Below are 72,089 nucleotides of genomic sequence, written 5' to 3'. Positions count from 1 at the left end.
AGAACAATCAGAGGATGGAAGAAAAGAAAAGGGAAAGAATTTACAGGGAAAATTTGAGGAGAAGACAAATGGTGGAAGAAAATAAATTATAAAAGTTGTGGGTGAAAATTAGTGTGATGACACATTTAGTCATCAGAGGAGGGACTGATAAAGAAGATGCTTTAACTAGAAATTATTAATGAGTTTTTATGTAATATGAATAATACATTTTGTAGAAAATGAATAAAGTAAAGAAAAATAATGCACACGTTTGGAAATGTGCCCTCGAAGAATGGCCACTGATGTTCACAAAGTGTACTAATTGATGATTTATACTTATGAAATATAAAAAATGTATTAGATTAATGTAGTAATATGTCATATTAAGGCTTATGAAGTATGCTTTAGCTTACAAATCGTAGGCCTTAACTTAGCGAGTGTCTTGGCCTAGTTTTGCCAGGCCTCATACAGCAGAAGCTGTATTTCTTAGCAGTTCATAAAAATGCTGACAGAATGAACAAAACTTGAAATGTCTATTGGCTTGTTGAAAGTGCTTATCAGAAGCTTTTTGTGAGAACCAACTAACAGGAGAATAATGTTCCTAGCAGTTTAACAAATTGTGTGTAATCTGTGTGAGATGTACTTTCCCAGGAAGCAAACAATGAAGACACTGACTGGAGCTGAAGATACAACAATATTGTTACCTGACGAGCCGGATGATGAGGACTTCGTAATGTGAATCAATCAACTTCATGTGTAGAGCCAAATATTAGAATTCATAGATTTGGTATAGAAATATTATTGGGTAGAGTATAACCGTACGATTAACTGAAATATAGGGCATTAGGGAATAGTTTAGGTGACTTTGAAATAACAATGCAACAGAGGAGAATAATTCAGAATTATGCAGATTTTGAGAGAAGAAGAGCCTTCAGGAGAGATTTGAGATTTCTGTCATTGGGCTCATACTCTCCGATTCAGAGCCTGATGCTTTGCTGATCATTTGATGACCTGAGGACGAAGACTGACTCTGTTTGTTGACCCATACCGTGGATAGGTAGATATGACGAAATGTGACTAGTATGTATTTCATGCCTTTTGTTTCTAGGTACCAACTGCTCTGTTTTGATAGACCCATAGCTAGATGTTTCCCTAAATTTGTGTTCTAAATTGTTTTGCATGAAGCCCAACATGCTGATGCTAATCTGGCGTTAGTGAGGGCACTTGAACTTAACAGACGAATACAGGGACAAATGATTGACGCGTTATCTTGCTGAATTCTATATATCATGTATCTTTATTTCAGCTGACTCTGCTATTGATTTGCACTGTAGCTTTAGAATGTGTTGTGATTCAAGCTTTGATTAGATTGCATTTCTTCCGCCGCTTTGGACAACCAGTATTGTTCTTATATGTGTATCATTTGATTTTGAGACTAATCTACATGTCTTTAGTTTTGTAACTATAAGGGAAATAAAAGTACTAAAATTTTACTAAAAGGTGTGGTTATTCATGACAGAAAGGTCATGGTGCGTGATAATTACTGACTCCCTTGACGATTGATTATTGATTACTAATGATTATTGATTATTGTGTATTGATTATTGATTATATAATGGAGCTATGGTGAGAACTTCTTAAACGAGTCAAATGCTTCCTCGACCTATTCGTGTCACCTTGTAAGTTTCTTATAAAGGTATGACGCGCTAACAATTTTCAAACTGCAAACGGGGAGATTTTGAAAATATAATTGAGGGAATTCATTTCACCCTATAACTTACATGGAAGCGTAGGAAATTTTAGGCATGCAGCAGCAAAAATAAAGCCATTTGTTGCTTTTAAGATCGTGAGGCTCCTGTCTGAATCCAGTTTGTTGCACTGGCATGTATGTTAATCAGTACTCTGTAGCACCCACGGTGCGGGAGGAGAGCAACCTCCAGGGAGCCCCTCAGCACAGTATACTATAAACGGACTGCGGGCTGCTGAGAGCTAATGAGTGGGCGGTGTGTTGGGGCATGGCTCAGTGTAATTTGCAGGAGGGTCCTCTTCAAGTTTCCATTCGTCATTGATGCTAATACATGCAATGTTCCGCATAACTTTCTTAATCCTGATGCAATATAGCTTTGGCAGCATATTCACCAATCCCATCCCCTCTATCGATAAACAGAGCAAGGAACAGTAATTGCGGGGGCATCAGAGCACTATACCAAAAACAGCTTTTCAGGGCACGTAAGGCTACGTTCAATTTTAAAGGTGCTCATATTAAAACAGCGTCATCCGTGGTTGAGATTTCAAATTAGTTTGAGGCCCGGTTCCAGATCACGCAGCACGAAGCACATACAGTCAGCCGAGGCCACTCGACAGGGAATAGATGATGTTGGCAGAATCCCAGGACTTGCTAACATAGCATCAGACGTTTATCTTAATTTCAGGAGCAAGATACGTGTGCCTAGGGCATTGCTATTCCTTTGAAACATCACATATTAGCTCTAAATACAACTTCATTTCCTGCAATACCACCTTCATTGGAATTTCAGTGAGGGTGTGGATAGCGAGGTCATCTTTGTGACATCCCGGCTAGATTCAGGACCATAGCTATCAATAGTATAGCAGGTGTATTCTCACCAAGGCACAAGAGCGCAATACAACGTGAATTAAAATGCCTGTGAAGGGGTGTGTGGGTAGGCTCAGCTTTGTGACATCACTGCACTTTTCAAGAGTGGCAGGGGCAACAGGCCCCAGCAATGTGAGGAGTCCAATGCATCCCAATTAGAGGTTGTAATTTTACAACAAAACGAGTGGATGGAGGTCCAGTTTCTTTGCTTTCAGTAGCACGTACTCCCTTGCTATGCCACTGGCCCTGCTCACCAGTGAAATTATCAGTGAAGATTTGGCAGGCACTATTATATTATAGGACACCAGACAGTAATAGATTCAAATGTGTATTTTGTTTACTGCACGTCTTACTCTCATGTGGATGTGTGGTTTGTATTATCATGCCCTTCCCTAACCTCCTCCTTTAATTTCTCTTAATCATACTCCTTTTATAGTAATTACTCGGAAGTTTCCCATCACTTCCCCTTGTTCCACTCACATTGACTTAGTCCTCCACTAACGTGTGTGTTGGTGGTGATCTTGTTACAGAAACAATAGAAGAGGTAGAGGAGGAGCTTCGCATCCATACATTAGTGAACTACATGTGTAATATATTAAGTCACCTTGAAGGATTGTAACTGGGGAACTACCAAAAACTGGTCCACTTCATACGTTCGTCCCTTTATGAGGGGTCGAGAATTGGTATGTTTCCCAATGGTGGCCGGATGTTCATGGAGTAGATACAGAGATAAACCCTTGGGCCCGTATTTATACTTTTTGACGCTAAACTGCGCTAACGCAGTTTAGCGTCAAAAAGTTTAGCGCCGGCTAACGCCATTCTGAAGCGCCATGCGGGCGCCGTATTTATTGAATGGCGTTAGCCGGCGCTAGCAGACCGGCGCTGCCTGGTGTGCGTGGAAAAAAACCACGTACACCAGGCAGCGCCGGCGTTGGGGAAAATGGCGTTAGGGCGTCTTAAAAATGGTGCAAGTCAGGTTGACGCTAAAAAATCGCCTCCACCCGATTTGCGCCATTTTTAACGACGCCCAGACGCCATTTACATGACTCCTGTCTTAGTAAAGACAGGAGTCATGCCCCCTTGCCCAATGGCCATGCCCAGGGGACTTATGTCCCCTGGGCATGGTCATTGGGCATTGAGGCATGTAGGGGGGCACAAATCAGGCCCCCCTATGCCAAAAAAAAATATAAAAAAATAAAAATGTATACTTACCTGAACTTACCTGAATGTCCCTGGGATGGGTCCCTCCATCCTTGGGTGTCCTCCTGGGGTGGGCAAGGGTGGCAGGGGGGGTCCCTGGGGGCATGGGAGGGCAGCTGGGGGCTCATTTTGAGCCCACAGGTCCCTTAACGCCTGCCCTGACCCAGGCGTTAAAAAGAGGCGCAAATGCGGGGTTTTTTGCCCCGCCTACCCCCGGGCGTGATTTTTGCCCGGGAGTATAAATACGACGCATTTGTGTCGCAGTCATTTTTTTGGACGGGACCGCCTACCTTGCATCTCATTAACGCAAGGAAGGCGTTCACGCAAAAAAATGACGCTCTTTCCTGATACTTTGGCGCAAGACGCGTCTAACGCCAAAGTATAAATATGGCGTTAGTTTTGCGCCGAATTTGCGTCGAAAAAAACGACGCTAATTCGGCGCAAACGGATTATAAATATGCCCCTTAATTTCACAGGGCACCCTCAGACAGAACAGAACAAGCATTTTCAATGCAATGGTTCTCCCATTTGCTCGAGTTAGAGCTATTAAACAGGATTAGAAAAATCTACTGGACCACTTGCTATAGCCAGCTTTATTTTATGAGGTCGAGCTATTTTTAGATTCCATCACCCTTCTGCAGGTGGACAAGGAACAGGTCTTCTGATCAGTCAGAAACTAAATTAGCAATTAAAATGCTTTTAAATCTTATTTTTGTCACATTTACTCTGTGTTCAGAGACAGAGGTCAAAAGTCAGTCTGTCTTCTGCAATGCAAATACTTCTCCTTGTGACTACAGAGTTCCAGGAATTTGTAAGGTTTTTGGTATCAGGTTGTTCCTAACACACAACATTTGTATAACTGAGTCAACTTTACAGACATTTCAAAATATATTTCAGTGGCTGTGAAAGGCCATTTTTGTACTTCTGTGTGATGAAAACATATTTTAATTGGATGAAAAAAGTCAGAACACTTTACTTGGTGATGTGCAAATGATAAATGTTTTTTGGAACCCAGTTTTCACAGATTATTCTTAATACACTATATAGTTTTATCAGTAAAGCTGCAAGTTAGTGGGAAGGTTTTTGGACATTTCTTAGAATTGTACTGTCTGTTAATGACAGTGTGCTATCTCATCATGCTTTAGTAATATATTTATTACAAATGAATGTTTAAACATAAACTGAGAAACACTTCTGCCCTGATGGCAAAAATATTAGTGAACTAAGAGACAAGTCATGCATGGATCATGTGTACACCATATGTGGGCTAGATTTATTATACATGGAGCAAACATGTAGGGGGTCATTACAACCCTGGCGGACGGTGTTAAAGCGGCGGTAAGATCGCAAACAGGCCAGCGATAAAAAAATGGGAATTATGACCGTGGCAGTAACCGCCAACAAAGACAGCCACTTTAACACTCCGACCGCCATGGCGGTACAAACAAACAGTGCGGCGGTAACCACCAACAGACAGGCAGAAGACAATGTACCGCCCACAGTATCACAACCTACCAATCCGCCACCTTTTCCGGGGCGGATTCACAGCGGATAAAAACACGGCGGAAACAGCCATTTCAAAGGGAAAATGCTCACCTCTACCCACTCCACGAGGAAGGAGGACACCATGGAGCCGGAACTCCATATACTTCCTGCACTAGTCTTCCTGCTCCTGTACGACGATCATCAACGCCGGCGGTGAAGACAATGGTGAGTACTGCACCTACGACATAGGGGAGGGGGAGGCAAAAGACAGGGACACACACACGCAACACCCCCACCCACACCCTCACCCACTACAACACACACACCAATGCATAGCCAAACATTACAGTAACAACCCCCAACCCCCCCCGGAAGAATGCAAAGACCCAAGGAAATGAGTTGAACCATTGTAATATATCAAAATACAGTAACCAATATATATATATATATATATACATATATATATATATATATACACATTAAACAAAATATACGCCACAAATAGTAGTGCAGGTAATGCACAAGTCATTGTCCGTGGACCACTGGGCCCAAAATGCATGGGCGAGGCCCACACAAGATACCTGACCAGAAACAGAGAGAACACTGCTGGGGCATCAGATACAAATACAACAGGCACCTCAGGGGGAAGGGAAGGGGGGGCACCTCAACCGGATGAGTGCAGCACGCAAGATCCACGAGGGGGCTCCATGCCTATTGATGTATCCTGGGGAGTGCAAAGCTGAGGGGCTGCTGGGAGGGCAGTGCTGGTAGGGGGGTTGGCGGCTGTACCATTAGAAGTGGGGGGCACAGATTTTGCCGCCACCACAAGGGAGCTCCCATTGGAGGACGAGTCCGTGTCGCTGGTTGCTGATCGTGTCCCCTCCGTGAAGCTCCCCTTGCCCTCCGTCCCACTGGTGTATTCTGAGTCCGTGGTGTGGCCCTCCATGGCCATGTGGGATGCAGCACCCTCGTGCTCCGGTGCCACTGTACCTCCACCTGATGAAGCTGATGCACACAAGAACAGGGAGACCACAAAAAGGGGGGGAACAACAGAAGAAAGACAGGTTGAGTGCATGGCTTACCGGTACCGTTGGCGGACAATACAGACACAGCAGCCCCCTGCACTACGCAGCGCTGTTGGGCTCTACAGATGCAGTTCCTGGGATATGGCCTACATGGCTATGGTCGACATCTGCACACATAGATGACACAGGGGCATGTATACCTGTACTTGGCACTCTACAGAGGTGGGGTGGAGTGCCACATGGCCTGCATTACAGAGGGGCCTAGCCTACGGAACTCGCCCTGGCCTAGGGGAACCCACAGCCCTCCTCCCCCACCCAGACACCTTCACTGCGCGCAAAGTCCGCAGAATGATGTTGTACTCACCCCCTTGTGTCTGCTGTGATGCCCTCAAGCACCCATCCACCTCCGGGTAGGCCACCGCCAGGATCCGGAGCATCAGGGGGGTCATGGTGTGACGGGCACCCCTCCTACGTTGGGAGGCCATCCCCAGCTGAGCCTCCGCCGTCTTCTTGCTCCAGCGGCAAATGTCCTCCCATCTTTTATGGCAGTGGGTGCTCCATCTGTGGTGGACCCCCAGAATCCGGACGTCCTTGGCGATGGCACGCCAAATATCCTTCTTCTGGGGGGCGCTGACCTAAATGAAATGTACAGGGGAAGAAGAAAAGTCATTAGCAACTGCACCGTCGAAGTGAGTGGCCCACATCCCTACCATTGCCATGTGGCACATGCATTCACAGTCCATCATGCACGCAGAACCATGGCCCCTTCATTCTTACAACCAGCCCTCTCCACTCAGGCATAGCCCATACAACGTGCTCCCTGTGTACTTACCTGTTGGTATGGAGGACCGTAGAGGAGCGTGTACTGGGGGAGGACCCCGTCCACGAGCTTCTCCAACTCCTGTGCAGTGAAGGCATGGGCCCTTTCCCCAGACGCACGAGCCATTGTCTCTTCCAGACTGAGTTCACAGCAGCACTTGCAGTGTAGGTCCTCTCCTTTCGAAGATCAGGTATCGAGTGATTGAACAGCTAGAAAATGGTGGTCACGTCCACGGCGGTGACGTCTGCGGCGGTGCGTACCATCACCGCCAGCGCAATTCATCATTTGCTCCTGGACCCATAGGGTCCAATGTTAACCAATGCAGCATTGCGCCGCAGTCTTCGACTGCCTACCGCGACGGTGTACAACGCCAGCGCAGTTACCTCACACCCCATTGTCCCACTTTAGAGGTCAGGCAGCCGCCATTTCAGGGGCCCACATGGCTTCATTTTCAACTGTGTCACACATACCTAGGCCTAGACTTAACACACATACAGGCAACTTTTTGGATTATGTTTCGTGTTCTGTGTAGACTGTGGGTACATACCTCTGAGTTGTTTGACTCTGTGGTTGCTGTTGTCCTTCCTAGGCACCGTCCGCTGGGACATGTGAGGAGATGGCAGAATCCTCTGGTGTACAGACCGCTGGTGGACCTGTTGATAAAGGAGGAGCGACATTTAATCATCACCTACAGGTTTGACCGTGCCACAATCCAGGAACTGTGTACCCAGTTGGAGCCTGACCTGATGTCAGCAATCCGCCATCCCACAGGAATCCCCCCTCAAGTGCAGGTGCTATCAGTGCTCCATTTCCTTGCAAGTGGGTCATTTCAAACAACAGTAGCCATGGCATCAGGGATGTCCCAGCCTATGTTTTCCAACGTGTTGTCCAGAGTGTTGTCTGCCCTTCTGAAACATATGCGGAGCTACATCGTTTTCCCTCAGGTGGAGGATTTGCCGACAGTGAAAGGTGACTTCTATGCCCTTGGACATATCCCTAACATCATAGGTGCCATTGATGGGACCCATGTAGCTCTGGTCCCCCCCCACAGGAGTGAACAGGTGTACAGGAACCGGAAGAGTTATTATTCCATGAATGTACACATGGTATGTTTGGCAGACCAGTACATCTCCCAGGTAAATGTTATGTTCCCTGGCTCAGTGCATGACGCCTACATCCTGCGGAATAGCAGCATCCCTTATGTGATTCGTCAACTCCAGAGGCACCGTGTGTGGCTATTAGGGGACCCTGGTTACCCCAACCTGTCATGGCTACTGACCCCAGTGAGGAATCCCAGGGCAGAGGACGCTACAATGAGGCCCATGGGCGGACTAGGAGGGTGATAGAATGCACCTTCGGCCTCCTGAAGGCCAGGTTCAGGTGCCTTCATATGACAGGGGGTTCCCTATTCTACTCACCAAGGAAGGTGTGCCAGATCATCGTGGCCTGCTGTATGCTTCACAATTTGGCTTTGGGACGCCAGGTGCCTTTTCTGCAAGAGGATGGTCCAGATGACGGTGTTGTGGCAGCTGTGGAGCCTGTGGACAGGGATGAGGAGGAAGCAGAGGAAGAAGACATTGACAACAGGGACTCAGTTATCCAGCAATATTTCCAGTGACACATAGGTGAGAATACATTCCTGCCTACTACAAGTACTTTCACACTTCTACCTCTATCCTGTCTGTCGATTTCAACCAGTATATGGTAACTGAGTTGTACATTTCAATTACGGTTTCACAGGTGTGGTTTCCAACGTTTGTCATCTGCTTAGATTCCTCATGGACTTGAGATGTGTGACACAGGTATGTTGACATTACATTTGAGAACGCATTTTGTCACTGTCATTGCTATAATACATTTTCTAAATCACAGACTGACTCCAGGTTGTTTTGTGCTTCAAGGGTGTTTATTTAAGTGCTAAATATTGGAGGGGGTTGTTAAATGTTGAGGGGTGATGTTGGAGGACTGTCCATGGCAGAGTCCAGTCTATGAGTCTCACAGGTGAATTGTCCATATGGGCATAGGGAGTGGAGCTGGGACAGTTCCAAGATGGACAGGGTTACAAAGTGGGACAGTAGGATGACAATCAGGGTGGTCTTATTTCTTGGCGGGGGTCTTGCCATTGTGTTCTGTCTTGTTCCTGGTTCTCAGGGACCGCTTGCAGGGTGGTTCTCTGTCTGCAGGGGGTGGGGTGCTCGTGTGGTGGTCCTGTGGTGGTGCCTTCTGTCCACTAGAGCCAGCGTAGGTGGTGGGCAGTTCATCGTCCTGACTAGTGTCAGGGGCCCCTTGGAGGGCCACAGTGTCCCTCCTGGTGTTGAGTATCTCCTTCAGCACCCCTACGATGGTGCCCAGGGCGGTGCTGATGGGTCTGAGTTCCTCCCTGAAGCCCATATACTGTTCCTCCTGCAGGCACTGGGTCTCCTGAAACTTGGCCAGGACTGTTGTCATCGTCTCCTGGGAGTGGTGGTATGCTCCCATGATGGAGGAGAGGGCCTCGTGTTGAGTGGGTTCCCTAGGCCTGTCCGCCCCCTGTCGCACGGCAGCCCTCCCAGTTCCCCTGTGTTCCTGTGCCTCTGTCTCCTGGACCGTATGCCCACTAACACTGCCCCAGGTCCCTGTTGTTGTTGGGGTGGTGGGTTATCCTGGGTTCCCTGTTGTCGTGGACACACAGCTGATTGACGTGTCCTGGGGACGGAGGTATGGGCCCGCTGGTTGGGTGCTGTGCTGGTGTTACCAGAGGGTGGAAGGTCTGTGGTGGGCTGTGCCTGTGTGAGGGGACCCGACTGTCCCGAGGCCCACGATGGTCCGGGCTGGTCATCTAGGTCCAGTTGGACAGAGCTGCTGTCATCACTGTGGGCCTCTTCTGTGGGTGGGGTGGAGATGTCTGGACCCTCCTGTCTGGTGACGTTGGGTAATGGTCCTGCAGGGGTGGAAAGGCATGATTATTGCATCTGTGTGTTTCATGGTGTGCAATGGGTGGGTGACCGTGTACCCCAGTGCTGGCATTCCTGTGTGTGGGCTTGTGTGATGATGGTTGAGGGGGGTGTTATGGGTATGTGCAGTGGGCATGCTTTAGTGATGGGTGTCCATGCTTTCTTTTTGCATGCAGGGTTTGGTGTTGGGATGGGTGGTTTGTGATATTGGTACATTTGTGAGGAGTTGGAGTGACAGGGGTGGGGGCGAGGGTGGGGGTCTGTGATAGCATGCAGGTACGGTGGGGGATATGATAGTTAAGATTTTACTTACCAGAGTCCATTCCTCCACCGACTCCTGCGAGGCCCTCAGGATGCATAATTGTCAAGACCTGCTCCTCCCATGTTGTTAGTTGTGGGGGAGCCGGTGGGGGTCCGCCGCCAGTCCGTTGTACCGCGATGTTGTGTCTGGAGACCACGGAAGGCACCTTCCCCCGTAGGTCGTTCCACCTCTTCCTGATGTCGTCCCGATTTCTTGGGTGCTGTCCCACTGCGTTGACCCTGTCGACTATTCTTCTCTATAGCTCTATCTTCCTAGCAATGGAGGTGTGCTGCACCTGTGAGCCAAATAGCTGTGGCTCTACCCGTACGATTTCCTCCACCATGACCCTGAGCTCCTCCTCCGAGAACCTGGGGTGTCTTTGCCGTGCCATGGGGTGGTGTAGGTGATGTGTGGGTTGGTGTATGTGTTGATGACTGTGGTGATTTGTAGTGGTGTGTGGTGTTTTGTGCGTGGAAGTAGTGTGGGTGATGGTGTTGAGTGTCTGTGGCTGCTAGTTTGTGGATGGTGGTGTCTCTCTCTGTGCTTCGTTCTCAATTGTTGTCATAGGGGTTTGTGGGTGATGTGGGTGTGTGTTTTATATAGTATTGAGTGTGTGGGAGGGGTGTGTGTTTGTGTCTCAGGTGTGTAAATTTCGAATTGTCCAATGTGGTGGTGTTCTGGAGATGTATGTGTATTTTGAGCGCAGCGGTGTGTACCGCCAATGGAATACCGTGGTTGAAAGACCGCCGCATGGATTCATGGGTCGTGATAGCATGGGCGTATTTTTGTTGGCGAGACGGTGGAGGTTTTGTTTTCGCCAGTTTATCACTGACCTTTGGTGTGGCGGACTTGTGTGGGTGTCTGAATTTTGTCGGATTCCGGGTTGTGGGTCATAATAGCTGTGGCGGATTTCCGCGGGCGCGGCGGTATGTTGGCGGTCTTCTGCACGGCGATAAGCGCCGTTTACCACCAGTGTTGTAATGACCACCATAGTGTATTCAATCAAACAAACAAGGATTTGTTTTTCACAGCAGGAATGCTGAACGCACATATTGGAAGGTGCACTCTTATGTGAGAATGAAGAAAAAGGTGACTGTAAAATACACTATTTGTCAAGGATCACACAATTTGAGACCCGTTTCCGGGTCAAGTACATTACAGTTAGGTCGAGTAGATTATTCAAGCTACTGTACCTAAAGGTCTAGTAACATTTTTATGATTGTTCGAGGCCTGTATTAGCTCTGTAAACTAGAGGACACATGGCAATGCATAAACACATACTTACTACTAGGAGACATGTATGTTTATGGTGCCACTCATTTATAGCTGAAGCCTTAGGTCAGCGTGTTGCAAATGCTGTAAGGTCTGCCTGATATCTGAACATAGATTTCTCCATTTTAAGATGGGGAGTGAAGAATGTAGAAGCCCTGGATAGCACACACCATGGGGAAGAGGTGTACTGCTGAGCCTCAGAATACACTGAATTGTGAAAAGGCCGTGTAGGCACTCAACACTTTAGTGTACAGGGCAACAGTATACACTACATTTTAGTGGAAAGGCAATGGCCGTACATTTCATTGCAATTAGCAAACCCCATGAATAGTAATTGGTGGGAAGATTGGTGGGTTAGGCCCAGTACAAACCCGTTTAGTTTGCAAACTGTGGCAAAAAGACAATGGCAGAGCACAACATATACTGCAGATTCTGACGATACAGCAAGTCGTGATAACAAAACCTGCCAGTGCTTAACAATGTTCTGTGTACACTCTGAAGATACACAGAATTTTGGAGAACTGCATGTAGCAGTAACCAGCATTGTGTTGTGCAGACCTTAGGAATGCACACATTATTTGTTGAAAGAGAAATCTCAGCACATGCCCTGAGATTAAAGTGAATGGTCTTGAAAAAAACAGTGCCTAGAATAGGACTATACAAACCCAAAGTATACACTCAATTGTGGCATTGAGCAATGCTGTTTTTCACCATTGTAGTGCTTTATACTTTGATGGGAAGATCATGCCCTTCTTGAAGATATCTTAAAAGGTTCACATCCGACCTTGCAAATACACTTCAGTTACTCAGCGAACATACGGCAGTTACCCTCTTAAACTGGTGAGAACTTTAAAGAAACCTCTCCCAAACAAGCACCTGACAGGCAGTCATCAGATGTACCTGCAATCTAAAAGTAAATATTCTCGTAGAGGCCCATTACGTATCATTTTTGAGTAATTGAAAAAAAATTATATTTATTCATTTATTCGTGGGCGCCCGATGCGTAGAGAATGATTGGAATGGTTGTCCAGAATTGACTATATAGTGTAAATTGACACCCAGAGCAAAAACATTGTTTACCAGTGTGCAAACACACACATACACTGTGTTGCTGGGCCCCGCAGGGGCGAGGCACATGCCCAAAACAGCCACTCAGCAGGTCCTCACCAATAATTCACGCACACACGCTGTGTTGGCTAGTGGCATGGACTGGCTTACCAAGTCCTGCCTCTTTATTCATGTAAGCACGCTCTGCCATGACCTCAGAAAAGCTCCTGCACAACCTAGTCATGATAGACTGCAATGAATGCTAGACCGGTGTTCATTTCCTACATCCCACCCCAACTGGATCACAACTTACAGTCACTCCATCAGCATACAACTTCCCTCAGCTTCAGGCTGGACTGCGGATTCGGTCTCAGGTGATATGGCCGAGACCTGGGTGGCGCCGCTTCCTGTTGTTCACAGCTTGGCAAGGGCTCCCGCTGATCCCAATCTTTTGCCCTGCTTCCGCTACCCTGATCCTCAAGCACCAGAGGGGTAGGGCTGCATCTCTCAGTTGCCCACGTTGACTCGTCCATATCTTCTAGTTTTTCTGGCTCATTGGTGATGCTAATCCTGTGAAACCACTCAATGTTCCTTGTCACTTCTTTATGTCCCTTGATGGCCGTTCTCATTGTTCCTTGTACTTGGCTGACTCTCCAGACTCCAGGCTCATACGGTGTACAAAACTTCCAGCCCGATTTGTGGTCTCTCAGAATCTGTGGTTGCCAAGTTGGGAATGAACCTTTCCAGTATGTGACCATCCTGAGGAAGCTTCTCACCTCCGTCACATTCCTAGGGTCTGGCGCTTATTTTATTGCTAGCGACTTCTTCGGGTCCACCTTCACACCCTTCTGATGATTAAATACATATCCGAAGAATTCAATGGTCAACTTGAAGAATGAACACTTTTGTCTATTGAGCGTGAGGCTCCAACAGCCGCAGGAGTGTTTCTTCCAGGTGTCAACAGTGGTCTTCAGCCGTGGCTGAATGGATCAGAATGTGGGTACTCATGTTTCATGACTCCGGGCAGCCCTGATAGTCTCTTCCTGATGACATTCTGAAAGATCTCAGCCGCTGAGGATATGCAGAAGCTGAGTCTTTTGTACTGTCTCAAACCAAGGTGCGTGGACTAGGTCATTATGTTGTGGCTTTCTTCCACCAGCTTCAGCTGATGATAGCCGGTGTTGAGATCAAGTTTGGAAAACTATTCGACCTGTTCGCGATGATGTAAGCAATGGTTGGCGTGAAGTGCCTCTCGCGCTTGACAGCAGCGTTAGGAAGTCTCATGTCAATGCAGAGTCTTATCTTCCCTGGTTGTTTTAGTTTCTCAGTTATTATTAGGGGAGATCCCCATGGGATGGATCCCGTCACCAGTTCGATTACCCCAAGGTCTTCCAGTTTCTGGAGTTCCTGCTCCACCAGCGGACGAAGATGAAAAGGGATGCGGCGGTGTCTGAGGGCTACAGGCTTGACTGTTTTATCTATGTCAAGATGGATTGGAGGGGCCTTCAGTCGGCCCAGGCCGGCGGTCAGATTGGGAAATCACTTCAGGAGATCGTCGACCTGGACATCCCTCACGCACCGTGCAAAATAAATCAACCCTAGTCCTTCAGCAGAGTGACTACCGAGCAAAATGTGTGCTTCACGGTCTCTGACATGGAATGTGGTCTGGACTTCCCGGTGGCCCGCCTAGAATACTATAGAAATTTTCCCTTTCAGCTTCAGGGGGGTGTTGCTCTCATACGTGAAGATTTTGGTTTTAGATGTTGCCAATGGTGGAAGTGGATAGAGGCGTTGGTATTGATGTATTTCCATCACATTGACAGAGGCACCGGTATCTATAAGTGCCGTCACTGTGGATCCCTCAATGTCAATCTTGCAGGTCGGCTGCAATCTTCTGTGTTGCTTTCGGTTTTCAGTGAAGGATATTAAGAATGCCTCTTCCTCCTCGTCGGGAGAAATTTACAAAAAATATTTTAAATAATGCGAGCGTGACCGCACTGTGTAAAACCTTGAATTTGCCAAGCAGCGCTTGGATACAGTAGTAATAAACTGGTAGTCATGCAAAGCGCTTGATCAGTGCCCAGCGAGATCACTCTGTGTAGGAAAATAAAAAAAAAGGTGGTCTAGAAAAGAAACCATGTAGAAAGCAAGGAGTCTTGTATATTTTCAGTAGTTGCCTACTGCGCTCGAGGAGGACTAAACACCGGAAAAGGCATGACATATGCATGCCTTTCACAAATGAAATCAAGCAAATTTTTGACAGGCAAGCCCACGCACCAATGAGCCCACAGAGAGATTACAACAGGCTAGAGTGCTTGCGTGCTCGACCCTAAAAACGGTGGCCCTTCTGCCGATCCATCCTTTTTGAGTCAAACCCATCAAAGGTTAAACGTTGCTCTGGATTCCCTTAATTTGTTTGCAGTACTTAGTTCAGTGATGTTTTTTTTTCATACAGAGCTTGTTGGAAGTAGGTTATTCCGATATTTTAATAGTAGAAGGCTAATTGAAACACCCATATTTATTTACTAGGCAAAATTGATGAGAATATTCAAGAAAAGAGTTCTTGATGCTAATATGTTAAATTTAAAGAGCTTGTTTCATGAAGTTTTTTGTGGCTGTAAGTGCATTTACACCAATAAATAATAGGCAATTTACATTGTGCACTGTTCAAAATGTTCAAATTTGACCCTGGGTTGTGTGTGTGCAGCTTGAATTAAGTTTTCACAGAAGTGATCAATTTGCAAAATGCAGACATCTACATTTTGAGCAAACACGTTTTGCAACAACTATACTTCGATGTTTCTGTGTCTCGCAGAAAAATTTACTTTATTGTCCAGGCACTTCGCATTTTGTGATATTTTACAACCGCACCAATCGTTCTTTTTGTAAGTCAGACTCACAACCCTTTATTGCAAGTTTAGAGATAACCTCCAGAGGTACAAAAACTTTGTTTTGCTGCAAAATGTCCACATCATGCAATTGGGCTGTTTATGATCACAAAAAAAGCTGTTCTGTATGTACAAGCAATAAAGTGAGATTCAGTAACTTCATACCTGATGGGACTCTCAGTTTGCGCCCAACGCCCCTCCTAAATAACAAGTCACATTATGGTGGTCATTCTGACCTCGGCGGTAAAAGGCGCCTACCGCCGGTCAGAAATCCTCCATAATCCCGCCGCGGTCGCGGAAACCCGCCACGGTCATTCTGACCCGCAGAAGGCAAACCTCCGAAAATCCGATCGCCACAACAGACCGCCAGACCAGCGGTCGGCGGAAAAGTGGAGGTGACAAAACCTCCACCGTCACGCCAACAGAAATACGCCCATGCCATTACGACCCACGAATCCACGCGGCGGTCATTCAAACGCGGTATTCCATTGGCGGGACACACCGCCGCGGTCAGAATACACACAAACGAACAAAACTCAGCCACATTGGACGATTTGAATCCCACACACCTGATACACATACACACACCACTCCCACACACACAATACAATATAAAACACCCACCCACATCACCCACAAACCCCTACGCTAAAAAATTCTGAAAGAAGGCCAGAGCGAGACACCAGCATCCACAAACTAACAGCCACAGCCACTCAACACCATCACCCACACACTATCCACACACAAAACAACACACACCACCACACTCAACTCACTTAAATACACATACTCCACCCCACACATCATACACACCACCCCATGGCACCCCAAAGACAACCCCGCTTCACAGACGAAGAACTCAGGGTCATGGTGGAGGAAATCGTTCGGGTACAGCCCCAGCTGTTCGGCACACAGATACAATACACCAGCATTGCCCGGAGGACGGAGCTATGGCAGAGGATTGTCGACAGGGTCAACGCAGTGGGACAGCACCCCAGAAATCGGGAAGACATCAGGAAGCGATGGAACGACCTACGGGGGAAGGTGCGTTCCATGGTATCCAGGCACAACATCGCCGTGCAGAAGACTGGCGGAGGACCCCCACCTCAACCCCCACAATTCACATCATGGGAGGAGGAAGTCTTGAACATCCTGCATCCTGACGGCCTCGCAGGAGTCGGCGGAGGAATGGATACTGGTAAGTTGAAGCTTCAATACTGCTTCCCCCCCCACCTGCATGCCAAATCATACCCCAACCCTCACCCCCATCCTCGAACCCCACCCTCACCCCCACCCCCATCCTCACCCCCACCCTCACCCCCACCACCATCCTCACCCCCACCACCATCCTCACCCCCACCCCCAGCACACCTATTCCCCGCCAATGTCTCACCATCACAACCCACACATCCCAAAACCTAGGCCTGCATGCGTCCACTAAGCATGGACACCCATCACCAAAGCATGCCCAATGCATATACACATCCCCCCCACAAGCCACCCTCACCAAAGCCCCCACACACGAATGCCAGCACTTGGGGACACGAGAACCCATAGATACACCCATATGCCACACATTGAAACTATAACCATACCTCTATACCCCTGAAGGACCCGACCGTCAACACACCGCGGCGGAGGGGCCAGAATTCTCCACACCCCCCACCCAAGAGGCCGTCAGCGATGACAGCAGCTCTGTCGACCTGGACACCGATGACCAGCCCGGACCATCGGGGACCTCTGGACAGTCGGTTCCCCTCACACAGGCCCAGGCCACTACAGACCCAAACCCCTCTGGGAACACCAGCACAGCTCCCACCCAGCGGGCCCATGCCTCTGTCTCCAGGGCGCGTCAATCTGCGGTGTGTCTACCACTACAGGGCACCCAGGATAACCCACCACCCCAACAACAACAGGGACCTGGGGGCAGTGGTAGTGGGCACACCGGCCAGGGGGCAGAGGCCCAGGGAAACAGGGCAACTCGGAGGGCAGCTGTGCGACAGGGGGGGGAGGAGAGGCCCAGGGAACCCACTCCCCACGAGGTCCTCACCACCATCATGGGAGCATACAACCGCTCCCAGGAGACGATGGCGACGGTACTGGCCCGGTTCCAGGAGACCCAGGTACTGCAGGAGGAACACTATCGGGGGTACAGGGAGGACATCAGAGCCATCAACACCACCCTGGTTACCATGGTAGGGCTGCTGCAGGACCTCGTCAACACCAGGGCGGACACTCAACAACACCCAAGGGCCCCTGCCACTAGCCTGGACCAAGAACAGCCAACCACCTCCGCCGGCGCTAGTGGACAGGAGGCCCCCGCACAGCAGCAGCCCACCAGACCCCCACCTCCTGCAGGAGAAGAACCACCCCGCAAGAGGGCCCTGAGATCTCGCAAGAAGACAGAGTAGGATGTCAAGACCCCCGCCAGCAATGGATACCACCTGATGTCATCCCACTGTCCCACATTGTCACCCTGTCCATCCTTGAACTGCCCATGCTCCATCTCTCCACAGGCCTCTGGACAATGCACCTGTGTGACTGTTACTCTGGACTCTGCCATGGACATTCCTTCACCATAGCCCCCACCCACTTGAAACCACCCATCCCATTTTGAGCACTTAAATAAACACCTATTTTGCACCAAAATATCTGGAGTCTGGCTGTGATTTCAATATATTGTAATTGACATGACAGTGCAAATATGTCCTTGTACATGGTGAAGTCAACAAACAGCTGCCACAAAGCTGTAGTCCATGGGGAAACGAAGCACAGGACTCGTAGTGGGGACCCCAGATCTGAAATAGGGAGGGAAAAGCCAAAACTCAGTCATCATACACTGGGGCAAATAGACAGGCAGCAGAGATGCAGGAGAGTAGTTAACATTTACTAAATTATCTTTGAAATGTTACCTGTGTCCTATTGGAAGTACTGTTCAATGATTCTGTCCCTGTTGTCTGTTTCAGCCCCGTCGTCTTCCTCCTCGTCACTCTCCTCAGGTTCCACCGCTGCCACAACACCACCGTCTCGACCATCCTCCTGCAGGAAAGTCACCTGGCGGCGCAAAGCCAGGTTGTGAAGCATGCAGCAGGCCACGATGATGTGACACACCTTCTTAGGTGAGTACATTAGGGATCCACCTGTCATATGCAGGCACCTAAACCTGGCCTTTAGGAGGCCAAAGGTGCGTTCGATCACCCTCCTAGTACGCCCATGGGCCTCATTGTACCGTTCCTCTGCCCTGGTCCGGGGATTCCTTACTGGGGTCAGTAGCCACGACAGGTTGGGGTACCCAGAGTCCCCCACTAGCCATACACGGTGTCTCTGTAGCTGTTCCATCACGTAAGGGATGCTGCTATTCCTGAGGATGTAGGCGTCATGCACTGACCCTGGGAATTTGGCATTTACATGCGAGATGTACTGGTCAGCCAAACACACCACCTGGATGTTCATTGAATGGTAATTTTTTCTGTTCCTGTACACCTGCTCCCTGTCTCTTGGGGGAACCAAAGCCACATGGGTCCCATCAATGGCACCAATTACGTTGGGAATATGTCCAAGGGCGTAGAAATCACCCTTCACTGTAGCCAATTCGCCCACCTCAGGGAAAATGATGTAGCTCCTCACGGATTTCATCAGGGCAGACAACACTCTGGATAACACCTTCGAAAACATGGGCTGAGACATCCCAGAAGCAATTCTCACGGTTGTCTGAAATGACCCACTTGCCAAGAAATGGAGTACTGACATGACCTGCACCAGAGGGGGAATCCCTGTGGGTTGGCGGATGGGGGACATCAGGTCGGGCTCCAGCTGGGCACACAGTTCATGGATAGTGGCACGGTTAAGACGGTAGGTCAGGATAATGTGGCGTTCTTCCATTGTCGACAGGTCCACCAGCGGTCGGTACACGGGAGGATTCATCCGTCTCCTCGCCCAACCCAGCGGACGGTGCCTAGGAAGGACAACATGGAGCACACAGTCAAGCAACCCACAGGTACGTACTCACAGCTAGCACAGTAAATGATTCTCTATGCAGTGAATGGCGTGTCTGAGTGGCTATGCAAGGCCTAGGCCTGTGTGACGCAGTTGAAATTGAGCCATGTGGGCCCTGGAAATGGCGGCTGCCTGACCTGTGAAGTGTGACAATGGGATGTGAGGTCAATGCACTGGCGTGGCACACCGCGGCGGGCGGCGGGCGAAGACCGCGGCGCCAAGCCGCATTGGTTAACATTGAAGCCTATGGGTTTCAGGAGCCAATGGCGAAGGGCGCCGGCGGTGGCGGGACGCACCGCCGCGGTACGCACCGCAGCGGACGTGACCGCCATTTTCTATCTACTTATCCACTTGCGACTTGAACTTTCACAGGAGAGGACCTATACTGCAAGTGTTGCTGTGACCTCGGTCTGGAAGGGACAATGGCTGCTGCACCTGGGGAAAGGGCCCCTGCCTTCACTGGAGAGGAGTTGGAGAAACTTGTGGATGGGGTCCTCCCCCAGTATGCGCTACTCTACGGTCCTCCAGACCAACAAGTGAGTTTAATTCAATATGGATTTGGGGCCACTGGCTGGCTTGGGGGCCTGGCGGGGGGCCTGGCGGGGATGGGGGGCATGTTGGGCCTGGCGGGGGGCATGGCGGGGGGCATGGCGGGGATGGGGGGTGTTAGAAATGGGGTTTTTGGTTGGCAGATAGGTTGCCCTCTGTCCAAGCAAGAACCCTCACTCTAGTCAGGGTAAGTCACACACAATCCAAAATCAGCCTGTGCTCACCCTCCGGTAGCTTGGCACGAGCAGTCAGGCTTAACTTAGAAGGCAATGTGTAAAGCATTTGTGCAATAAATCATACAACACCATAGTATACACCACAAAAATACACCACACAGTGTTTAGAAAAATATAGAATATTTATCTGGATAATTGTAGGTCAAAACGATCAAAGTTGCAATACGAATTTGTAAAGATATCACTGAAAAGTGATATTAAGAGTCTTTAAGTCTTTAAAAAGCAATAAAGTGTCTTTCAAGCACAGAGTACCTGGTTTCTGGTGGGAAATCTCCTCAGAGGGCCACAGGAGAAGAGATGCGTGGAAAAAGGGGTGTGTGCGTCGTTTTCCGCTCAGCACACACAGACTTGCGTCGTTCTTTTCCACGCGGGGAAGTCGGGCGTCGTTTTCCGGCGCGCAGACAGTCTCTTTTTGTGGATCGCGGGGATTACCAGATGTCCCGGGTCTGTGCGTGGATTCTCCTGCTTATTTTCCGGCTGCGCGTCGTTCTGCGGGGCTGCGCGTCGAAGTTTCGATCTCACGGTAGGCGTCGCGTCGATTTCTCCTTGGAAGTCGGGCGTCGTTTTCCTTGCGAGGCCGTGCGTCGAAATTTTGGTCTCACGGCAGGTGTCGCGTCGATTTCTCCTTGGAAGTCGGGCGGCGTTGTCCTTGCGAGGCCGTGCGTCAAAGTTTCGCACTCACGGTAGGCGTCGCGTCGATTTCTCCTTGGAAGTCGGGCGGCTTTGTCCTTGCGAGGTTGTGCGTCGAAGTCTCGATCGTCCCGAGGGTGTCGCGTTGATCAGCGTCGGTGTGCGGCGTTTTTCTCGCCGCGAAACAAGCTGTGCGTCGAAATTTTCGGCGCACGGAGCGTCCACGTGAAAGGAAGAAGTCTTTTTGGTCCTGAGACTTCAAGGAACAGGAGGCAAGCTCTATCCAAGCCCTTGGAGAGCACTTTCACAGCCAGACAAGAGTTCAGCAAGGCAGCAGGGCAACAGCAAGACAGCAGTCCTTTGGAGAAAGCAGACAGGTGAGTCCTTTGAGCAGCCAGGCAGTTCTTCTTGGCAGGATGTAGTTTCTGGTTCAGGTTTCTTCTCCAGCAAGTGTCTGATGAGGTAGGGCAGAGGCCCTGTTTTATACTAAGTTGTGCCTTTGAAGTGGGGGTGACTTCAAAGAGTCTCTAAGAAATGCACCAAGTTCCCTTTCAGTTCAATCCTGTCTGCCAGAGTCCCAGTAGGGGGTGTGGCAGTCCTTTGTGTGAGGGCAGGCCCTCCACCCTCCCAGCCCAGGAAGACCCATTCAAAATGCAGATGTATGCAAGTGAGGCTGAGTACCCTGTGTTTGGGGTGTGTCTGAGTGAATGCACAAGGAGCTGTCAACTAAACCTAGCCAGACGTGGATTGAAGGGCACAACAAGTTTTTAGTGCAAAGAAATGCTTACTTTCTAAAAGTGGCATTTCTAGAATAGTAATATTAAATCCGACTTCACCAGTCAGCAGGATTTTACATTACCATTCTGGCCATACCAAATATGACCTTCCTGCTCCTTTCAGATCAGCAGCTGCCACTTCAACAGTGTATGAGGGCAGCCCCAATGTTAGCCTATGAAGGGAGCAGGCCTCACAGTAGTGTAAAAACGAATTTAGGAGTTTTACACAACCAGGACATATAACTACACAGGTACATGTCCTGCCTTTTACCTACACAGCACCCTGCTCTAGGGGTTACCTAGGGCACACATTAGGGATGACTTATATGTAGAAAAAGGGGAGTTCTAGGCTTGGCAAGTACTTTTAAATGCCAAGTCGAAGTGGCAGTGAAACTGCACACACAGGCCTTGCAATGGCAGGCCTGAGACAAGGTTAAGGGGCTACTGAGGTGGGTGGCACAACCAGTGTTGCAGGCCCACTAGTAGCATTTAGTCTACAGGCCCTAGGCACATGTAGTGCACTCTAATAGGGACTTACAGGTAGATTAAATAGTCAATCATGGATAAACCAATCAATAGTACAATTTACACAGAGAGCATATGCACTTTAGCACTGGTTAGCAGTGGTAAAGTGCTCAGAGGTCAAAAGCCAACAACAGCAGGTCAGAAAAAATAGGAGGAAGGAGGCAAAAAGTTTGGGGATGTCCCTGTCAAAAAGCCAGGTCCAACATGACCCCCCACCAGCCTAAAGCCAGGGGAGAACAATCACTATCCTGATGTACTTCCCTGTTTGAGGCGACAGAACAAGGACCCAGGCCCACAACAGCAGGGGCATGCTCCAGTTCTTCGCCTTCCTGACTCCAATTGGATCCCTCTGTCCATACTCTCAGGGCCCACTAAGCCCATCCATGGGGAACCTTTCTCCTTTCCTGCGGATCCCATCTGTGCAGCACCTAACCTTACTTTGCTCACAGATGTATCCCAGGAGCAGGATAGTACCCCCATGACCAACATAGTGGTGTTGCCCACTCTACCCCTGGGGTGTGACACTTGTCCCCTCCCCAGGGATAACTCTGTCCACCCGGACAGCAAGCCACAGTGATTACTGACAGCTGCCAGGGATGAGAGCCAGGCCCCAGGCCTCTCAAAGCTCTCCTACCACTGTGGCTGTGGAGAGTGGGGGGCGGTAGCCCCAGGTGCTGGGCACCCTTTAACCACTCTCCCTTCCACCAGGTCAGGGATGACAGCCTGAACCTGGTCCTCCCCTCTGGGGCTTTGTACCCTCCTTCCTGGAGCGGTACCCCCAGAGTCCAACATGGCCAGGGGGCTTACAGAAGTCGCCCTGTACCATTCCTCCACCAGTGCAGGGCTGTTAACCTGCCACTGGCCCTCCAACCTGGGGTCTGTACCTTCAGGTGGGACTAGGGCCCGGGGTGAGGCTTCCCTCCCCCTGCCCTCCCTTCTGGGGTCCAGCACCCTCCAACTAGCAGTGGCCTCCTCAGAAGACAACATGGTAGGGGCACTGTTATCAGTAGCCCCTCCCTCCAGGTCCAGGGGGACACCCTGAACCTGGTCTTCCAGCCCAGGGTCTGTACCCTCAGACTGGATCACCGCCTGGCAAACCAGGACTTCCTGGGGGGCACGCCTACCCCCCACCAGGTCAGAGTTTAACCTCTGCACCTGCCCATTCAACTCAGAGTCACCACCCTGAAGTTGAACAATTGCCTGGCACGCCAGGACTTCCTGGAGGGCACACTGACCCTCCACCAGGTCAGAGTTTAACCTCTGCACCTGACCATTCAACTCAGAGTCACCACCCTGAAGTTGAACAATTGCCTGGCACACCAGGACTTCCTGGAGGGCACACTGACCCTCCACCAGGTCAGAGTTTAACCTCTGCACCTGACCATTCAACTCGGAGTCACCACCCTGAAGTTGAACAGTTGCCTGGCGCACCAGGACTTTCTGGGAGGCACACCTACCTCCCACCAGGTCAGAGTTTAACCTCTGAGCCTGGTTCCCCAACCCAGGGTCACCACCCTGAGGTTGGGCAATTGCCTGGCACGCCAGGACTTTCTGGGGGGCACACCTACCCCCCACCAGGTCAGAGTTTAACCTCTGAACCTGGTCATCCAACCCAGAGTCAACACCCTGAGGTTGGACAATTGCCTGGCACAGCAGGGCTTCTTGGGAGGCACACCTACCTCCCACCAGGTCAGAGTTTAACCTCTGAACCTGGGTATCCAACCCAGAGTCAGCACTCTGAGGTTGAACAATTGCCTGGCACGCCAGGACTTTCTGGAGGGCACACTGACCCTCCACCAGGTCAGAGTTTAACCTCTGAACTGGGCCATTCAACTCAGAGTTACCACCCTGAAGTAGAACAATCGCCTGGCACGCCAGGACTTCCTGGAGGGCACACTGACCCTCCACCAGGTCAGAGTTTAACCTCTGAACCTGGTTCTCCAACCTAGGGTCACCATCCTGAGGTTGGACAACTGCCTGGTACACCAGGGCTTTCTGGGGGGCACACCTACCCCCCACCAGGTCAGAGGTTAACCTCTGAACCTGGATATCCAACCCAGAGTCACCACCCTGAGGTTGAACCATTGCCTGGCAGGCCAGGACTTTCAGGGAGGCACACCTACCTCCCACCAGGTCAGAGTTTAACCTCTGAGCCTGGTTCTCCAACCCAGGGTCACCACCCTGAGGTTGAACCATTGCCTGGTATACCAGGACTTTCTGGGGGGCACACCTACCCCCCACCAGGTCAGAGTTTGACCTCTGAACCGGGTTAGCCAACCCAGAGTCACCACCCTGAGGTTGGGCAATTGCCTGGCACCCCAGGACTTCCTGGGAGGCACACCTACCTCCCACCAGGTCAGAGTTTAACCTCTGAACCTGGCCATCCAACCCAGAGTCGACACCCTGAGGTTGGACAACTGCCTGGCACGCCAGGACTTTCTGGGGGGCACACCTACCCCCCACCAGGTCAGAGTTTGACCTCTTCACCTGGTAAGCCAACCCAGAGTCACCACCCTGAGGTTGAGCCATTGCCTGGCATTCCAGGACTTTCTGGGGGGCACATCTACCCCCCACCAGGTCAAAGTTTGACCTCTGAACCTGGGTATCCAACCCAGAGTCACCACCCTGAGGTTGAACAATTGCCTGGCACGCCAGGACTTTCTGGGGGGCACACCTACCCCCCACCAGGTCAGAGTTTAACCTCTGAACCTGGATGTCCAACCCAGAGTCACCACCCTGAGGTTGAACCATTGCCTGGCAGGCCAGGACTTTCAGGGAGGCACACCTACCTCCCACCAGGTCAGAGTTTAACCTCTGAACCTGGCCATCCAACCCAGAGTCGACACCCTGAGGTTGGACAACTGCCTGGCACGCCAGGACTTTCTGGGGGGCACTCTCACCCCCCACAAGGGACACGCCGTCCCCAAGGGCCACACAAGAGTCTGGTTGGCGCAGGTCTCCCGACCTCTGCCCATCCGGCAGAGTCTGGGTTTCCCCCAAACCAGAAACGGTCTCACCTGGGTCATTCCTGGGGGGCTCTGCTCTCAGAGCTGACCCCTGACTTTCAAGATCCTCCACTGGGGTCTGCCACCCCCTCTCAACCCTATGTCTGGACTTCTGCACCCCCTCACTAGGAGTGGTACTGCCAGACACCAGAACTGTTGGGATGCTGTCTACAGTCATCCCCCCAAGTTCTTCTGACACTGCGGGGCTTCCCTCAAAAGGTGGCCCTACGGTACAGGTTAGGCTCTGAGACCTACCTGGGACACTACAATCCTCTCCCACCTCACTTGGTCGGGAACCACCTAGACCACTCCCTTCAGGAGCACCCCCAAATGCCTCTTCAGACTCTCTGGTACTCACCCAAAAGTCTGCCTCCACTGTAAGTTCCCTTGGGTCAGAGAACTCACACTCCACCTGGTGTTGGCGTAGCTCTGGAAAATAAGGACTAGACATATGCTCTCCAGCAATTACATCACTCTGCCCTTCACATGTATTAACCACAGTACCCTTCACCCAACCACCTAGTAACTCAACCTTGGAAAAGCACTCTACTTCACCCTCCTGAGACTGGTGAGACAGTATCTGTCTGTCCCTGACCCTCAACCCAAACTCTTCTGGGATGTCTCTACACTCTATATCCAGGACGTCCACCAGGGGGGAACCCTTTTCTCTGTCACTCTCTGCTAGAGTCAGTAAAGTGTCCCTCCCCCCAGTAGGAATATGACTCCCTGTGCCAGTTCCCCAATCCTTCTCAGGGACCCTGTGCATAACGGGAACTACCTCATACCCTTGAACCGCCTGGGGTGTGTCAACTCTCTTCTTCAAGTTGGGTACCACATCTCTGGGCTTGTGCCCTTCTTCAGCAGTACTAGATGCAAGATTTTTGCTGCCACCATCTGAACTGGACTCAGCCCTTCCGGCCTCCAGTTTCAGCTCTTTACAGCTCAGCTCTTGAGCTGCAATCTTTTCTTCTTCCAGGGCTAAGAGACTTGCTGCCTCAGCCCTTTCAATAAACTCATCTAGCTCTTCCATCCACCGTGCTTGAGCCATGAGCCATTCTTTTTTCACTGGGTCTCTTTCCTCATCTGAGTCGTCCTCCTCCTCCTCTGAGGGGTACTTAGTCATTTGGTTTCTTGCTGCCTCTCTCTCTGCCCATCTGTCTTCCTCCCAGACTATGTAGGCACGTAGCATCTCTGCTTTAGTAGATCTCTTTGCTACAGGAAGGCCACATTCTCTGCAAAGCTTCCTTAGGTCAGCCTTAGTAAGGTGGTCAGTAGGCAAAAAGAATAAGTAGGTAAGCGATCCCATTCTGATAGGATCTTACCAGCAAAAACCAAAATCCAAAGTCCAAAATATCAATAGTATATCCAGGAGGACATCAGAGACCAAAAGTCAAAAAAGAGATACAAAATCAAGTTGACCTTCAACTGTGGGTAGGTAGTGAAATACTTAGCTACTGTATGTCACTGCACAAACACAAGTCCTATCCTCACTGCTGATCACCAATGTTAGAAATGGGGTTTTTGGTTGGCAGATAGGTTGCCCTCTGTCCAAGCAAGAACCCTCACTCTAGTCAGGGTAAGTCACACACAATCCAAAATCAGCCTGTGCTCACCCTCCGGTAGCTTGGCACGAGCAGTCAGGCTTAACTTAGAAGGCAATGTGTAAAGCATTTGTGCAATAAATCATACAACACCATAGTATACACCACAAAAATACACCACACAGTGTTTAGAAAAATATAGAATATTTATCTGGATAATTGTAGGTCAAAACGATCAAAGTTGCAATACGAATTTGTAAAGATATCACTGAAAAGTGATATTAAGAGTCTTTAAGTCTTTAAAAAGCAATAAAGTGTCTTTCAAGCACAGAGTACCTGGTTTCTGGTGGGAAATCTCCTCAGAGGGCCACAGGAGAAGAGATGCGTGGAAAAAGGGGTGTGTGCGTCGTTTTCCGCTCAGCACACACAGACTTGCGTCGTTCTTTTCCACGCGGGGAAGTCGGGCGTCGTTTTCCGGCGCGCAGACAGTCTCTTTTTGTGGATCGCGGGGATTACCAGATGTCCCGGGTCTGTGCGTGGATTCTCCTGCTTATTTTCCGGCTGCACGTCGTTCTGCGGGGCTGCGCGTCGAAGTTTCGATCTCACGGTAGGCGTCGCGTCGATTTCTCCTTGGAAGTCGGGCGTCGTTTTCCTTGCGAGGCCGTGCGTCGAAATTTTGGTCTCACGGCAGGCGTCGCGTCGATTTCTCCTTGGAAGTCGGGCGGCATTGTCCTTGCGAGGCCGTGCGTCAAAGTTTCGCACTCACGGTAGGCGTCGCGTCGATTTCTCCTTGGAAGTCGGGCGGCTTTGTCCTTGCGAGGTTGTGCGTCGAAGTCTCGATCGTCCCGAGGGTGTCGCGTTGATCAGCGTCGGTGTGCGGCGTTTTTCTCGCCGCGAAACAAGCTGTGCGTCGAAATTTTCGGCGCACGGAGCGTCCACGTGAAAGGAAGAAGTCTTTTTGGTCCTGAGACTTCAAGGAACAGGAGGCAAGCTCTATCCAAGCCCTTGGAGAGCACTTTCACAGCCAGACAAGAGTTCAGCAAGGCAGCAGGGCAACAGCAAGACAGCAGTCCTTTGGAGAAAGCAGACAGGTGAGTCCTTTGAGCAGCCAGGCAGTTCTTCTTGGCAGGATGTAGTTTCTGGTTCAGGTTTCTTCTCCAGCAAGTGTCTGATGAGGTAGGGCAGAGGCCCTGTTTTATACTAAGTTGTGCCTTTGAAGTGGGGGTGACTTCAAAGAGTCTCTAAGAAATGCACCAAGTTCCCTTTCAGTTCAATCCTGTCTGCCAGAGTCCCAGTAGGGGGTGTGGCAGTCCTTTGTGTGAGGGCAGGCCCTCCACCCTCCCAGCCCAGGAAGACCCATTCAAAATGCAGATGTATGCAAGTGAGGCTGAGTACCCTGTGTTTGGGGTGTGTCTGAGTGAATGCACAAGGAGCTGTCAACTAAACCTAGCCAGACGTGGATTGAAGGGCACAACAAGTTTTTAGTGCAAAGAAATGCTTACTTTCTAAAAGTGGCATTTCTAGAATAATAATATTAAATCCGACTTCACCAGTCAGCAGGATTTTACATTACCATTCTGGCCATACCAAATATGACCTTCCTGCTCCTTTCAGATCAGCAGCTGCCACTTCAACAGTGTATGAGGGCAGCCCCAATGTTAGCCTATGAAGGGAGCAGGCCTCACAGTAGTGTAAAAACGAATTTAGGAGTTTTACACTACCAGGACATATAACTACACAGGTACATGTCCTGCCTTTTACCTACACAGCACCCTGCTCTAGGGGTTACCTAGGGCACACATTAGGGATGACTTATATGTAGAAAAAGGGGAGTTCTAGGCTTGGCAAGTACTTTTAAATGCCAAGTCGAAGTGGCAGTGAAACTGCACACACAGGCCTTGCAATGGCAGGCCTGAGACAAGGTTAAGGGGCTACTGAGGTGGGTGGCACAACCAGTGCTGCAGGCCCACTAGTAGCATTTAGTCTACAGGCCCTAGGCACATGTAGTGCACTCTAATAGGGACTTACAGGTAGATTAAATAGTCAATCATGGATAAACCAATCAATAGTACAATTTACACAGAGAGCATATGCACTTTAGCACTGGTTAGCAGTGGTAAAGTGCTCAGAGGTCAAAAGCCAACAACAGCAGGTCAGAAAAAATAGGAGGAAGGAGGCAAAAAGTTTGGGGATGTCCCTGTCAAAAAGCCAGGTCCAACAGGGGGCATGTTGGGCATGGCGGGGGCATGGCGGGGATGGGGGGCATGTTGGGCCTGGCGGGGGCATGGCGGGGGGCCTGGCGGGGATGGGGGGCATGTTGGGCATGGCGGGGGGCATGGCGGGGATGGGGGGCATGTTGGGCCTGGCGGGGATGGGGGGCATGTTGGGCCTGGCGGGGGGCATGGCAGGGATGGGGGGCATGTTGGGCCTGGTGGGGGCATGGCGGGGGGCCTGGCGGGGATGGGGGGCATGTTGGGCCTGGCGGGGGGCATGGCGGGGGGCCTGGCGGGGATGGGGGGCATGTTGGGCATGGCGGGGGGCATGGCGGGGGGACTGGCGGGGATGGGGGGCGTTGGGCCACTGGCAAGGAAAATGCTGACAAACTTGAACGTGGTATTTCTCCCTCCCTGTACGTGTCACATAGGTCCGCGCCCATGAGAAGATCAGGATTTGGCGTGCCATCGCCAAGGAAGTCCGGACCCTGGGGGTCCACCATCGACGGGGCACCCACTGCCGCAAGAGGTGGGAGGACATCCGCCGCGGGACCAAGAAGACCGCCGAGTCTCTGCTGGGGATGGCCTCCCAACGTAGGCGGGGTGCCTGCCGTCAACTGAGCCCCCTGATGTTCCGGATCCTGGCGGTGGCCTACCCTGATTTGGATGGGCGCGTGAGGGCAGCACAGCAGACACAAGGGGGTGAGTACAAGCATTATCTACTCTGTTGTCGCGCAGTGGAGGTGTCTGGGTGGGGGAGGAGGGCTGGGGGTCCCCCTAGGCCAGGGCGATATCTGTAGGCTGGGCACCCCCGTAAGCCCCTGTGTCCCCAGCCACCACCCTCAGTAGTTTGTCAGTACAGCCATCCCTGGGCCGTGTCATCCATGGGTGCAGTTGTCAACTCTAGGCGTGTAGGGCATGTTCCACGGAATGCGTAGCGGACCCCAAGTGCGCAACTTAGTGCAGGGGGCATCTGTGTCTGTCATGTCCGCTAACTGTACCGGAGATCCATGTAATCAATATCCCTTTATTTCTCTCTCCCCCCCCCTTTTTGTTTGTCTTTCTGTGCTTGTGTGCATCAGCATCATCAGGCGGAGGAGAAGTGGCATCAGGGCAGGAGGGAGCTGCATCTCACATGGCCCAGGAGGGCCATGCCACAGAGTCAGACTGGACCAGTGAGACGGAGGGCGAGGGGAGCTCCACGACGGGGACGACTGGACCCTGCAGCGACACGGACACGTCCTCGGAAGGGGGCTCCCTTGCGGGGGTGGCACCATCCGTGCCCCCCGCCATTACAGGTACAGCCGCCACCCAGCGCACCATCTCCGCCCTCCCAGCAGCCCCTCAGCGTTCGCCCCGTGCCCGCTCTGCCAGGAAGCCGGGCATCTCCTTCGCCCCAGGCACCTCAGGCCCTGCCCCTGTTACCCCCGCTGCCCTCAGTGAGGAGGTCATTGACCTCCTCCGAACGCTCATTGTTGGGTAGACTACCCTTTTGAATGCCATCCAGGGGGTGGAGAGGGAGGTTCATCGCAGCAATGCGTACCTGGAGGGCATTCATTCGGGTCAGGCTGCCCATCAGCGATCGTTCCAGGCTCTGGCCTCAGCACTGACGGCAGCCATTGTCCCTGTCTCCTGCCTGCCTCTACTAACTCCCTCCTCCCAGTCTCCTGTTCCTCTGCCTGTCCCACCCACACCATCAGACCAGCCTGCACACACCTCAACACCCAAGAGAAGCTCATCCAAACATAAGCACCACAGATCACGCAGACATTCACACACGCAACATTCCGATGCAGACATGCCAACAGTCACTACCACCTCTGTGACCCCCACCTCCTCGTCTCCCTCCTCCCTCCCTGTGACGTCTACACTCACACCTCCATTCACCTCACCATCAGCCAGTGTTTCCATCACCAGCACACCCTCCACTCCAGTCCGCACACGTGCAGTCACCACCCCCACTGCCATTTACACGTCCCCTGTGTCCTCTCCCACTGTGTCTGTCACCCCCTCTTCCACACCACACAAACGCAATTACCCACCCACCCAACAGCCATCCACCTCACGACAGCCTATCCCTCCTGCACCTGCACCCAAAGACAGCAAACGTGACTCACCTACAACCACATCCTCTCCCTCCACTCCCATTCCCACTGTACCTACCACTCTCCATTGTCCCAAGAAGCTCTTCCTCGCCACTACTAACTTCTTTCCTGACCCTGAGCCCCCCCTCCTTCTCGTCGGGGTAAGAAGAGCACCTCAGCCACCACCAGCCCTGCAGCCCCCTTGACAAGGGTGCAGGGGTATTGGAGCCCGCCAGCCCGCATGTCTGGATCTTCGCCCAGCAGCAAGGGGACAGCCAGCCCACCCCCTGGGAAGAGGAGCAGAAGGCGGAAGGGGCGCCGCAGGAGCCCGCCTTCTACATCCCCCCCGGACACCACCCAGAGACAGTCACCAGCCACAGCTCCAAAGGGAGGAAAGGGCCACAGGCCCACGACTAAGGAGGGCAAGGGCAGCAAGTCGGAGAGGTCAGGCAGCAGGCCTGCTGCCCAGGAGGAGCCCACAACCCCCATAGCCGCTGCCCCGGGAGGAACCGGCACAGCTGCCCCGGGAGAGCCCACCACCCCCATAGCCGCTGCCCAGGGAGGACCCAGCCCAGCTGGCCAGGAGGGCCCCACCACCCACAGCCCAGGTGGGCATTGAAGGAGCACCATCCCCGCTGCCCAGGAGGGCACCACCAGGCAATTAGCAGTTGGCCATAGACCGGCCGCCGTCTCCAGAACCGCTGAACTGGGCCCCGCCGTCTCAAGAACCGCTCCGCTGGGCCCCGCCGTCTCAAGAACCGCTGAACTGGGCCCTTCAAGGCAAGGAGCGCTGAACTGGGCCCCGCCGTCTCCAGAACCGCTGAACTGGGCCCCGCCGTCTCAAGAACCGCTGAACTGGGCCCCGCCGTCTCAAGAACCGCTCCGCTGGGCCCCGCCGTCTCAAGAACCGCTGAACTGGGCCCCGCCGTCTCAAGAACCGCTCCGCTGGGCCCCGCCGTCTCAAGAACTGCTCCGCTGGGCCCCGCCGTCTCAAGAACCGCTGAACTGGGCCCTTCAAGGCAAGGAGCGCTAAACTGGGCCCCGCCGTCTCCAGAACCGCTGAACTGGGCCCCGCCGTCTCAAGAACCGCTCCGCTGGGCCCCGCCGTCTCAAGAACCGCTGAACTGGGCCCCGCCGTCTCAAGAACCGCTCCGCTGGGCCCCGCCGTCTCAAGAACCGCTGAACTGGGCCCCGCCGTCTCAAGAACCGCTCCGCTGGGCCCCGCCGTCTCCAGAACCGCTGAACTGGGCCCCGCCGTCTCGGGAACCGCTGAACTGGGCCCCGCCGTCTCAAGAACCGCTCTGCTGGGCCCCGCCGTCTCAAGAACCGCTGAACTGGGCCCTTCAAGGCAAGGAGCGCTGAACTGGGCCCCGCCGTCTCCAGAACCGCTGAACTGGGCCCTGCTGTCTCAAGAACCGCTGAACTGGGCCCCGCCGTCTCCAGAACCGCTGAACTGGGCCCCGCCGTCTCCAGAACCGCTGAACTGGGCCCCGCCGTCTCAAGAACCGCTGAACTGGGCCCTTCAAGGCAAGGAGCGCTGAACTGGGCCCTTCAAGGCAAGAACCGCTGGCCCTTTGGCAGACGTGGCAGGGCAGGATCTATCTCGGGCAGGGCTGCAGGATGTCCTCTGGCCAACTTGCCTCCTCCAGTGGCAGTGGGGTCTGTTATGGACTGTATGGACTGTGGCTTTGCTCTCCCCAGGATGGCCCAGTGGGCAGGCCACCCACTGTATGGACTGTTTGGACTGTGGCTTTGCTCTCCCCAGGATGGCCCAGTGGGCAGGCCACCCACTGTATGGACTGTTTGGACTGTGGCTTTGCTCTCCCCAGGATGGCCCAGTGGGCAGGCCACCCACTGTATGGACTGTATGGACTGTGGCTTTGCTCTCCCCAGGATGGCCCAGTGGGCAGGCCACCCACTGTATGGACTGTTTGGACTGTGGCTTTGCTCTCCCCAGGATGGCCCAGTGGGCAGGCCACCCACTGTATGGACTGTATGGACTGTGGCTTTGCTCTCCCCAGGATGGCCCAGTGGGCAGGCCACCCACTGTATGGACTGTTTGGACTGTGGCTTTGCTCTCCCCAGGATGGCCCAGTGGGCAGGCCACCCACTGTATGGACTGTATGGACTGTGGCTTTGCTCTCCCCAGGATGGCCCAGTGGGCAGGCCACCCACTGTATGGACTGTATGGACTGTGGCTTTGCTCTCCCCAGGATGGCCCAGTGGGCAGGCCACCCACTGTATGGACTGTTTGGACTGTGGCTTTGCTCTCCCAGGATGGCCCAGTGGTCATGGAGTCCCCTCGTGGATCTGGCGTCGTGTACTCAAGTGGCTGAGGTGCCCCCCCTTCCCTTCCCCCTGAGGTGCCTGTCCTATTTTCTTTCTGATGCCCCTGCAGTGTTCTCTCCGTGGAGTTCTTGTCGTGGGACTGGGCCTTGCCCCTTTGCACAGGACCCCTGTGATCCACGGACAGTGGTTGGACTACATTTAGTAGCTGTATATATTTTGTACATAGTTTATTTATTTATTGGGATTAATGGCGTACATATTTAAATATATCTGCCCGTTTATGATCTCTTCTTTTGGTCTTTGCATTATTTCGGAGGGGGGTGGTTTGTGGGTTGTGACAGTGATCTGTGGGAATGCATTGATGTGTGTGTTGTAGTGGGTGTGGGTGGGTGGGTGTGTGCCGGTAATCTTTTCCCTCCCCTGTGTCGTAGGTGCAGTACTCACCGATGTCTTCCGCGCCGCCGGGCGTGCTCCTGGTATATGAGGAGGAATAGGAGTGCGGGGATGACCTGTAACTCTGGCTCCATACTGCCGGAATCTCGCGTGGAGTGCGTAGAGGTGAGCGTTTTCCCGTTCGTAGTCTGTTTCCGCCGTGTTCTTATCGGCGGTGCTCCCGCCCCGGAAAAGGTGGCAGATTGGTGGGTCGTAATAGGGTGGGCGGTACTTTGTCTGCCGCCGGGCTGTTGGCGGGAACCGCCGCGCTGTTGTTTGTACCGCTGTGGCGGTCGGAGTGTTAAGTTGGCGGGCTGTGTTGGCGGTTCCCGCCAGGGTCAGAATTGCATATTTTAGACTGCCGGCCTGTTGGCGGCTTGGCCGCCGCTTTATCACCGACCGCCAGGGTCAGAATGAGGGCCATAGGCCCTCATTCTGACCCTGGCGGTCTTTGACCGCCAGGGCGGAGGACCGCGGGAGCACCGCCGACAGGCCGGCGGTGCTCCAATGGGGATTCCGACCGTGGCGGTAAAGCCGCGGTCGGACCGGCACCACTGGCGGGCTCCCGCCAGTGTACCGCCGCCCCATTGAATCCTCCACGGCGGCGCAGCTTGCTGCACCGCCGCGGGGATTCCGACCCCCCCCTACCGCCATCCAGATCCCGGCGGTCCGACCGCTGGGATCCGGATGGCGGTAGGGGGGGTTGCGGGGCCCCTGGGGGCCCCTGCAGTGCCCATGCCACTGGCATGGGCATTGCAGGGGCCCCCGTTAGAGGGCCCCTACATGTATTTCACTGTCTGCTGCGCAGACAGTGAAATACGCGACGGGTGCAACTGCACCCGTCGCACAGCTTCCACTCCGCCGGCTCGATTCCGAGCCGGCTTCATCGTGGAAGCCTCTTTCCCGCTGGGCTGGCGGGCGGTCTGAAGGCGACCGCCCGCCAGCCCAGCGGGAAAGTCAGAATTACCGCCACGGTCTTTCGACCGCGGAACGGTAATCTGACGGCGGGACTTTGGCGGGCGGCCTCCGCCGCCCGCCAAGGTCAGAATGAGGGCCATAATATGAGCGAATGCATCTTACATATTTTTAAGTGAACCTTTCACAACTACTTATTAAGCTTGTCACTGCCCTTGATATGATTTGGAGCATGTGTAGGTGAAGTACAGGTACCCGATCCTCCAGATGTTACAAAATGCTTTGCTAAGTTTATTTCACTAGTGATCAGTGATGTTCCTGGACTGGCTCCTGTGAGAATTGCAAGTCATTGCATTTAAATGTATATAAGTAGGGAGATTCACCATGACCCTATTGTAATGTAAAGCAATCATATAACTAACACTGAGCCTAGTTAAATTTTCTTAACAGCACTAGTCTCCATTGTTACTTGTGCTTAACCTGTCATGCGTATATGGGCTTACCTTTCACTGACCTACTTGTGACTGCTCCAGGAGGCCTCTTTGAACGGTGCACATCTTGTCTTTTTTCTGTGTTCCAATTGTGGTCCTATAAACTGCATCTGGTCAGTGGTACAAATAGTATAATAGCAAGTTACTGGGATTTTATTTCCAAAGGCACCCACTGCAACCTGAGAACCGGCTGCTTGATGGTTGTCTTTGTTCAGAAATGTGGGGTGACATTCACCCAATGAGCGCCACCCAAAGGCTGTCATTGAAGAAATTCTTGGTCTTATCACTAATCTAACGGTGTACATTCAACTCCCTTTGATCCTGCTGCTAGTTCCCTAATTACAGGTGCTGCCCTAAAAATGAGCATACATGGCATAGTGTCATCTGCCCTTTTATCACTGTGCTGAACCCCAATCAGACACCAAGGGGAAGCTAAGCTACTTGCAATTTAACTCAAAGTCCAAACGTATTTATGGGGTAGCATTTAAGCAGATTTAATGCAATGGTGAACTCTGTTCATACTCCCTTTATTAAGAATTGGGACACTTGTCCGTAACCCAGCTATGTACACCGACTCACTTTCATCTGGCTACTGTGTCTTAACTACTAGTGCTGTGCAGAGAATCTTTAAAAAATGAAATAGGCGTATGTAGTATAGTGACACGTTCAGTAAATTGTGTTGCAAACAAATGAGGCAATAAAGGTATTCTAGACTAGTTTCAGCTCGACCCACAGGCAAAAACCTATTTAGGTAGCAGTATTTACTTTGAATTTGGTTCTTCAATTGTATGCCAATCGCATACTATGCCAAGGTATGTGTTTTGGGATTACATAAAAGTGAAACTAACGACATTCAGCTTCTGTTTCAGATAATTAGAGCAACGTCACCATAAAACTATACTGTTCAGGGCAAGGCCATAGTTGCAATGAAAAATGCCATGGAAAAGCTAACCCTTAGGCATGATAATCATATGAAACTGTGGAAAATAAGATGAAGACTGGAGAGGATAAAGTGTTAGAACCACAGTCAACTGTGACTACAGTGACAATGAGCAGGTTGCGGATGTGATGTCGCAGATGAATTAAACTGTACTGGACTGTACTGGATAAAATTGCCAGATTGATTGGTGGCCAGGAACATGGAGGTATGTGCCTGTTGACAAGAAACAACCATGATAGAAGGAGGGAATTGAGATGTTACTCCGCTAAAGAAAGCCATCATCCGTCAAAAATTAACATAGTATTATAAGGAAACTGAAATATTGTTTCATACTGCTCTTCAGATGTGGCCGCCATTGTGAAGGTTGGGTGGTGATGGGGGGTGGGGGAGAGGGGTTTGAAGGGAGAATGTATCTGACAAAAGTAAAAGGTGTTACCCTATCTCAATGTTATCTAATTCTGAAGGGCTAATAATAAATATCCTGAAACCGGTTGCAGGATGATTTTTTACGTTCTAGGGAGGACCTTGCCTGGCTCTTCGGGCTGGAGTATTTTCATGGGGAGCAGAGTCAAGACCGATTTGCATGTGGCTGGGTCCAAACTGGGGTGGCATAGTGAGCAAAATAGCAGTGGATTAAACCCAGATCTGTGACTGGGGGTGAGTGTTTGAAAAGTTTCAGCACTCTGTCCATTATCCTTGTGTGTTGATGCTCTACAACCACAGGCAGTATTTCTTGTCCCTGGTGGAATTTCTGTACCTTTAATGGCCGATTCAAAGTTGTCACATCTAGAGTAGGGAAAAACCAGTGAGAAAGGAACATTACCACAACATTTTCCAAAAGTTTATGCCAAATTATGGGCCATTTCCAGACCTTTTTCACTTGATTTTTTTGATGGTCAGTATGTGCCTGGAAAATGTAAAACACTGTTAATCTGATTTTGTGAATAACTTTTTTTCTTGTAAACCATTCAGAGAATTCAGACATGGTTGAGATTTGTGGTCAAAGGTGATACTTTTCTGAGGTGAGTTTAGGAACTACTTACAAAACTTTGCAATTCACCTTAAGCATCATAGGCCCCATATATCCCAATAAGTACAAATACACAAAACCCTTAAAAATAGAGTGTAGGAGAGTACCATCTTTCTTGGCATGTTACCCCTATTTTCACCTGTATGTCAGTATGTTTTTGCGTGTCTCAATGGACCCCTGCTGGTCAGGACACCAGTGTCATAGTTTATGGCTTAATGTGTGTGATGTGTATAGTGCTTGACAGTCACTGAGGCTCTGCTAACCAGAACCTCAGTGCTTATGCTCTGACTGCTTTTAAATTTGTCACTGTACACTAGTGACTTCATTTACCAATTTCAGTTGGCACACTGGACCCCCCTTATAAGTCCTTAGTATATGATACCTATGTCTCTAGGGCACTGGGGTTGCAGGAGATCCTTATGAGCTACAGTATTTCTTTTGCAACCCATAAGGAGCTCAGACAAATCCTTCCACAGGCCTGCCATTGCAGCCTGTGTGAAATAGTGCATACACTATTTCACAGCCATTTTCACTGCACTTCAGTAACTTAAAAGTCACCCATATGTCCAACCTTCATTTACTGAAGGTTAGGTGCAAAGTTACTGAGTGTGAGGGCACCCTTGCACTAGCAAAGGTGCCCCCCACAAAGTTCAGGGCCAATTCCCGGGACTTTGTGAGTGGGGGGACGCCATTACACGCGTGCACTACATATAGGTCAATACCTATATGTAGTTTCACAATGGTAACTCCGAATATGGCCATGTAAGGTGTCTAAGATCATGGAAATTTCCCCCCATTCCGAATCTGGTATAGGGGAGCCAATTCCATGCATCCTGGGGACTCCACCATGGACCCCCAGTACTGCCAAACAAGCTCTATGAGGCTTGCACTGCAGCTACAGCTTCTGCTACCTCACAGACAGGGTTCTGCCCTCCTGGGGTCTAAGCAGCTCAGTCCCAGGAAAGCAGAACAAAGCATTTCCTATGAGAACAGGGTGTTACACCCCCTATCTTTGGAAATAGGTGTTACAGGCTGGGTAGGGGTAGCCTACCCCAGCCCCTGGAAATGTTTTGAAGGGCACAGATTGGGGCCTCCTTGCATATGCCAGTCTACACTGGTTCAGGGACACCCAGTCCTTGCTCTGGTGTGAAACTAGACTTAGGAAAGGGTAGTGACCACTCCACTGTCCATCACCACCCCAGGGGTGGTGCCCAGAGCTCCTCCAATGTGTCCCAGACTTCAGCTATCCTTTTTTCCAAGGTGTGGGGACACTCTGGAAACCTCTGAGTGGCCAGTGCCAGCAGGTGACGTCAGAGACCCCTCCTGATAGGTCCATACGTGATAAGGTAGCCAATCCCCCTCTCAGGGCTATTTGGGGTCTCTCCTGTGGGTTTCTCTTCAGATTCTACTTGCAAGTTTCCAGCAGGAATCCTCTGCAACTACTACTTCATCCTCTGACCTCGGATCAACTGCAGACTGCTCCAGGAACCACTGTATCGGCAACAAAGTATCCAGAAGGGCTACTTTTCCTCTGCAACATTAACTCTAGCCAGCAACTGCAACAGTTTCCATAGTGTGCGCGCTCTGGGGACTCCCTGTCTTCACCCTGCACAAGAAGGACCAAAGAAATATCCTGTCGAGTGATGGAGTCACTTCTCTGCTCAAGCATGCACCTTTCAAGTCGACGACCGGTTCTCCTGGACTCCTCTCCTGGCTACGAGCGTGCTTCTGGGAACACAGGTGGTAGACCTCTTCAAAACAGACTGTCCTGAGGTCCCGATGTCCCAATTTTGAGGAGGTAAGACCTTGCATTCCCTGAGCATGACAGTACCCCTGTGTACCACGTCTTATTCACCTCCTGAGGCCTCTGTGCACTCTTTGCAAAATTCCTTAGTGCACAGCCTGGCCCAGGTCCCCAGTACTCTATCCTGTGATGCTCAACTCGCTGAGACCTTCCTTTGTAGTGCTGCACCAACCAAAATTTGCACTTCCTTTGTCCCTGTATCCTGGGACTCCCGTGGGTGCTCTCTGGTGTCCTGAGGGCTCTCTAAAGTGCTGAGAGCCCCCCTCTTCCTTCTCACACAGAGTTGAGGCCCCCAGGTCCCTCCTGGGTCCAGATAGCGACATTTTGACACAGAATGAGACTTTGCCGGAACCAAGGCTTGTTGGAGAAATTCAGGGCCTCATTCCAACCAGAGATGCGGAAGCACCGCCAACAGGCTGGAGGTGCTTCAGTGCCCATTCTGACCGCAGTGGTAAAGCCGCGGTCAGAAAAGGGGGTCCGGCGGTTTCCCGCCAGAATACCCCTGGCTGGGCTGAATCTCCATGGCGGCGCTGCTGCCATCCTGTTTCTGGTGGTTTTTACCGCCACGAACAGGATGGCGGGAACGGGTGTCGTGGGGCCCCCACTGGCATGGGCAGTGCAGGGGCCCCCTAACAGGGCCCCACAAGGATTTTCCCTGTCTGCATTGCAGACAGTGAAAATCGCGACGGGTGCAACTGCACCCGTTGCACCCCTGCAACTCCGCCGGCTCCATTCGGAGCCGGCTTCATTGTTGCAGGGCCTTTCCCGCTGGGCCGGCGGGCGATCTTTTGGCGGTCGCCCGCCGGCACAGCGGGAAAGTCGAAATGACCCCCGCGGTCTTTTGACCGCGGAGCTGTCTTTCGACGGGGTAGCTTTGGCGGGTGGCGTCCGCCGCCTGCCAAAGTCAGAATGACCCCCTCAGTGTCAAAACTCTCTTGCATCCAACTTTTCTCCGTGTGACATCTAGTGCATCATGCAGGAACCCACTGACATCTTCCTTGGGTTAATTTCTGCAGTCTTTATCCAACTGGGGACTCTTCTTTTGCTACCTCTTTCGGGTTGGAAGGAGCTCATGTCCTTCCTGGAACTTCTTTCAACTTCTGGATTTGGTCTCTTTTCTTTGCAGGTCTTCAGGTCCAGGAATCCACCATTTGTTGTTTGTAGTCTTGCTTGGTTCTTGCAATAACTCTAATCACGCCTTGTAGTGTGACCTAGTGAAACTTGCAGTACTTTACTCCTGCTTTCCTGGGCTCTGGGGTGGTGTAATTTACTTACCTTTACTGCATTCTTACTCTCCCAGGGATTCTATACACACTACACTTGTCTAGGCGGGAATTTGTGGTTCGCATTCCACTTTCTTAGTATATGGTTTGTGTTGCTCCTAGACCTATTTTTTTCCCATTGCATTCTATAGCATTTCCTATTGTTTGCACTATCCTATGTCTAATTACTTACCTTATTTTGGTGTCCAGTGTATATATTGTGTATAATACTTACCTCCAGAAGGAGTTTTGCCTCTAAGATATTTTTAGCCTTGTTGCACCCAAATAAACTACCTTTATTTTTGGTAACACTGAGTATTGTCTTTACTTGTGTATAAGTACTATAAGTGGAATTGCTGGAGCTTTGCCTGTCTCCTAGCTCAGCCAAAGCTGCTCTGCTATTGCTACCTCTATCAGCCTAAGCTACCAGAACACTACTACATTTCACTAATAAGTTATAACTGGACCTGGTGTAAGGTGTAAGTACCCACGGTACACACTACAAACCAGGCCAGCCTCTCCTACATAGAGAAATAACAACTGTCAAAGCAAATGATTTACAACCTAACTTCAGTCCTTTGTGCAAATGCCCTTATCTTTTAATCATGTTGTAATTACTCAATGTTGTTTTTAAATAATGTTTTCTCAAATAAACCTGTTTTGAACAGTTAGGGACTGATTCACAAAGGTAAACTTACACGTTTGTGCCAATTTACCTTTTTTTTATATACTAACAAGTTAGTAGCAAGTTTACAATTACAGAGATTTCACCACTGGGAATGCCTCACAAAAACAGTGGTCTATCCCATCTTTCTATGTACGGAGTTCTCAACCCAGGCTGTGGAGTCTTTGCAGGGCTAAACTTGCTATTAACTCATTGGCCCTCATTTACAAGAATCTGATGCATCGGCCCGATGTGTTACATTTCATGCGCTGCCCTTCGATCCCCTAACTCTGCCATGGATGCCTCTATTTACAATACAGAGATACATGGCGCAAGTTTTCAAATATGTGTCAGAAATTCTAATACACCTGTTGGTGCTAAACTCACGCATTGCTGGACTTGCGTCAGAAAAATGATGCTACTCCAACAATGAGAAGCAGCCCCCATGGAGAAAAGACCTGCGTCAATTTTACACCTGGTCTGACCACGCCACAAAATTCTGGTGCAGTTGAGTCACAGAATGACACAGTGAAATATTGTAAATTTCACTGCATCAATTCTGCATGGCTTTTCCATTGGAAATGCCTAACCTGCATACATCATATCTGGAGCAGGTATGTGATGCATGGGTTTCCAAACTGACACATTGTGCCAAATGCGTCAGTTTGTAAAGTTGGAGCAGTACAAAGCACTTTTAGCTCCACCGCTGCTTTAAAAAGAAATGACGCAACAGTGGCGTATATGCCTTGCAAATGAGACCCATAGTTTATACATACAAAAAACAATTTAAACTTCTACACAAGTGTTAATTTACCTTTGTGAATCAGGCTACAGGTCTGTATCAAAAAGTTAAGTTTACATGTGTAGATCTCCTCTTTAGTGTTTGTATACACTCACACTGATATGTAGATCTCCTCTTGGATGAAATTCACTATTTTCAAGTGTAGATTTGCACCTGGATGTGAACTTACAAATCTACATCCCCTCAAATGAAGGAGTGGGGATTCCTATGACTGAATTTAGCAGTGAAAATTGCTAACTGTTAATAACTTTCCACCTGCTTTTACAGATACTAATATGGAGTTCTAAGAAAATTAAGTTCAAAATAATACAAATTTAATATCGTTTTTGACCAAAAATAATTAAAACACATTTCCTTAACTCCTGCTCATGTGGGGTTACTACAGTAACAAGGGCCAACACACCTGCAGTGAAACGTAACATATTAATACATTTTAAATGATTGTAATTTTTAGCTAACTATTTTCAAGTACATAAAATCAATTTAAATGTTTATTTGCCCTACCCCACCAACTGCAGTATCATTTTTGTTTACTGTATTACAGCCTTGGATGAAAGGTATGTATTATTTTATTTGGGATTCAAGTAGCCTTTAAAAATAAATTATTTCTTACAGTAACTTGTATGAACCCTTTTGCTGCTAGGCCTCCCCCTCTGTGCCCTTTTTGGCTATTTGGGGTAGTTGGCTCTTACGTCCCATAATGTTTTGTCCACAAAGGTATCCACAACAAATTTGAGTCCTGTTTTCCAACATACTGGGGATTCTAAAGATAACCAGAGTCTGTAGATTCCCCAGGGGAGGACAGAGAAATTATCCAAAACAAAATACAGCTAAATTTGGGGGTTTGGGAAAAAATGGGAAAAGGGTGCTGCACGAGACAGCTTTCAAGAACAGTAGACTTGAATAGGAAAAGCAAAGATTTCAGCACAGTTTTGGCATTTTACTGGGACATAGACCATTTTTCTTATTTTGTTCTGCTTTCAGCATCCTTCCAGTTAGTGGTAGAGATGGGTGTAAAACCAATTGTGGATCCTGGAAAGCTATGCATTTATGAAAAGTAGACACAATTTTGAATTCATCAAGGTGTCATTTGTGTATCCTTCAAGGTTTTTCTAAAGAAAGTAACAGTTGAAGTAAAAGAAACTGCATTGAGCTAAAAAAACAGCCAGTTGTGCCTAAGTTTTCATCTGTAACTTTTCCTAACTAATGCAAATTTTCAAAAGCAACATACCGTTATGTCCACTGGACTCTTCTAATTGAGGAGATACATAGAATTTGTGGGTTCACATGACATGTTTAATTTACTAGTAAGTCCCTAGTAAGGTGCACTAGGAGTGCCCAGGGCCTATAATCCAAATGCTACTAGTGTTCCTGCACCACTGATTGTGCCGCCAACAGCAGTCGCCCTGTAAACATGTCTCTGACCTGACACTTCCAATTCGACCTGGCAAGTGTACCCACTCGCCAGGCCCAAACCTTCCCTTTTCCTACATGAACGTCACTCCTAAGGTAGGACCAAGGCAGCTCCATGGGCAGGGTGCTCAGTATTTAACAGGTAGAACCTATTATAGTGTGTTTTACATGTCTTGATAGCTAAATGCTGCTAAATTCAGTTTTCACCATTGCAAGGCCTATCTCTCTTAATGGGTTGCATGTCGATTGCCTTGAAATATCTTTTAAGTGCAATTTCCTATTGGGAGCAGATTGAGATGTGGAGTTTGGGGTACCTGAACACACAATTTAAAAATATATCTTTTTGTGAATTTGTTTTTTGATTGTAAGTTTGAAAATGCCCCTTTCAGAAAGTGGGCAATTTCTTGCTTAACTATTTTGTGCCTCTGACTAGCTGTGGAATACATGTCTGGGACAATTAAGCTGTTTTTGAAGTCCCTCTAGACAGTCACACAAAGGCAGCTGAGGTATGTCCTGCATTTCCTTCCTGGGCTAGAGTGGAGGAACAAGTTGACACTTGCACCTGAATAGGGTTGTCCCTGTCCTTCCAGAAAGCAGTCTCCATCCCCCTGGAGTGGGTCTGTGGCCAGGACAGGGAGAGGGAGGGTATTGTGCACAACAAGGACTTTCCTTTGAAGGTCACCTAATAAGGCAGAAATTAGTATAAGTATTGGACTGCTGACCCGCCAACTTTAGAACACTTCTGGACTGAGGACATTCTGCCAGGAAGAAGAGCTGGATGCTGTAGGAGGAACTGCCACTCTGGCTGTTGCTCTGCTGTGCTGGCTTGCTGCTTGATGCTTCTGTCCTGGTTGGTGCAAGTGATGTTTCATGCCGGATGGAGGATTGCAGTCTGGTTGGCATTGCTGGAGTCTTCCAGCAAGCCTTGGCACATGCAAAGCTTGTGGTTAGTATAAAATGGTGCTGCCTGGACCTGGAAATACCAGATGCACTCTACCCAGGAGGGGGAGTCAAAGGGGGCTCTCAGCAACTCATAGAGCCCACAGAAGACCAGGCAGCATGCATGGGAGTTCCACAGCACACGGGCAAAGAAGTTGCAGAAGAGGCCCAGGCAGCACTACAACAAAGGCTTCCATGCCGCGGGAGAGCCACTCAGGGTGTTGTGCATCACAGGATAGAGTACTGGTGGCCGGAGCTATAAGATGCATGAAGCACTTGAAGGAAGGATGTCAACAAGCCTTGGCAGCTGCAAAGCATACGGTGCAAGGGGGTACTGTCTTGCGCGTGGAGGCAAGCTCTTACTTCCACCAAAGTCGGACAGTGGGAGGTGAGGTACTTCAGGACCACTTCAGTCTACCACCCAGGATGCAGGATCCACGCATCTCTTCAGGAGAGGGGATCCACACAGCCAGTCGTTGATCCAGTTGGTGCCTGCTGAATGAGGGGAGTGACACCTTCACCCAAAGGGAGATTACTTCACTCTTCTGGTGCAGGCTGAAGATGGGCTGTCCTCAGAGGATGTATGACTGGGAAACAGTTGCAGTTGCTGGCAGGAGCTGGAGATACAATGTTGCAGAAGGTGTTTTGGTTCTTTGTTGCAGCTTGTAGAGTTCCTGGAGGGTTCAGATGCAGTTTCTTCAGTGGGAATTCAAAGTGGAGGTTGCAGAGGATTCCTGCTGGGGTCTTGCAATCTGAATCTAAAGAACCACCTGAAGGAGAGACCCTAAATAGCCCTGAAAGGGGGATTGGCACCTAACCAGGTAAGCCCCTACAGGAGAGGGCTCTGATGTCACCTTCTGGCACTGGTCACTCAGATGGTCCCAGAGTGCCCTGCCAAATTGGAATCCAAGATGGCAAAACCCAGGGGCCCTCTGGATGAGCTCTGAGCACCACCCCTGGAGTGGTGATGAACAGGGGAGTGGTCACTTGTCCAGTTTCGTACCAGAGCAGGGACTGGGGTTCCCTGAACCAGTGTAGAATGGTTTATGCAAGGAACACACCAAGTGAGCCCTTCAAATCAAATCAAAAACATTTATAAATCAAATCAAATCAAATCATTAACATTTAAAAAGCGCGCTACTCACCCGTGTGGGTCTCAAGGCGCTAGGGGAAAAAGGAGGGGTTATCGCTGCTCGAACAGCCAGGTCTTTAGGAGTCTCCGGAAAGCGGAGTGGTCCTGGGTGGTCCTGAGGCTGGTGGGGAGGGAGTTCCAGGTCTTGGCCGCCAGGAAGGAGAAAGATCTCCCACCCGCAGTGGAGCGGCGGATGCGAGGGACAGCAGCGAGTGCGAGGCCAGAGGAGCGGAGGAGGCGGGTGGGGACGTAGAAGCTGAGGCGTCTGTTGAGGTATTACGGTCCCTTGTCGTGGAGGGCTTTGTGTGCGTGGGTGAGAAGTCGGAAGGTGATCCTTTTGCTGACTGGGAGCCAGTGCAGGTGTCTCAGGTGTGCGGAGATGTGGCTGCTGCGGGGTATGTCGAGGATGAGGCGGGCCGAGGCGTTTTGAATGCGTTGCAGGCGATTTTGGAGTTTGGCTGTGGTCCCGGCGTAGGGGGTGTTGCCGTAGTCCAGGCGGCTCGTGACGAGGGCGTGGGTCACGGTTTTTCTGGTGTCGGCGGGGATCCAGCGGAAGATCTTGCGGAGCATGCGGAGGGTGAGGAAGCAGGCGGAGGACACGGCGTTGACTTGCTTGGTCATGGTGAGAAGAGGGTCCAAGATGAAGCCGAGGTTGTGGGCGTGGTCTGTGGGGGTCGGTGCGGTGCCGAGGGCCGTGGGCCACCAGGAGTCGTCCCAGGCGGACGGGGTGTTGCCGAGGATGAGGACTTCCGTTTTTTCAGAGTTCAGCTTTAGGCGGCTGAGCCTCATCCAATCTGCGACGTCCTTCATACCCTCTTGTAGGTTGGTCTTGGCGCTGGCGGGGTCCTTGGTGAGGGAGAGTATAAGTTGGGTGTCGTCGGCGTAGGAGGTGATGATGATGTCGTGCTTGCGTACGATGTTGGCGAGGGGGCTCATGTAGACATTGAAGAGTGTCGGGCTGAGTGATGAGCCTTGGGGTACGCCGCAGATGATCTCGGTGGGTTCTGAGCGAAACGGAGGGAGGTAAACTCTTTGGGAACGGTTTGAGAGGAAGGAGGCGATCCAGTCCAGGGCCTGGCCCTGGATTCCAGTGGAGCGGAGGCGGGTGATTAGGGTGCGGTGACAGACGGTGTCAAAGGCAGCCGAGAGGTCGAGCAGAATGAGGACGACTGTTTCACCGTTGTCCATCAGGGTTCTGATGTCGTCAGTGACTGAGATGAGGGCAGTTTCAGTGCTGTGGTTGGTTCGGAATCCGGTTTGTGAGGGGTCGAGCAGGTTGTTGTCTTCCAGGAAGGTGGTCAGCTGTTTGTTGACGGTCTTCTCTATTACTTTGGCTGGGAAAGGCAGAAGAGAGATGGGGCGGAAGTTTTTCAGGTCGTTTGGGTCAGCCGTAGGTTTCTTTAGTAGGGCGTTGACTTCGGCGTGTTTCCAGCATTCGGGGAAGGTAGCAGAAGAAAAAGAAGAGTTGATGACGGTCTGGAGGTGCGGGGCGATGATGTCGTCGGCTTGGTTAAAGATGAAGTGCGGGCAGGGGTCCGAAGGGGCGCCGGAGTGGATAGAGTTCATGATGTATTTGGTTTCTTCCGTGTTGATGTGGGACCAGTTGTTGAGGGTGATGGCCGTGGATGCCGGTTCGGTGGTGTTTGGTTGGGTCTGGTGTCCGAAGCTGTCATGGAGGTCACTAATCTTGCGATGGAAGAAAGTGGCGAGGGATTCGCACAGACCCTGTGAGGGCGTGACGGCGTTGGCGCTGGGGTTGGAGAACTCCTTGACGATGCTGAAGAGTTCTCTGCTGTTGTATCTGTTTTTGTCCAGTCTGTCGGTGAAAAAGTTCCTTTTGGCGGCGCGGATCAGGTGGTGGTGTTCGCGGGTAGCGTTCTTGAGGGCAGTCATGTTGTCAGCGGTGCGGTCCTTGCGCCAGGCTTTCTCAAGGGCGCGACAAGTTTTCTTTGATTCTTTGAGGGTGTCAGAGAACCAGAGAGGTTTTTTGGTGTTGGTCTGTCGATGCGTGCGTTTGAGGGGAGCAATGATGTCTGCGCAGTTGGAGATCCAGTTTGTGAGGTTGAGGGCTGCGTCGTTGGGGTCGGTGGTGATGGTGGGTTGGTTGGCGGAGAGTGCGGTGAAGAGTTGCTCTTCGGGGATCTTGTTCCACTGTCGACGAGGGATGGGTTGGGTGCGGAGGTGGCGGGTCTCGCGTCGGAATGTGAAGTGGATGCAGCTGTGGTCGGTCCAGTGTAGGGCGGAGGCGTGGCTGAAGAAGACGTGTTTGCTGGCGGAGAAGATGGGGTCAAGCGTGTGTCCGGCGATGTGGGTGGCGGTGTTCACCAGTTGTTTGAGGCCGAGGTTGGCGAGGTTGTCGAGCAGGGTGGTGGTGTTGGGGTCGTTGTTTTGTTCCAGATGGAAGTTGAGGTCACCTAGGAGGATGTAGTCCGGCGAGGCGAGGGCGTGCGGGGAGATGAAGTCAGCGATGGCGTCGCTGAAAGGGGCGCGTGGCCCGGGAGGACGGTAGATGAGGGATCCTCTGAGGGTGGTCCTTGGATCGGTGCGAATCTGAAAATGCAGGTGTTCAGCGGCGAGAGGGGTGTCTTCGGTGGAGATGGTGACGCTGATGGAGTCTTTGAAGACAATGGCGATACCTCCTCCTACCTGGTTGGTGTGGTCTTTTCTGGAGATCTTGTAGCCTTCGGGGATGGCATTGGCGATGTCAGGGGCCAAGGAGGCGTTCATCCAGGTCTCCGTGATGAAGGCGACGTCCGGTGCTATGGAGTCCAGGAGGTCCCAGAGTTCAACGGCGTGTTTGTGGACGGAGCGAGCGTTGACTAGGATGCACTTGAGGTGGTTGATGGTGCGTGGGCTTGTGGTCATGGTTGTTGCGTGGTGGAAGGTGCGTTTGCAGGAGTTGCAGGCGAAGGGTCCATGGGTGCGTTTGGGGTGAGCTTGGAAGCAAGTGTTGGAGCGTCCTGGGTTGAGGGCGTGGAGGGTGGAGGGGTCGTAGCGGGTCAGCGGGGTTTGGGAGAGCTAGGGACCAGGGGTCGTGGCGCTGGGCGCGGGACAGGCGCGTGACAGGCGCGGGACAGGCGCGGACGGGCGCAGACGGGCGCAGACGGGCTTGCCTCTGGTGCGCCTCCGGCGCACCAGCGGCGCAGTCGCGCAGCGGCCGCCATATGAGGTAGGAGGGGGGGAGGGGTCAGGTGGGGGCGAATGGGAGCTGGGGGGCGGGGGCGTGCAGGAGGTCGCGGCGGGAAAGCGTGAGGGAGGGGGGGACAGGTAGAGTGAGGAGAAGAGCTGGGGGAGGGGGGTTTAAGGGTGGAGGGGGGTGAGTGTTAGGAGGTTTAGGAGATAAGGGAGAAAGATAGGAGTAGGGTTGAGAAGATAGGGGAGGGGGGTTGTAGAGGTCGGTGTGGGTGAGAGGTAGAGTGAGAGGATAGGAAGATAGGTAATAGAGGGGGTGAGGGAGGGGGGAGAGATAGAGAAATAGATAGAAAAAATAGATGGATAGGGAAATCGATAGATAGGGAAATAGATAGAGAGATAGGAAGATAGGAGGAGGTGGAGAGTGAGGGAGTTAGATAGTGGGATAGAGAGATAGAGAGATAGGTAGATAGGAGGAGTGAGGGAGGTAGATAGTGAGCGGGTTAGATAGGGGAGATAGAGAGGGGGATGCGAGTGGGGGAGGGGGATGAGGCAGGAGCAGGAGGGCAGGCGCGGGGAGAAGAGGACGGAGGAGGCAGAAGAGCCGAAGTCAGAAGACAAGAAGAACAGAAGACAAGAAGACAAGAAGAACAGAAGAACAGAAGAACAGAAGACCGGAAGGAGAGAAGAAAGGAAGATCAGAAGACCGGAAGGAGAGAAGAAAGGAAGACCGGAAGAACACAGAAGAACACAGAAGAGCACAGAAGAAGATACAAAAAACGAAGAACAGAGGGCAGAGCGAGGGGCTGGGAGGGGGGGGTACTTACTGTGAGGTGCGTCTCAGGAACTCAGGAACCTGGAGGAGTTGCAGCGGCAGGGGGAGCGACCTACCCTTGGGTAGCACGCTACTCACCCGTGAGGGTCTCAAGGCGCTAGGGGAAGGGGGTTACTGCTGCTCGAAGAGCCAGGTTTTGAGCTGCCTTCGGAATGAAGGGTGGTCCTGGGTGGTCCTGAGGTTGGCGGGGAGGGAGTTCCATGTCTTGGCCGCCAGGTAGGAGATGGATTTCCCACCTGCCGTGGTGTGGCGGATGCGAGGGACGGCGGCGAGTGCGTTGTTGGCGGAGCGAAGTTGACGGGTGGGCGTGTAGAAACTGAGGCGACAGTTGAGGTATTCGGGTCCCTTGTTGTGGAGGGCTTTGTGTGCGTGGGTGAGAAGCCGGAAGGTGATCCTTTTGCTGATGGGAAGCCAGTGCAGGTGTCTCAGGTGGGCGGAGATGTGGCTGTTGCAGGGTATGTCGAGGAGGAGGCGGGCGGAGGCGTTTTGTATTCGCTGCAGACGTTTCTGGAGTTTAGCGGCGGTTCCTGCATATAGGGTGTTTCCGTAGTCCAGGCGGCTTGTGACGAGGGCGTGGGTCACAGTTTTTCTGGTGTCAGTGGGGATCCAGCAGAAGATTTTTCGTAGCATGCGGAGAGTGAGGAAGCAGGAAGAAGATACGGCGTTGACTTGTTTGGTCATGGTGAGAAGCGGGTCCAGGATGAATCCGAGGTTGCGTGCGTGGTCTGAGGGGGTTGGTGTGGTGCCTAGGGCTTTGGGCCACCAAGAGTCGTCCCAGGCGGACGGGGTGTTTCCGAGGATGAGGACTTCAGTTTTTCTGAGTTCAGTTTCAGATGGCTGAGTTTCATCTATTCTGCAGCGTCTTTCATTCCATCTTGCAGGTTGGTCTTGGCGCCAGTGGGGTCCTTGGTGAGGGAAAGTATCAGCTGAGTGTGGTCGGCATAGGAGGTGATGTTGATGTTGTGTTTGCGCACAATGTCGGCAAGGGGGCTCATGTAGACATTGAAGAGAGTCGGGCTGAGCGAGGAGCCTTGAGGGACCCCGCAGATGATCTCGGTGGGGTCTGAGCGGAACGGAGGGAGGTAGACTCTTTGGGAGCGGTTAGAGAGGAAAGAGGTGATCTAGTCCAGGGCCAGTCCTTGTATACCGGTGGAGCGCAGGCAGGATGTTAGGGTTCGGTGGCAGACGGTGTCGAAGGCAGCCGAGAGGTCGAGGAGGATGAGGGCGACTGTTTCTCCGTTGTCCATCAGAGTTCTGATGTCGTCTATGACTGAGATGAGGGCGGTTTCTGTGCTGTGATTGGCTCGGAATCCGGACTGAGAGGGGTCGAGTATGCTGTTGTCTTCAAGGAAATTGGTCAGTTGCTTGTTGACGGTTTTCTCTATGACTTTGGCAGGGAAGGGGAGGAGCGAGATATGGCAGAAGTTTTTCAGGTCGCTGGGGTCCGCCGCAGGTTTCTTCCGGAGGGCGTTGACTTCCGCGTGTTTCCAGCTCTCGGGGAAGGAGGCAGAAGCAAACGAGCTGTTGATGATGGTCTGGAGATGCGGGGCGATGATGTCGTCGGCTTTGTTGAAGATGAAGTGTGGGCAGGGGTCCGAGGGGTCACCGGAGTGGATGGAGTTCATGGTAGCTTTGGTCTCCTCCGCGCTGATGTGGGTCCAGGCGTTGAGGGTGATGGCTGGGGTAGTAGGTTCTGTGGTGGTTGGCTGGGTCTGGTGTCCGAAGCTGTTGTGTAGGTCAGTGATCTTACGATGGAAGAAGGTAGCGAGGGAGTTGCAGAGGTCTTCTGAGGGCATGATGGAGATGGAGTTGGAGTTGGCGTTAGGATTGGAGAGCTCTTTGATGATGTTGAAGAGTTCTTCGCTGTTGTGAGTGTTCTTGTCCAGTCTGTCTGTGAAGGAAGTTCTTTTGGTGGCGCGGATCAGCTGATGGTGTTTGCAGGTGGCGTTTTTGAGGGCAGACATGTTTTCTGCGGTGTGGTCTTTGAGACAGGCTTTCTCGAGGGTACGGCAGGTTTTTTTGGATTCCTTGAGGGTGTCTGTGAACCATTGAGGTTTCCTGGTGCTGGTCTGTCTTGGGAGGCGTCTGAGAGGTGCAAGGTTGTCCGCGCAGTTGGTGATCCAATGAATGAGGCTGAGGGCTGCGTCATTGGGGTCGGTGGAGTAGGTGGGTTGGTTGTCGCTGAGAGTGGAGCGAAGCTGTTCCGTAGGGATTTTGTTCCAATGTCTGCGTGGGATGGGTTGTGTGCGGAGGTGGAGAGTCTTGCGTCTGAAGGTGAAGTGGACACATCTGTGGTCGGTCCAGTGTATTACGGAGGAGTGGCTGAAGGATACGTGGTTGCTGGCGGAGAAGATGGGGTCGAGCGTGTGTCCAGCGATGTGGGTGGGGGTGTTCACCAGTTGCTTGAGACCGAGGTTGGCGAGGTTGTCGAGGAGGGTGGTGGTGTTGGTGTCGTTGTTCTGCTCCAGGTGGAAGTTGAGGTCACCAAGGAGGATGTAGTCCGGCGAGGCAAGGGCGTGCGGGGAGATGAAGTCTGCGATGGACTCGCTGAAGAGGGCGCGTGGTCCAGGGGGTCTGGAGATTAGAGTTCCTCTGAGGGTGGTCCTGGGGTCGGTGTGGATCTGGAAGTGCATGTGTTCGGCGGCGAGGGGGGTGTCTTCGGTGGTGATGTTGATGGAGTCCTTGAAAACAATGGTGATTCCTCCACTGACTTGGTTTGTGCGGTCTCTCCTGGTGATCTTGTAGCCGTCGGGGATGGCTATGGCAATGTCGGGGGCCGAGGAGGCGTTCATCCAGGTCTCAGTGATGAAGGCGACGTCCAGTGGAGTCCAGGAGGTCCCATAGTTCAATGGCGTGCTTGTGGACGGAGCGTGCGTTGATCAGGATGCATTTGAGGTGGTTATTGGTGCGTGGGCTGGCGGGCGGGGTGCAGTCGCGGTGGAAGGTGAGTTTGCAGGTGAGGTATGCGAAGGGTCCATGGGTGCGTTTAGGGTTGGCTTGGAAGCAGGTTCTGGAGCTCCCCGGGATGAGAGCTTGGAAGGAGGTGGGGTCGTAGCGGTGCTGCGGGGTTTGGGAGTGCTGGGGGCCTGGGGTCGTGGCGCTGGGCACGGTCCAGGCTCGGACGGGCGCAGACGGGCCTGCCTTTGGCACGCCTTCCGCGCAGCGGCTGCCATAAGAGGGAGGGGGGGAGGAGGGGTCAGCTGGGGGTGGGAGGGGGGACGACGAATGGGAGCAGGGGGGGGCGGGCCGAGCAGGAGGTGGCGGCGGAAAAGCGGAGGGCGGGCGGGTCAGGTAGAGGGGAAGGGAAAAAAGATAGGGAAGGGGGGATTACAGAGGAGGAGAGGAGTCAGGAAGAACAGAAGAGAGGAGTAGAAGAGTCAGGAGAGAAGAGTCAAGAAGAGGAGGAGAGAGAAGAGTCAAAAGAGAAGAGTCAAGAAGAAGAGGAGAGAGAAGAGTCAGGAGAGAAGAGTGAAGAGTCAAGAGAGAAGAGTCAAGAAGAAGAGGAGAGAGAAGAGTCAAGAGAGAAGAGGAGAGAAGAAGAGGAGAGACCAGAAAAGCAGAGGAGAGAAGCGTCCAGAAGATGAGGAGAAGGCCACAGAAGAAGAAAAGGAACACGCAGGTCGGGGTGCAGAGGAGGAGAACAGCTCAGAAGAACACAGATGAAGAAAAAGAAGAAAAGGAACATGTAGGTCCAGGTGCAGAGGAGGAGAAGAGCACAGAAGAACACAGATGAAGAAAAAGAAGAAAAGAACACGCAGGTCGGGGTGCAGAGGAGGAGAAGAGCACAGAAGAACACAGATGAAGAAAAAGAAGAAAAGGGACACGCAGGTCGGGGTGCAGAGGAGGAGAAGAGCACAGAAGAACACAGATGAAGAAAAAGAAGAAAAGAACACGCAGGACGGTGTGCAGATGAGAAAAAAAGAACACAGAGAGAGAGCAAAGCAGGAAGAAAACGCGGTGAGGAAGAGGAGCGGGGCACAGAGGAAGAGCAGAACACGCAGCAAGTGGGCTGCAGAAGAGGAGCAGAAAAATATGGCTACCAGAAGCAGGAAGGAGTCGCAGAAAGCGAAGGGAAATGGACAGCAGAGGTGCAGAGAGAGGTTGGAGGAGAGAGCGGAAGGCAGAAGACAGAAGTTCAGGGAAAGAGAGGTGAGTGGCGCAGGGCTGGGCGAGGGGCTGGGCGGGGGGAGTACTTACGGTTTAGCTGGTCTTTCTGGGAGGTGTCAGGAGCCTGGGCAGGTGGAGCTGCAGCGGCGGGGGAAGCGTCCAACCCTAGGGTCAAGCATTTCCATTGGCTTGGGGAGGCTACCACCCCACAAAGCCTGTAATCCTATTTCCAAAGGGAGAGGGTACAACACTCCTCTCCCAAAGGATATCTGTTGTTCGGCCTTCCTGAGCTCGAGCTTTTTAAGCAAAAGGAGGAAAGAAACCTGTCTGTGAGGTGGCAGCAACTAGGGCTGCCTGGAATACCTCAGAAGGCTTCAATGGCAATACTGGAGATCATCCAAGGAGCCCCCAGACTGCATGGAATGATACAACCAATGCTTGCAAAAGCCTCGGGGTATGATTCTAACATGTTTCACATTAAGCATGCCTATGTTCGGAGTTACTATTGTGTAGCTGGACTTAGGTAGTGCCCAGTACATGCGTAAAATGGCATCCCCGCACTCACGAAGTCCAGGAAAATGGTCCTGGAGGTCGTGGTGGCATCTCCGCTAGTGCAGGGGTGCCCCCACACACTGATACTTTGTACTCTGCCCTCAGGGCTGGAAGGCCTGCTATAGGGGTGACTTATAAGTGATCTGGTGCAGTGTAAATGGCAGTAAAAGGATGCTTGCACCTTCTCACGCAGGCTGCAAAGGCAGTCCTGCAGAAGCCTTTGCATGGGCTCCCTGTGGGTGGCAAAATATAGACTGCAGCCCATAGGGACCCCCTGGAATCCCAATGCCCGGAATGCCCTGAATACCTAGCTACCATATACTAGGGACTTATAAGGGGGCACCAGTATGCCAATTGTGGGTGAAATACTGTGTTAGAAGTAAGTAACAACCAAATTTAGAGGTGAAAGAGCATAATCAGTGGGGTTCTTGTTAGCAGGATCCCAGGGAACACAGCCAAGCACACTGACATCAGGTATAACATGGGGTTAACTATGCCAAGAAAGAGGGTACTTTCCTTCATAGGGCACATGTGAAGCACACCACCCTGGACTCCTCCAGAACTGTCTCGGTCTGGTAGGTTTTCTGGGTGGCAGTGTACCAAAGTCCCAAAGGTGCAACCTCTCACCATTGCAAGTAGGATGATATTGTGAGTTAGCCAAGCTCTCTTGGCCCATATGAAAAACTGAAACCCTAAAGAGTTAAATGTCCTCTTGCTTGCAATTAGTATGAGACTTTATAGTTCGGGAGGAGGCAGAAATATTATTACCCCTTGTAGGAAAGTAACATCTTCCTTGGCATGTTACCCCAATTTTTACCTGTATGTCAGTATGTTTGTGTCTGTCTCACTGGGATCCTGCTGGTCAGGACCCCAGTGCTCATAGTTTATGGCCTAATGTGTATGTCTGTATAGTGGTTGAGTGTGTCAGTGAGGCTCTGCAAATCAGAACCTCAGTGCTTCTGCTCTCTCTGCTTTTAAATTTGTCACTGTAGGCTAGTGACTTAATTTACCAATTTCAATTGGCCCACTGGACCCCCCTTATAAGTCCCTATTATATGGTACCTAGGTACCCAGGGCATTGAGGTGCTAGGAGATCCATATGGGCTGTAGCATTTCTTTTGCCACCCATAGAGAGCTCATACAAACCCTTGCACAGGCCTCCCATTACACCCTGCGTGAAATAACGCACGTTATTTCACAGCTATTTTCACTGCGCTTAAGTAACTTATAAGTCACCTAAATGTCTAACCTTCACTTGCTGAAGGTGAGGTGCAAAGTTTCTAAGTGTGAGGGCACCTTTGCACTAGCAAAGCTGCCCCCACATAGTTCAGGGCCAATTCCTGGGACCTTGTGAGTGTGGGATGCCATTACACGCGTGCACTACATATAGGTCAATACCTATATGTAGCTTCACAATGGTAACTCCGAATATGGCCATGTAACATGTCTAAGATCATGAAATTGTCCCCCCAGTCCAAATCTGGTATTGGGGAGCCAATTCCATGCATCCTAGGGGCTCCACCATGGACCCCCAGTATTGCCAAACAAGCTCTCTGAAGCTTGCACTGCAGCTACATCTGCTGCCACCTCACAGACAGGGGTCTGCCCTCCTGGGGTCTGAGCAGCTTAGTCCCAGGGAGGCAGAACAAAGCATTTCCTCTGAGAGCAGGGTGTTGCTCCCTCTCCCTTTCAAAATATGTGTTACAGGCTTGGGAGGGCTAGCCTCCCCCAGCCTCTGGAAATGCTTTGAAGGGCACAGATCGTGCCTTCCTTGCATAAGCCAATCTACACCGGTTCAAGGACCCCTTGTCCTCTGCTTTGGCGTGAAACTGGACAAAGGAAAGGGGAGTAACCACTCCCCTGTCCATCACCACCCTAAGGGTGGTGCCCAGAGCTTCTTCAGTGTGTCCCAGACTTTGGCCACCTTGCTTCGCAAGGTGTGGGGGCACTCTGGAGGTCTCTGAGTGGCCGGTGCCAACAGGTGATGTCAGAGACCCCTCCTGATAGGTCCTTACCTGATAAGGTAGCCAATTCACCTCTCAGGGCTATTTGGGGTCTCTCCTGTGGGTTCTCTTCAGATTCTGCATGCACGTTTCCTTCAGGAGTCCTCTGCAACTACTACTTCATCCTCTGATCTCGGATCAACTGCAGCCTGTTCCAGGAATCGCTATAACAGCAACAAAGTATCCACAAGGGATACTACTTTTCCTCTGCAACTTCAGCTCCAGCCAGCAACTGCAACAGTTTCCATGGTGTGCACACTCTGATGACTCCCTGTCTTCAACCTGCACCAAAAGGACCAAAGAAAATCTCCTGTGGGGTCATGGAGTCTCTCCCCTGCTTACGCAGGCACCTTCCAAGATGATGACCAGTACCCTTGGACTCCTCTCACAGTGACAAGCTTGCTCCTAAGGACACAGAGGGTGGACCCCATCGTCATAGACTGAGGTCCTGGTGATGCAATTTGGAGGAGGTAAGACCTCGCCTTCCCACAGAGCGATGGTATCCCTGTGTCCTGCGTCTTTTTCACCTCCTGAGGCCTCCGTACACTATTTGCAAAATTCCTTTGTGCACAGCCTGGTGTAGGTCCCCAGCATTTTGTTGTGCTGCACCAACTGTGCACCAATCGTGTTTTACACCTCCTTTGTCCCCATGTCGTGGGACTCCTGTGGGTGCTGTCTGGCACCCTGAGGGTTCTCTAATGTGCTGAGTGCCCCCTCTTGCTCCTCACACAGAGTTGAGGCCCCCAGGTCCCTCATGGGTCCTGCAGCAGTATTTCGACACAAAACGCACATTTGTTGTAACCAAGGCTTGTTGTCAACTTCCAACACAAAATCTTGTCTGCATCCATCTTCACATCGTGGGACATCCTTTACATCATGCAGGAACCCGCTGGAATATTCCCAGGATGCATGTTTGCAGTCTTTGTCCAACTGGGGACTCTTCTTTTGCACCCTCTTCTGGGTTGGCAGGGGCTCCTTCCCTTCCTGGAACTTCTTTTGACTTTCGGACTTGGTCCCCTTCCTTTGCAGGTCTTCAGTTCCAGGAATCCAGCAGTTGTTGTTTGCAGACTTGATTGGTTACTGCAATATCCCAATCACAAGGTGTAGTGTGTCTAAAGGAAACTTGCAGTACTTTACTCCTGCTTTTCTGGGCACTGGGGTGGGGTAATTTACTTACTGTTACTGTATTCTTACTCTCCCAGTGATTCTGCACACACTACACTTGTCTAGGGGGGAATTTGTGATTCTCCTGTGGGTTCTCTTCAGATTCTGCTTGCAAGTTTCCTTCAGGAATCCTCTGCAGCTACTACTTCATCCTCTGACCTTGGATCAACAGCAGCCTGCTCCAAGAACCGCTGTAACAGCAACAAAGAATACACAAGGGATACTTTTCCTCTGCAACTTCAGCTCCAGCCAGCAACTGCAACAGTTTCCATGGTGTGCACACTCTGAGGACTACTTGTCTTCATCCTGTACCAGAAGGACCAAAGAAATCTCCCGTGGAGTGACGGAGTCACTCCCCTGCACACTCAGGCACCTTCCAAGATGACGACCGATACCCTTGGACTCCACTCACAGCAACGAGCGTGCTCCTAAGGACACAGAGGGTGGACCCCATTGACATAGACTGCCCTGAGGTCCTGCTGATGCAATTTGGAGGAGCTAAGACCTTACCTTCCTTGAGAGCGATGGTACCCCTGTGTACTGCGTCTTCTTCACCTCCTAAGACCTCTGTCCACTATTTGCAAAATTCCTTTGTACAGAGCCTGGCCCAGGTCCCCAGCTCTCTATCCTGCGACGCTCAACTTTTTGAGTTGTTCTCTGGTGGCGTGGGACCTTCCTTTGTTGTGCTGCCCCAACCACATTTTGCACCTCCTTTGTCCCCGTATCCTGGGACTCCTGTGGGTGCTGTCTGGCATCCTGATGGCTCTCTAAAGTGCTGAGAGCCCCCTTTTCCTCCTCACACAGAGTTGAGGCCCCCAGGTCCCTCCTGGATCCAGCCAGCGCCACTTTGATGCAAAACACACACTTGTTGTAAACAAGGCTTGTTGTCAACTTCCAACACCAAATCACATCTGCCTCCATCTTCACGTCATGGGACAGCCTTTGCGTAATGCAGGAACGTGCTGGCATCTTCTTAGGGTGCATTTCTGCAGTCTTTATCCAACTGGGGTCTCTTCTTTTGTACCCTCGATTCTGGGTTGGCAGGGGCTCCGGCCCTTCATCAAACTTCTTTTGACTTCCTTCATTTACAGGTCTTCAGGTCCAGGAATCCAGCAGTTGCTGTTTGCATACTTATTAAGAAAAATATACCAGGGCACTCCAAAAGGCAGTCCAAGCAGTATAAACAGATAGTAAAAAAAGTCCAAAATTCATAAAGAGATTATCCTTCTTCCATTAAGTAACCTTGATTTCAAGTAAGTATACACAATACGCAAACAGCCAACAGAACCGTGTCAACAGAGTCAGTCCGAGTAGTCCGGCGTTCAGAAAACGTATATTCCCGATAACCATGTTACAGTGATTTGCTCATTCACATTCACCTGTGAATGTCACAAGTCATCTCTGGACTCTCTGATAATTCAGCCTTCTCATTTATGAATTCATCTTTACTCAATATACTTGAAAAGGTCCTTCGGACGAAACACGTGTTGGCTGTTTGCGCATTGTGTATACTTACCAGAAATAAAGGTTACTTATTGGAAGAAGAAAAATCTCTTTATGAATTTTGGTCTTTTTTTACTATCTGTTTATACTGCTTCGATTGCCTTTTGGAGTGCCCTGATATATTTTTCTTAATAAGTTTTCCAGCACAGTTCATAACTTTGTTATGATCAGTGCACTGGACACCTGGGTGGTTAGGTGTCATACCGGACCTGGCACCTTAACATTGTATCTCAACATTTTGGCTTGACGAGCCATTGATCATAATCACGGATGCGCAGACTTTAAGCATCAACCACCGTCTTCTTATTGTTCTAGTTGTTTGCAGGCTTGGTTGGTTACTGCAATATCCTTATCACAAGGTGCAGTGTGTCCTAAGGAAACTTGCAGTACTTCACTCCTGCTTTTCTAGGCCCTGGGATGTGGTAATTTACTTACCTGTATTATATTCTTACTCTCCCAGCAATTCTGTACACCATACACTTGACTAGCGGGGAATGTGTGATTCACATTCCACTTTCTTAGTATATGGTTTGTGTTACCCCTAGACCTATTTTCTCCCATTGCATTCTATAGCATTTCCTTTTGTTTACACTATCCTATGTCTAATTACTTACCTCATTTTGGTGTTTAGTGTATATATTGTGTATAATACGTACCTCCAGAAGGAGTATTGCCTCTAAGATATTTTTGGTACTGTGTCACCCAAATAAACTACCTATATTTTTGGTAACACTGAGTATTGTCTTTACTTGTGTATAAGTACTGTGTAACTATAAGTGGTATTGCATGAGCTTTCCATGTCTCCTAGTTCAGCCTAAGCTGCTCTGCTATAACTACCTCTGTCATCCTAAGCTGATAGAACACTACTACTTCACTAATAAGGGATAACTGGACCTAGTATAAGATGTAAGTACTTGAGGTACCCACTACAAACCAGGACAGCCTCCTACACCCCTTCTGTTGGGGTAGGGGGCATAATCATGCTTATGGTTGTGGGCAGTCCCACCCTCTATCATCAAAAAATGCTTCCCTGGTGTCCACAATGGGGACAGATCGGGGGTAATAATCCCCATCTGACACGGGGGGGAGAAAGACTGTGCCTGTTTATTTTGGGGGGTGTAATGCCCATTCTGGGCAGGCCCCACCTCAGCACTAATAGTAAACAATTCCTTGGTCCATAGCGGCTTTCGGACCCCCATTGGAGGCAGAGAGGGGGCATGATTTTATGGGTGGGGGAATTGACTGACTCATCATGGGTAGTCCCCACCCCCACACTCATTACATAAAATATTTCATGGTTTGCTAGTTGGCCTTCTCCCCTCAGGTGGCAGATCTGGGGCCATCGCACCCATCTGCCCTCTGGGGGAGGGGGTAGAAAGTCTGTGCCTATTTTTTGGGGGTGATGGGGGCATTGACTGACCCATCATGGGCAGCCCGCACCCCTACACTAATCACATAAAAGATTCCCTGGTGTGCTATTGGGCTTTCAGCACCTTCGGGGGGCAGAAGGTGGGCTATTGCCCCCATCTTCCCCCCACAGGGAGCAGAAAGGCTGTGCTCATTTTTTGGGGGTTGGGGGCATTGACCGATCCGTCATGGGCAGCTCTCACACCTAAACAAATTGAATAAAATATTTCCTGGTCTTCTAGTGGGATTTCTTCCCCCCCCGGGTGAGGGTGGGGGGGGGGGGAGTCAGAAAGGTGAACTGTGCCTAAAGCCTAAAAAATAATGGGGGAGAAAAAGTCCTTGCCCAAGCGGCCGCTCCCCCTCCCCCAATAGACTTGGGAACAGTGCCATTGGAAGGGGGAGATTATCCCCTTTCCAATGATATACCTCCCATCTGGATTGGGGCTCAGGGGGCTTAGATAGCCTAACAATCACCAATGCAGAGAGTGAAATAAGCCGATCGGCTCATTTCACTTTTTCTTCCAGAGATATTGCGGCAGTGCATCGCGCTTGGTGATTGTCATTCCCCTGAAAACCAAAAAACTGCGTTGGGAGGTGGGGAAACTGTTCCCCACCTCCAGAGGCTGTTTTGTTGCAGCAGGGAATACCTCTGGTACCCGCACCATAGAGATTTCCTGACTTTTGTGCTAGGAGTCATCCGATGCACACACAAGCATCCCTGCAAAGGACGGCTCCCAGCCATCCTTCATATGCAAGGGGCTAAAATGCTTTTTGTATACTAAACATCACCAATTAGAAATGCTTTACAATGAAGCATTTATTAATACAAATAAAATAATGTAATTTTTATTTATATTCCATGTCATTTAATTTATTTCATTTTATATGTTTACCTATATGTTTATCCCTTCCTCTGTTGATTTCAATGGGAATATTTTGAAGTACCAATGGTTGGCCCTGTGTGATGTTCGGCTTACTCCAAGGCTGGCCATTATTGTCAGTAGTACTACAGCAGTAGATTCAAATGTATATTTTGTGAATTGCAATTGACCTACCCTTATGTGGCTATCTGTTTTGTATTAACATGCCCCTCCTTAAATGTATCCTTCTATTTACCTTAATCCCATCTAATTATGGTCTCTTTGCCTACCACTTCCCTTCTCCATCTCTCGTTTATTACCAAATTCTATACAAAGGTGTGTAGAGATTTTCACCACTGGGCACAGAAGCTCTGTACAGTAAAGGTAGGAGAGGCCGAAACAGAGATCTCTGGGTGGAGGTCTGTAAATTGCATTTTGGAGTATGTACAGTAATTCTACATTATATACTGCAAAATAGATTTTGTGAATAGTATACTATGTGTACGGTAGATATTTTGAATACTCTAGGTAAGTAGACAGTGCTCTTTCTACAACTGTACTTTATCTTATTGTTCGAAAATTAGCCTTTGTGTCATGTCACAATTCTCCTACACAGCTTACAAAATCACAGGTAGTATATCTTTCTCTCAAAATAAAACAGTTGTATCTTCAGGGTCTAGGTAGTTGTCAATAGTCTTTTTGCAGAAGTCTTTGCTTTGTTTATTGTTCCTTGTGAAAGAACTACAAAGCTTAAATGTGTAGAAATGTATAGGTTTGTGCAACCTCCTACAGCCTCCCTTAAATAATAATGCCTTTACTTTCCCTTCAGATTTCAGATTTCCTCAATGGCGACCATGTTTTATCCTACCAGAAATATGTTGCTGATAGGAGATGCTGCAAGACAGCTGGGGCTCTATTTGACAGTGTCTATTTAGTAGCATGTGACAGGATAAATATTCAGCTCCTTTTAATCTGAGTACATCTTTTTTAACAGATGTGACATTCTCATACATATCACCCATACAGAGTTGAGTAGAACAAGGCGCAGGAGAAATACTTTGTTTACTCCTTTATTTGATATCTTGAGCATCATCATCACCATCACCAACATCACCCTCATCATCACTATTATTATTATCATTATTATTATTATTTTTATTATTATTATTATTATTATTATTATTATTATTATTATTACTATCATCATCTTCTGAGTGCACCCCATGGAAGTACATTCTCAAAAGCAAATTCAATTTCCTTCTTTTAAAGTTTGCCCAATACACTAGCTTTTATTGATAGAGTTAAATGACCTTGGTGTTTTCTTGAAAAGCTTGATAGAAGCACGTGTTTCTCCAACAACACATTTTCAATAATGTGCGTCATCACAACAATCTAGTCAAAAGTGCAGTTTTTTCAAAACCTCCTCAGCCTGTGTCCACAATGTTATTTGTTTCATTCCAGTTCTGGAGACTTTGTTGAAAACACTGTGGACTTTATCTTCTGATGCTTCACAACTTTTCTCCTTAATTTTAAATGTATTAATTATGCATTTTTGTGAATAAACATATCTCTTTAGCCTTAACTCTTGTTTGGACAGTGTGTTTTAATGGTCTGTAAGAAACTGGGCTGTTGGTTGACTGGGGTGTGAGCCCTGGTCTAGCTATAACCTTAAACCTTGTCAGAGTGAGCCTTAAATTAACCTGTGCTCATGCTTCTGGTAGCTTGGCGCAATGCAGCCAAGTTCAACGTATATATTCTATGTGAAAAGTATTTGTGCAACACAAAAAGGATCTCATACTATAACTTTTGTTAATAAATAAAACAAGACCCACACACCAAAAATCCAATCAATAGAACCAGAAACATTCCATTTTAAAGAGTTTCAAGAAAATAGATCCAAAAAGCACAAATTGCCAACTGTTGATATCTGGTCACACCAGAGTGGGACTGGGAGATAACAGAGCTGATTACAGAGGCCCCCTAACTTTTTGCCCCCATTTTCCACTTTATGCTGGTGTTTTCCTGACTCTGATGGTGCCCTGGGTACTGCTAACCAGTCCCAGGGCCTGTGCTCTGTGTAAAATCAGTATGGAAATGTGGCTAATTATAATTGGCTAAGTCAACCTACCTATAAGTCCCTAGTATATGGTAGGGCATGCAGGTTTAGGGACCCCAGCATAGATAGTACACCCATAGGTGCACTGCTGAGGTGCCCAGTGTCATTTTAAAAGCAGGCCTGCCTTGCTGGCTTCTTTTAAATTAAAGTTAAAAATCAAATTCGACTTTGGAATTAAAGGTAGTTCTAAAGTCTTAAACTACCTTATTTTTACATACCCCTAAGGTGTGCCCTATGTGCCCCTAGGGATGGGTGCCATGTAACTATAAGCAGGGGCCTTATAAAAATAGTTTTATAAGCCCTGTTGAGGTAAAACAGCCAAATTCGTTTTCCCTCATTGTAGTGAATGGCCTCCATAGGCTAGAATTGGGAGACATTATTTTAATTTTAAAAGTCCCCTTATGTGACAGATACAAAGAGTTTGGTATCAAATTAATTGTTATAATAAATCCCACAACTTCCAGATGTTGGATTTAATATATCTTGTTCAGGTAAAGAGTTTTAAACTTTACCTGAAAAGTTGCCAACTTCAGCCCTGTATTGTTTTTGCTGCTGTGCTGTGATTGGCCAGCCTCTGGCAGCCTGGCCAGGCTGCCTTTATGAGGTGTGAAGTGGCCTGGCTTCACACAAAGAGATGTGCCTGTGGGAGGGTGTAGGAAAGTACCATCTTGCCTGGCATGTTACCCCCATATTTCCCTGTATATATGTTGTTTTAGTTGTATGTGTCACTGGGACCCTGCCAGCCAGGGCCCCAGTGCTCATAAGTGTGCCCTGTATGTGTTTCCTGTCTGATGACTAACTGTCTCACTGAGGCTCTGCTAACCAGAACCTCAGTGGTTATGCTCTCTCATTTCTTTCCAAATTGTCACTAACAGGCTAGTGACCAATTTCACCAATTTACATTGGCATACTGGAACACCCTTATAATTCCATAGTATATGGTACTGAGGTACCCAGGGTATTGGGGTTCCAGGAGATCCCTATGGGCTGCAGCATTTATTTTGCCACCCATAGGGAGCTCTGACAATTCTTACACAGGCCTTCCATTGCAGCCTGAGTGAAATAACGTCCACGTTAAGTAACTTATAAGTCACCTATGTGTCTAACCTTTACCTGGTAAAGGTTGGGTGCTAGGTTACTTAGTGTGTGGGCACCCTGGCACTAGCCAAGGTGCCCCCACATTGTTCAGGGCAAATTCCCCGGACTTTGTGAGTGCGGGGACACCATTACACGCGTGCACTATACATAGGTCACTACATATGTATAGCTTCACAATGGTAACTCCGAACATGGCCATGTAACATGTCTAAGATCATGGAATTGTCACCCCAATGGCAATCTGGCATTGGGACGACAATTCCATGATCCCTGAGTCTCTAGCAGAGATCCGGTACTGCCAAACTACCTTTCCAGGGGTTTCACTGCAGCTGCCGCTGCTACCAACCCCTCAGACAGGTTTCTGCCCTCCTGGGATGCAGCCAGGCTTGGCCCAGGAAGGCAGAACAAAGGACTTCCTCAGAAAGAAGGTGTTACACCCTCTCCCTTTAGAAAAAGGTGTCAGGGCTGGGGAGGAGTAGCCTCCCCCAGCCTCTGGAAATGCTTTGATGGGCACAGATGGTGCCCATCTCTGCATAAGCCAGTCTACACCGGTTCAGGGATCCCCAAGCCCTGCTCTGGCACGAAACTGGACAAAGGAAAGGGGAGTGACCACTCCCCTGACGAGCACCTCCCATGGGAGGTGCCCAGAGCTCCTCCAGTGTGCTCCAGACCTCTGCCATCTTGGAAACAGAGGTGCTGCTGGCACACTGGACTGCTCTGAGTGGCCAGTGCCAGCAGGTGACATCAGAGACTCCTTCTGATAGGCTCTTACCTGTGTTGCTAGCCTGTCCTCCTTCCTAAGTAGCCAAACCTCCTTTTCTGGCTATTTAGGGTCTCTGCTTTGGGGAATTCTTTAGATAACGAATACAAGAGCTCATCAGAGTTCCTCTGCATCTCTCTCTTCACCTTCTGCCAAGGAATTGACCGCTGACTGCTCTGGATGCCTGCAAAACTGCAACAAAGTAGCAAAGACGACTACTGCAACCTTGTATCGCTGATCCTGCAGTCTTCTCAACTGTTCTCCTGGTGGTGCATGCTGTGGGGGTAGTCTGCCTCCTCTCTACACTAGAAGCTCCGAAGAAATCTCCCGTGGGTCGACGGAATCTTCCCCCTGCAACCGCAGGCACCAAAAGACTGCATCACTGGTCCTCTGGGTCCCCTCTCAGCACAAGAAGCGTCGTCCCTGGAACTCAGCAACTCTGTCCAAGTGACTCCCACAGTCCAGTGACTCTTCAGTCCAAGTTTGGTGGAGGTAAGTCCTTGCCTCCCCACTCTAGACTGCATTGCTGGGTACTGCGTGATTTGCTGCTGCTCCGGCTCCTGTGCACTCTTCCAGGATTTCCTTTGTGCACAGCCAAGCCTGGGTCCCTGACACTCTAACCTGCAGTGCATGACCTCCTGAGTTGTCCTCCGGCGTTGTGGGACCTTCTTTTGTGACTTCGGGTGAGCTCCGGTTCACTCTTCTTCGTAGTGCCTGTTCTGGCACTTCTGCGGGTGCTGCTTGCTTCTGAGTGGGCTCTCTGTCTTGCAGGACGCCCCCTCTGTCTCCTCACACAATTAGCGACATCCTGGTCCCTCCTGGGCCACAGCAGCATCCAAAAACCCTAACCGTGACCCTTGCAGCTAGAAAGGCTTGTTTGCGGCCTTTCTGCAGGGGAACACATCTGCAAGCTTCTTCACGATGTGGGACATCCATCCTCCAAAGGGGAAGTTCCCAGTTCTCTTCGTTCTTACAGAATCCACAGCTTCTACTATCCAGTGGCAGCTTCTTTGCAACCTCAGCTGGCATTTCTTGGGCATCTGCCCACTCCCGACTTGAGTGTGACTCTTGGACTTGGTCCCCTTGTTCCACATGTACTCTCGTCTGGAAATCCATTGTTGTTGCATTGCTGGTGTTGGTCTTCCTTGCAGAATTCCCCTATCACGACTTCTGTGCTCTCTGGGGAACTTAGGTGCACTTTACACCTACCTTTCAGGGTCTTGGGGTGGGCTATTTTTCTAACCCTCACTGTTTTCTTACAGTCCCAGCGATCCTCTACAAGCTCACATAGGTTTGGGGTCCATTCGTGGTTCGCATTCCACTTCTAGAGTATATGGTTTGTGTTGCCCCTATACCTATGTGCTCTCATTGCAATCTATTGTGACTGCACATTGCTTGCATTGCTTTCTATTGCTATTAGTGCATAATTTTGGCATTGTGTACATATATCTTGTGTATATTTGATATCCTCGTACTGAGGGTACTCAATGAGATACTTTTGGCATATTGTCATAAAAATAAAGTACCTTTATTTTTAATATATCTGTGTATTGTGTTTTCTTATGATATTGTGCATATGACACTAGTGGTATAGTGGGAGCTTTGCATGTCTCCTAGTTCAGACTAAGCTGCTCTGCTAAGCTACCCTTTTCTGTCAGCCAAAGCTGCTAGACACCTCTTCTACACTAATAAGGGATACCTGGACCTGGTGCAGAGTGTAAGTACCCCTTGGTACTCACTACAAACCAGGCCAGCCTCCTACAGAGGAGATCTCCCCTCAACAGATGGTGAGGCAGGAAGGGGGGGGCTGCCAAACTGGCCTTCAAAGGCAGAGAAGGACATTTGGAGCAACCCAGCAACACCCCCACATCCTGCAACCCCAGACAACTAGGTGCCCCCTTGATTAGATTAGGAGAGGGGTGTGTTTATGGCTTTTAGCCACCCCAGTGGTTGGGCTAAGCCAGATGGAACCTCCAAAAATCACTTTCAGCCATGATGGATTTTTGAGGAATGTTGCCTCCTTGGATTGATTTTTGCCATACTTCCCAGGAAGTGGTCATCACAGGGGGAAGGACCCTGCCCCTAATTGGAGAACCAGGACCCCCCTGTTTTTCACACAGGAGCAAGGATAAAACTGGCAGACCTGCACCCACACCTCAGATCCCTATCAGATTCTAACAAGGAAGAACTACAGAAGAAGAAGGACTGCCCTGCTGGACCCCTGACCTGCACCTGGACACTGCACACTTGGGCTTCACAACTAAAAGGACTTTACCTGTCTTGTACTGCTTCAAGAAGGGACTCCCGGTTTGCTACAGGTAAAAAGGAGCTGCCCAGAGTCCCCTGCATCAAGTCCTGCAAGCAGAGCCCAGCTGACCAGCGTCCAGTGACCCTTTGAGTATTCTGACCAGGTGCATTCTGGGAATTGTAGTCCCAACTTCCAAGGAGCAACTCAGAGCTTCTGGAACCTTGGATCAAGTTGTGGACACTTCAAGGACACAAAAAGGACCTCTGGAAAAAGATCCAGAATTTTGGAGACGTTTGGAGAAGTTGAAGAGGTGCATTGTGGGAGTTGTAGTCCCAGACCCCAAGAGGCACACCAGAGCCTCTGAACCCTTGGCTGGTGCTGTGGACCACTTTCGTGAATCAAACACTTCTGAAAGTAAGTGTGACAGTGTTACCTCGTGGGTGGCCTGAACTCTGGACTTTGTTCCTTTCCAGTGTGACCATTTTTAACCTTTTGAGCGCTAGTTGCTTCTATGTGCTAGAAAGCATTAATTCTTTAAACATCCATATCTCCGGTTCCCCTTATCCGATTATATTTGTGTTGGTGTCATTTTAAAGATAAAAATATAATCTATTTTTATAAATTGATTTCGGATTTTTAAACTGTTTCCTGTGTTTTATTTAATTACTGTTTTGTGATATTTGAATGCTTTACACTCTGTCTTCTAAGTTTAGCCTTGTCGTTCGTTGCCAAGCTACCAAGGGTTGAGCTAGGTTTAATTTACTGAGACCTAACTGGACCTAAGTGGAGGTTAGTGGCCTTTTGCTAAGTGTAGGCATCTACCTGCCCTTACCAATAGCCCATTTTCCAACAGGGACGAAGTCACAAGTTCAGGCCAACTGCGATGAAGCGCAGGATGGCTACAGGGGTCCAGTTTGGCCCAATGAACAGAGGACCTTAGGTACTGGTTTGGGGAGAGTTGCAAGGATCCCTGTTGAAGATGAGTCATGCCGCCAAAGAGTTGCGTTGATTCTGAGATGTATCAAGGCTGCAATGCGAGGGATTGCTTTGTCATTGAGGATCCAGTCGACAGAGCCTGCGATGCGGAGTCTGGCATCAAGGATGTGGAGTGCAGTTGGGGCGATACTTGGGTCTGAAGAGCTGCAAGGGAGCGATGCTGAGCCTGGCGGCATTGTCGAGGTTGCCACAGACGAGGGATTGCAAATGCGTGGTACTGAAGGTGCTGCAGGCTGCGGCAGCAAAGCGGGTCTTTGCAACAGGTCTAATCCATACAGCAGCGGAGATGTGTTGGTTCTGGCCAGGATTGCGCTGCACAGTATAGGAGATGTTTCAGCTCTACTGGATACACAGAGGCAGGCAGAGCACCTTAAGCCCACATCCAAGGGTCTAGGACTAGAGTGGCACCACTTGGCAGGGTAGACTCAAAGATGTCAGTGTCCAGGTGCAGATGCAGGTTTTTGAAAGCCTGTAATGTTCCTGAGGATTCTGATCTGGTGGCTAGTTAACTGCCCTTGGCGTCACTTTGGGTTATGGGTTCAAGAGGTGCAGGTCGAGTCCTTCTCACCCAGGCAAGAGGGCAGCAGGCAGCAGGTCAGCACCACTGAGCAGCAGTCCAGCAGAGTAGCAGTCCTTTCAGCAGCACAGTAGGCCTTCTTCCTGGAAGAGAATTCCCAGGTCTAGAAGTGTACAAAGACTTAGTGACTGAGGTCCAGTTTTAATACCTACTTGTGCCTTTGAAGTGGGGGGAAGCTTTTAGAGGCATCCCCTTGAAGCAGAAAGGTACCCAGCCTTCCTGGCCCTGGCTCCAAACTAACTTAAGAGGGTATGCAGTCCTTTGGGTTGAGACAGGACACAACCTGCTTAAGGGCAAGTGGGTCTGGAAGCAGCTCCTCCCTCCTATCCTGCCAGTAATGGCACATCCAGTCAAACATTCCCCCTTGTATGTGGCTACCTAGGGGGAATACACAAACCCCAGCTCTCAACTACACCCATTCATGTGACTCAGAGGCAGGCACAAAATGGCTACGACCAGAAAATGGCAACTTTCTAAAAAATTGCATTTTAACTTATAATCTGACTTCACCATAAGTTCATTCCAATTCCAGCAACATTAAACATGAACTGGTTACCTGATTCCATTTGGAAATTGCACTTAAAAACATAATAAGGTAACACCAATGTTATCCTATGGGAGAGGAAGGCCTTTCAATAGTGAATAGGAATTTAAGAATTGTTCATGACCAGGGAATGTATATTGTCTGATGTTAGTTAGACCTGGCATACTCTGCGTGGTTTCCCCAAGATGTTTTCCTTCAGACCTCCTGTTTTTGCCAACTTCATTTTTGCTGGCCTAAGGAGTGTGCATGCTTTACCACTGCTGACCAGTGCTAAAGTGCTTGTGCTCTTTACCTAAAGCATGATAACATTGGCATATGCCCAGTTGATATATTTAATTTACTTGTTAGTCCCTAGTAAACTGTCACTACCTGTGCATAGGGAATGTCAATTAAATGCTACTAGTGGGCCTGCAGCACTGATTGTGCCACAAACGTAAGTAGCATTTTAAACATGTCTCAGGCTTGTCATTTCAGCCTGTGTGTATGCAGGTTTAAACTGCCATTTCGACCTGCATAGTGAACATTTTTTGACACAACGGGGGTCTAACAGGTGCTCCTAACCAAACCAACTACATACCATTCCATAACTCATGCAAATCACAAAAAAATATGTGTGCTTAAGAAGAGAAGAAAAAAGTGTATTTGTGTTTGCAGAAAGAATAATTATTATTTAGGACGAGGACATTCACCCACTCAAAGGTGGTATGCTTCATGACATGGGTCCTCTTCACACCTGGACCAATGGTAACTGGTGTTGGCTACAACTCTCTACTGGAGAAAGAAGCTCTTGATGTGATTTGTATGGGATTCGTTAACCTAGAGGAGAGGTTGGTGTGCGTAAGAGGTACAGAACGCTAACTTAGTGTAGGTGAAGTGAGTTAAAGCAATGCCTTGGTAGGCTATATTGTAAATTTTAATCTGGTACCTTCAAGGGATAAAATAAAAACAGTGAAGTGAAGTCAACAAAGGATCTCCCCTAAAGCAATAAGATTGACATATTCCTTCCCTGTCTTGGACCAATTATTAGGTTCTGAGGTACTTTTCAGGACCAATGATCAAAGTCACTCTGTTATGAACATTTATGCACATGTGCAAAGCTGCATGTAGGTTGGTGGCAGATCACCTGATACACAGGTTGGCCCATAACTTGCTGTTTGTGGAATCCATTGTCATTCTACCTTAAATAATACAACAGATATTTATGACATACACAAATAACAGTGGTGGTCCAACTTATTTCAATGTGGACATGCATGGGTAGTAAGAATGGCATAAGTTGGGAGCATGAGTTTTACACTATAGTAATATGGTGCATAGTTCCTTCTGAAGCATAGGTTAAGGCAGCCTAGGTGGCAAAGCTACAAACAATAACATGAACAAAAGGAAGCTAGAAGAAAAGAAAAGAGTTAGTAAAATCAACATAATTATCAATCTGTTACATTCTTGGAGTGATCATATGGTTAGCATACTGCCTCATTAAAGTTTATCATCACCCACAAAGCAATGGTAGGCGTCGTATTCTGTAACTGATGTGATTTTTTTAGGGATTAGCAGTTCTAGACCACAAGGGAACTCATGACTTCTAAAACTAGTGCTGCTTTTACTAGTGATAATGCAACACTGTAACCCAAACACAATGCAAGAAAAATGGAAAAAGGAGCCCTTTCCCATTTTGGAATGGTTACCACCATCCATGAGGTGTCGGTAAAAAATAAATGTTTTGCAACCGTAATTCAGTCACAAAACACTGAGATTCAGTATTTGGAAGAAATGCCCTAAACACGCCTCTTCCAAATACCGAATCACAAATGCAAATTGCTATTTGGAACAGGTTACTAAATTGCAATTTGGCTTTTGTAGATTTTAAACTCCTTTTTTGCCATCGCAAATGGCCTGATTCTGCGAATTGTGCCATTTGTGACCACAAAATAGTTTTTGTACATAAGGCCCTATATCTCTGCAGCAAGGGTAAGTCAGCCCAGCTCGGCCTTGGTTTGGGAAAATAATTCAGGAGTTGCAAGGATCTGGTACATTGTCAATGAACCTATAAGGTGATGGGACAACTGCAGGGAGGATCTTTAGAAGGACTCAAAGAGGCAAGAATTCATTGCCCCTCAAAAGACTAAGGCAGGGGAGACCAGAGAGTGAGTGAAAAATGGTTTAGGGACCCTTACATGTAGGATACAGCCAAGCAGTGACAGAACAAGAAAACCGAATAAAGTAGACAGAAATCTATCAAAGAGAAGATGGCTGAACAGGTATGCTTGACCTGCTAGCTATAGGTAAAGCACATTGAGACTGTTTTAAATTACAAAAAGGATATTGTACTACAAGTATGAATTAGATATCAGGAAACATTGAAGCGCATTACATTCTGGATGCAGTGTATCCATCATTCTCCAAAAACCATTGTCTGTCAAATGTCTTGCCGCAGGTATCATGGGTGTAATTGTTGACACAGAGGCCAAAGCACTACACCTAAGCTGCCTGCAAGCCAGTCTCAGCAATCCAAAGCAGCAGGTATCTAGTCAAATCAGTGAGGGCCATTTGTAGCATGATTGCTGGTCATTTGGATTTGCTGCTGTTATTTTCAGTGTGTCAACATGAGGTGTAAGCGTTCTTTGTGTTACTGTTATCCTCTTTATCTGTCTCACTCCCCTGCATCCTTTGACAATCTGTATGTGATGAGTATTCAACATCAGAGCTTGAAGGGTGTTAGCTCTTCCATGGAGGATGATTGCATGATGTTAATTTCCTCCAAGACTTCAAGATCACTGTACTAACATATCTTCCCATCTTTGCTATGATCTTCACGAAAGGTTCCAAGAGACCATACTTTAGCCTTATTACGACTTTGGCAGTCCGAGGACCTCCAATGCTGCTGTGGCGATAAGACTGCTGTTGTTACAGAGGTCTGTCCACCACATTACAAGTTTGGCAGGCATACCTGCCAAC

This window comes from Pleurodeles waltl, chromosome 11 (assembly GCF_031143425.1).
Source record: "Pleurodeles waltl isolate 20211129_DDA chromosome 11, aPleWal1.hap1.20221129, whole genome shotgun sequence".
Classification (NCBI taxonomy): Eukaryota; Metazoa; Chordata; class Amphibia; order Caudata; family Salamandridae; genus Pleurodeles; species Pleurodeles waltl.
The sequence above is the reverse complement of the archived record's forward strand: the minus strand, read 5'-3'. Positions refer to the sequence as shown.